General features: G+C 49.8%; 1 protein-coding gene across 1 annotated transcript; it reads right to left on the bottom strand.

The window, feature by feature from the left end:
- Window positions 1-42,124: 42,124 nt before the first annotated feature.
- LOC125173866 (selenoprotein W-like) lies at window positions 42,125-42,385 on the bottom strand. Its single transcript, XM_047873483.1, is given in 1 exon segment — window positions 42,125-42,385. A coding segment is annotated over 1 exon segment (258 nt). The 5' UTR covers window positions 42,383-42,385.
- Window positions 42,386-62,094: the final 19,709 nt, after the last annotated feature.

The raw sequence follows: 62,094 nt of genomic DNA, 5'->3' as shown, positions 1-62,094 counted from the left end.
TCATCTGCGAGGACCCTATTTCCAAGTAAGCTCACATGTGTAGGTGCCAGGGTTAGAATTGCAGTGCGTCTTTTGGGGGGACATTTCAACCCAGAACAGGGCTCAGCCTGCATAGATCCTTCATTAACCTTACAGAGTGGGTGCTGGCATACCCATTTTGCACACGGGGAAACCAAGGCTCTAAGAGATGGACTTGGCTAGGTCACATAGCTAGTTAAGGTGGAGCCAGACTTTACCCCCAGCCAGCTTGCCCCAGGATGTATGCTCGGCCAGTAAGGGCATACTGCCTGTGGGAGAATTATAACAAAGCCCGATGATGGGGACATTCAAGGTTGGTGGTCACATCGAGCGAGAGGCCTGTGGTTAGAAAATCTGAGATGGAAACCGTTGAATGTGTACCATACTTCACACTTAAGCACTCTCTCGTCAGCCTTATGTGAAACCTGAGCCCTTGGAGGGCCAGCAAAGAGCACTGTCTCTCAGGGGCAGGTCATGCTTGGGACCACACAGCCCTGAAGGGGCTGCTCAGGGATTCAGGCCAGGCCGGTGAACCCAGGGCTCTGCAGCGTGGAGGACGCTTCCGGGGTTGTGCCCCTTCCAGTGATCAGCACTGTGGGAGGAGCAGGCAAGCTTCTGGGTGAAGCCCAGGCGGGAGGGGGTGACCGGGAGGCAAGTCAACAAGACAGCCCGGAAGGTGCTCTGAGAAAGGACTGCCCCGTCTGTCTAATAGCCTCTCCAATAACGTAGTTTTAAAGCGGAGGCAAAGTCATTTGCATATCATTTGCATGCAGTCCAAATAATGCCCATTTGTAAAGAAACCCTCTCTTAGCCCATTTCCTTTTAAGAAACAGCTCCTCCTCCTTCCCCTTGGCCTCTGTTTTCTTCAGTGTTGTGGGGGTGTTGAGCAGGCAGCCAGGCCTTGGTGTCGCTGTCACCTCCCCACAGTTGACTAGGGCTGCCCTGCCTGGGCACTATTCTGGGGACCCCTCTAGCTCTCCAGTGAGCTCGGCTCCCGTCTCACAGATGAACACCTGGGACGCAGAGGGGAGGGCAGTTTCCGGTAGCACCAGGCTTCTCCCGCCACCCCCCCCACCCCACCTCCCTGCCAGGCTCCCCCTCTGTGGGTGGCATTCTCAACTTCGGATCTTTATTTCCTCATCAAAGCTGACCTGTCCTGGTCCCTCAGGCCCTGTGTGGTGACCACTCTGTCCAGCTCCCGGCCAGGAATGCTCTCCTCACCGGGGCGGGGGCCGAGGCAAGGCTGAGGGAAGGATGTGGGTGACTATTTGGGCCCACGCACCTGACTGTCTACTTGTCTACAAGTAAATCGCCCTTTAACTTGTTTGTGAATATTTGCACGCAGAGTCCCAGAGGCACTAACTCCCATGAAAAGAACCTTGACCTTCCTTTGCTACTGATGCACAGCTCACGGTTTTAATGAGCTTTTGCTGAGCATTAATGAGATGCCCTTCATTAGCTCGGGCACAGCAGTTATTCTGGGGTCTGTGAAGATGTGCAGGCATTCAGCAGGCCAAGGAGGGCCACGGGACACCAGGGGAGCCCGGCAGAGAGAGACCCTTGTCACCTGCAAAAGTTCCCTGAGCCCCAGCTTCTCTCCCTCCTTCCTTTGGAGGCCAGGAGATACTTATTAATGAGAGCCAGCTTTTTTTGGAGTGCCGACTGCGTCCCAGGTCCTATCCATGCATTCTTGGGAATTCTCACAGCTTTAGAAGGGAATGTTTTTGTTCTGTTTCACTGCTGAAGGAAATTGAAGCTCAGAGACAAAAAGTAACTGGGCTGAGATCACACAGCTTGTGAGAGACAGAGCTGGGCTTCCCACCCAGAGCTGTTGGCTCCTGACTATATGTTCTCTGTCCCCTTCAGCCTCTCAGCATGCACCACCTTTGACCCGAGGGCCAACTGACAAATGTCCCTCAGTTGCTGTCCCCTGCCTGCATGCTACTCTCAGAAAAAGGAACACCAGGTCTAGAGTTGAGAGTCCAGTGTCCGAGTCTTAGTTCCAGCCCTGCCTGGGTGACCTTGAACAAACCACTGAACATTGATATAATCCCTTGGGAAATGGGGCAGGGGACAAAATGATGTCCAGAGCTCCGAATCCTTCCACTGCTATGCTGGCAGAATTTGAGTCTCCTGAAGTCCAGCTGTCCTCTTCGTCCACCATCGGTGGCCATCCCAAGTCTCTCTTGTTCCCATCATTGTTCACATCTGACAGGCAGAAGAATACCCATTGGAGCTGTGTGTTCATTTGTCCAACAACTTCCTTGCCGAGCACCTACTGTGTGCCAGGCACCATTCCAGGCCTCAGTGATACAAGGTAACGCAAACACAGACCCAGACCCTGACCTCCTGGACCTTACTGTGGAGGTGGGGAAAATTAACAAAAGAACCCCTCGGGGTGCCTAGGTGGCTCAGTCATTTGAGCGTCCGACTTCGGCTTAGGTTGCGATCTTACAGTTTGTGAGTTCCGGCCCCATGTTGGGCTCACTGCTGTCAGCTTGTAAGCACAGAGCCCACTTCAGATCCTCTGTCCCCTTCTCTCTCTCTCTCTCTCTCTCTCTCTCTGCCCCTCCTTCACTTACGCTCTCTCAAACGATAAATAAAACATTAAAAAAAAAAAACAACCCTCAAACACATAACCACAAACAGACAGCAGTGAGGAAGAAGAGTGAGGAGAAAGGGCCCTTTCTGGGACTGGGACTGGGACTGAGGACCGGTTTTCTTGCCTCTGGGGAGTTGATCCCACCAGACACAGGCCTTCTTGAGCCAAAGGACAGCCTACTGCAGGCTGATGTTAGGAATAAAAGAAGGGATTCATTGGATCTTCGAGGGGGCAAGGCTGGAGGCTTTGGGGGCAGCAGACATGGAAAGAGGTAACACGCTGGCCCAGGAGAGAACATCTGGCTCAGAGTGACACGCACAACCCACCAGGTGAATCAAAGGGAGCTGAGCGACGCACGCGGAGTGGCCCTCTGCACAGGCCTCGCAGGCCAGCCTCGGTTCCTGCAGAAAGTTGCTCAGGAAGAACCAAGTCTCCTTTGCCTCTAGAGGAGTTCAGAGCGGTGGTCACACGCACTCCAGCAGGCTAAATACCATTGCCTTTGGCATTCAAGGCTCTGCGGAGTCCTGTGAAATGCCAGCCACTCCCAGCGGATGTGAAATAATACGAGCCCAGCCTCCCTCTTCCACACATCACTGTGCCTGAGGGGCTCAGGCTGGCATGGGGCTTGATGTCTTTGACCAGCCCCGCCCTCCAAGGCTGCCTGGATTTGCCTTAGAGACTAGGTCTGCATCCCGAGACCTGGTTGCAGCAGATGGCAGAGTGTGCTTCCCAGCCACAAAGAGGTGCTCGGGCCCCCCCCGACCACCACACCCCCAACAGGGGGCTCAAAGGGAGCCTCTTCCTTTCCCCCACCCTCTTCCTAAACTTTACTGTCTCCTTCTTGGCTTCCCCACCTGTAATCTGTCTCCCATACAAGCCCATTCTTCCCTCTCTGGTCACTGCACCTTGATTTTTCTTTGAGGATCTTCCCGCATCCTGGACGTGTGGTGCAGGTGAGGCTGAGGCCACCCTCCCCCATACACACACACTCCCCCAATTACCCCCTTACATCACCCCCACCCCTCCACCAGGTGAGTGGGTATATAACCCAGGCCCGGACAATAAGCACATTCCATCTCCTGACCAAAGTGATTGGTGGAGGGATGGGCACCTGACCCAAGCCGGTCCATTGAGTGTCTTCCTGGGGACTTGCTGGAATCGTGGGAAAGATGTACTGTCTTTTGACTGATATTCCCAGGTTGTGGGAGGAGCCCAGAGCCTGCCTTGAAATGAGGCCAGATCAGAGGAAAGCAGAGCTAAGGGTAAAAGTCAAATTTCTGATCACATTACTTAAGCCTCTGGATCCAGCCATGCCTGAAGCTAGACATGCCTAGATTTCTTTCTTAAGCCAATAAATCCCCTTTTCCTTAAGCCACTTTGAGTAAGGTTCTCTTTCACTTTAAATCAAGAGTCCTAACTAAATAACCCCCCACCAAAGGCTTCAAGAGTTTCTATTATGTACAGGCTTAAGCCCCAACTCTTGCATATAACATTCAAGGCCCATAATGACCTGGCCTTAAGCCTCCCTTCAAGCTCACCTCCTTCAAGGTCCTCCAGCCATCCTAGACTCTTCATCTGCCCCAGACATTCCCCATCTCCATTCTGGACTATACGTACATGTCCCCCTCACTTTTCCCCCATTAACACCTGTCAAACTCTGGCCTGCCCTCAAGGCTCAGCTCAGATGCCATCTTCTCCATGAAGGCTTCCACTTCTCTTGCATGGCTCTTTGTTGGAACACCATGTTCCATGTCACCATGAGTCATGTCCACATCTACCTTCCTGGCTGACAAAGTACTCTTAAAAAGGAAAAAGCTGTGCCCACTCCTATGACTGCCCAAGGAAGCTGGACTCTATCCCAGGGGAATGGGGATATAATGAAGGGTTCTTTAAAGCAGGAGACCATTATAGGCTTGTCCAATTGGTAAAAATCTTAATGTTTGATAACACACTCTGTTGGCAAGGTTTGGGGAAACAGGCTCTCTTATGCATTGTTGGTAAGAGTAGAAACAACTCCAAATGGAGGGTAATTTGGCAGTAACACTCAAAATCACAACTGCATGATCCTTTTGACTAAGCGAACCCACTTCTGAGAATTTAGCCTGCAGATAAACATACACTGGTCAAGTGTAGACGTTAATCACTGAAGCCTTGTCTGGTATAGCAAAGGACTGGGGGCTCCTAAATGTCCATCAACACAGGGACCAATGAAATAAATTAGTCCCTTCAGACAATAGAATACTCTATAGCTGTAAAGAAAGAACAAGGAAGCTAAGTGCCAACAGGCGAAACATCACCAAGCTACATCAAATCGGGCAACGTGGCAAAACAGTGTGTAAAATGTGCTAGCTTATGTGTTTAAAAAAATAGGTAGGTGAGAGGATATATACTCATTTTCACTTGTATATGCATAAAGAAATGCTGAAGGAAACAAGAAAAGCTAAAACACTGGTTACCTGTGGGCATGGCGGGGGTGGGGGGGGGAGGGTACCAGGCAGATGGCAGACAATCACTGGAGGAAGACTTTTTTAATAAATCTTTTCACATTCTTGGATTTTTTTTTTGACTGCAGGAATGTAGTACCTGGATGATTGTTTTTTTAAGCAGAGGAGAAATGTGGCTTTCATCTACTCCTTAGAGAGCTCACTCTGGCTGCAGGGCAGAGGGTAGACTGGAGGAGGGTGTAGTGAGGCAGGGTGAACAGTGAGGAAGGAGGGAGGGGAGCACCCTCCACCCAGAAAAAGCATCTACAAACATCAGCTGAAGTGCTCTGAACCAGGCACTGCCAGGAGCTGGTGGGGCCAATGGCAGCCTCCCTGCCTCCTTCTCTAAACAGAAACATGGGACAACCACCTGCTCTGGAGCCCAAGAATTTAATCAGAGGCTTTGGAGTTACCAGGAGTGTGGCATTGCCTGATGTCTCTTCCTCTCCCCCTTGTAGTTTGGAAGGCAGAGGGGATGTTTGGTAGGGGCACAGGGTGATAGAAAAAGGCCGGAGCCAGGCTATGTGTCTGGGCTGGTGTGCAGTCCTAGAAATCGGGTTTTGTGTCCTCATTCTGCCTCCATTAGCTGTGTGAATTTGAGCAAGTCACTTGCTCTATCTTAACCTGTTTGCTCATCCATTAAATAGAATAGTCCATGGTGCATGCTTGTTGTATTTTAAATGAGATAATATAATGCCAAGGACTTGGCCATAGTGATATCTGCTAAACCATCATCACTACCACCGTCATTGTTGTATAACAGATTTCTCCCAACTCAGGGTAGCATTTATGTGCTTCAAGTTGCAAAGCTGTTCAATAAATAGGGACTATTTGCTTCCCAATTAGTTTTCTCCAACTGTGAGTGGAATGTTTTTTCCTGTCCCATTGATGCTGGGTCTGGCCATATGACTTTGCATTGTCTACTGGGATGCTGGCAGGCGTGAAGCAAGCAAAGGCTTGAAGTACGTCTGTCTGAGGGGACTTGCCCTCTGAGCTTCTGCTTCTCCAAGAGAAAGATGCGTCCCAGGGAGCCCACCTGTTCTAGGAGGCTGAGAGATGTGTGGAACAGACTGGATCCAAGCTGTAGTCTAGAGTCAAGCAAAGCTAGTCCTAGCATAGATCACCTGACTCTCAGCTGACACTGTAAGTGATTGTTGTTTTATGCCACTGGGTTTGGGGAGATTTGTTTTGCAGCATTATTGCAGCAATAGCTGACTGAAGCATTGGCCATTACTTCCAGAATAAAGTTGAAGGTCCTTCATGTAGTCTTCGAATTCTTTTAGGGTCTCATTGACAACTTCCCCATTTTGATCTCACACTACTGACTCCACTTTGCGCCTTGGGCCTCAGTTGAACCAAATTTATTTCAGTCCTGATGCATGTAGTGCTCTCACTCGCCTCCAGCCTCCACTGTGGGCTGTTCTCCCTGCCTGGAACACTCCTCTCCCTACTGCACTTTGATAGCTCTTTCCTACCCTTTGGGACTCAGCTTCCTCCAGGAAGCCTTCACTACTGCCCCATGTCTGAGTTGGCTGTACTGGGATGTGACCCCACAGCCCTTTGTATTTCTTGTGCCCCGTATTTTTAGTGACCTTCTACTTGTCTCTCTCTCCCCACGAGGGCATATTCCATGAAGGCAAAAGACTGAATATCCCCAGTTCCTGGCATAGAGTATATTCATTATACATATTTGCTGACTGAATGAATTTCCTGTCCCTTTCAAGCCTCCATCTGCCTACTTGTAAAATGGGAACTATTTCATCAGAACTGGGGCAGAAGAATGCCCTTGCTTTGCTTCTCTACAGGGGGATGAATTAGCAGGTGCCTTCTACTCTCCAGAAACCCTGCATCCTTCCTTGCCTTCAGCCTCCTCCCCCACCTCTTGTCAAAGGGACTCGAGGTGAAGGACGGGTTTCTTGGCAGATCAGTGGAGCCTTTGTTCTGCACAAGCCTACCTGACAGAGATGCTGCTTGTACTTATCTGGCTTGTGTGGGGAGAGGAGAAGGGCTTCTGACCAGACTGTGCCGCAACAGTCACTCCACTCTGCCTGCCAGAGTGCCTTCAGGGCAGATCTGCCTTCCCTTGGTGAGAACAGGCAGAATTCTACAGGGAGGGGTGGAGGGAAGCTGAGATATAACTGAGTCCCTTACACATGCCTTGAAATCATGTCATTCCTACTACCCTCCCTGAAAGGAAGATTGTATCCCCATTTTTCAGAGAAGAAAGTGGGTCACCTATCTTCACCTAGTGGTGGGATTCTAACCCAGGCTGGCTGACTCCAAGGTCAGTTTCTACTGCATGCAACTGCCCCCACCCTGAGCAGTGACTTGGTGTGGCTCAGTGGTGCAGGTAGCACCAAAGGGAACAGAGAGCATAGAAGACATTATTATAATAAAAATAGAGACACCCTAAAATGCGTATAACACTATGCAACCCACAAGAGGCTGTCTCGCCAGTTTCACACAACTTTGCAAAGCAGGCCTATTAGCACTCCATTTTACAGAGGAGAAAATTGAGGCTCAGGAAGATGAAGTGATTTCTCTCAAGATCTCACAGCAAATGGCAGAGCTGAGGCAAGACTCCTCCCATCTTTGTCCCCTGAATCACTGAACTCCAGAGATCCCACTAAGGAACTCTGGGGCCCTTGACCCAGGGGGACTTTGGGACATCTGATACCTTGGGGCAGGTCCTTTCCCCATCGTGTGATAATCAGACCATCAGGCTGCATGGGTTCCACCTATAGCTGTGCAACCTTGTGAAAGCCACATGATCTCTCTGAGTCTCAATATACCAATTATCCATTGCCACCTCACAAACCGCTTCAAAAACTAGTGGCTTAAAACAATAGCCACTTATTTAGCTCAAGATTCATGATTAAATTACGCTGGGATAATCTGGGTGGTTCTTCTGATGCTAGAGACTCTCTCCTGCGTCTGCAGTCAGCTGTGGGTTAACTGAGTGGTTTTGCTTTGGGGGCTTGGCTAGCTGTCAAGCTGGGGGAACAAGGGTCACAGGGCCATATGTCACTCACCAGTCTTGTTCACAAGGCAGCGTCATGGTTCCTGAAGAATGAGCAGGAGTGCACAAGGCCTCCTATTATGGCCTGAATTGTGTTCAACCCTCCTGTTATGGGTTGAATCCCAGAAGACAGATTATCAAGCTTTGTTTTAGAAAAAAGAGAGAAAGCAAGGGTGGAGGGGAGAGAAAGGACATATACACTTGCCAACCCCAAAATGCAATTTATAAAACGAAAATCTGGTGTGACATTCCACTAAATTGACAATTTATAGATAATTCACTATGCTTATACCATTAAGCAAATACACTTTAAATTGATTTCAAATTAGTGGGCTAATGACTCCCCCAGGTCCAGTCTCTGCCAGCCCCCCAGTGCAGTGTTTTTAATAAGAGGTGGGTGTGCAATAACGGCCTCTTTATTCCATAATTGAAGCCATAATTGAACTTGAGGTCATATCCAAGGGCCCTATTGATCTACATAGAGAGGGAAAGTGCTGACAGTGACCATCTTCAGGCCAGAGAGGTGGGGTGGGCCAGGGGAGAATCCTGCAGCTATGGCAGATTTGGAGATCACTTTTTGTATGACCTGCAGGTAGCCTTGATGGCTGATGAGGAAGTTAAATAACCTTGAGGCAGGCAGAGCCCTTAATTCCAGTCCTACAGGGACTCCCTAAAGGCATGTCAAAGATATGTGTGACCCTCCAAGATTCCCAGGGCCCCAGGGTGAACACTGCACCCTCTCTTGTCCCACCATGACTTCCTGACCCCCAACTCCCTAGGCCAAAGGGATCCAAGCCAAGGTATACCACAATTGTGTTCTACTTTCCTTCCTTATCCTAAGTTTCAAGTCCTTTAACCCTCAGCTCAGCCAAGAGCTTCTCTAACCCCAACTCAGAAAGGCAGGATGGAAGGTCTTTGGTTCTTGTGGACATAGTTCTGATTGCTTCCATTTCATAAAACACAAACCATTATCCGTCTCTACTGCTACCTCCAAAGGGGCTGTAAGAACTTTATCTCCATCTCAAGAGAATATCAGGGTCTCATTTTATTCTTCGTCAGTCATTTTGGCTGCTCTGAGCCCAGAGATCTTTTGTCCAAAGGGTATGCCTGACAGAAGGAAGTGCGAAGGGAAGCAGAGAGGGAAAATGAGAAGTCCAGAGGAAAGAAGTGAGGAGAATGACAGACCTAGTGTTTAAAAAAAAAAAAAGAGCATAGAGCAACAGAGAGAAATTTTACAGAGGAGTAAATGTGTAATGGAAAATCTTGTGACCTCAAGGCCAGGGAGAACAGCCAGGGAGGTGAGGCAGACTGGGCATTTGGTCTCCTAATGAATGGATCAATTTTTAGGAAAATCTGTAAAATACTCCATGTGTGCCCTTGAGATTGTTGAGCTGTCTATAATATAGTCCAAATTTGAACCCTAAAATTATCTAAACATTGTATACTAGCAGTGAATATAATGCTCCCAAATCTCATAAAATCTGGACAAAAGACAAGAATGGAGAAGAACAAAGGAGAAGGACCTTGTTATTTTCCCTGCTACCCATCCCCATTCCGTTCTTGGAGCATAAAACTCCTTGCAGATTTTTAATTGACCTTTGAGTGTGTGGAGCTCCTAAAATTCTTTCATTGCACTGGCGGGGAGGTGGGGGGAGGTAACTATGATGCTCCTAGCTCTTCTTGGCCAGATTCTTCTCTCAGACATGTTGTACCTGGATGCAGAGGAAGGAGAAGATTATTCATTATAAGCTCTACATCATCTCATTCACATTCCATTACAGGGGTCAGTCATGGTGATAACCAAAGAGAAGAAAGGTCTCAGGGAAGAATGTCTCTGGTTTCTAGGAAAAGATTAATAGGGAATAGTTGACTAATCAATATTAATCAATAAAATGCCCCAGAAAAATCGAAAGCCACATTATTTAAACAGAGTTTTTCCTAGAACATCTTCTCTGTTGACCAAAAGAATGAAGAAAGGCAAAATCACAAAGGAGAAATTCATCTTTTTTTTAAAAATGACTGTAAATTGATGCAAATATATATATAACCAGCAATTTCACTCCTGGGTATGTACCCAACATAAATGAGTGCTTTGTCCATCAAAAGGCATGCACAAGAATGTTCACAGATTTATTCATAACAGCCTCAAATTGGAAACAACTCAAATGTCCCTCAATGGTAGAATGGATCAATAGACTGTGGTTTATTCACACAAAAGGGTATTATACAGAAATAAAAAAGAATGAACTACTGATATGCAATGACATGGATGAATCTCAAAACATGATGTTGAATGAAAGAAGTCAGATATAGAAGAGTGAATACATTTATATGAAGTTCAAGGACAAGAAAAACTAATCTTTGGTGACAGATGTCAGAAAAGGAGTTACCCTTGGTGGGAGGCATCACAAGAAAATGGTGCTGAAAATGTTACGCATTTTATCTGGATAGTGGTTATACACACATGCACACTTTTAAGCTGTATACTTAAGATTTGTGTACTTTATACAAGTTATTCCTCAAAATGATTAATAAATGTTTTCAAATGGTCACTCCACTCCCTCAGTCCAAAATTTAAATCATCACCTGTCATTCACTTCTCAAGGGCTATAAAATTACAAACCTTTGTTCTTTATTTTCCATCTTGAGGGAAACGGAAACATAGTTGTTCGTTGTGCAGATGAGGATAATGAGCTATGGGATCTTCCAGCAGAGACATCACTACAGACCACGTAGTGTAAGGCTGGACTGACAGGTGTCATGGCGAGTAGAGACTGTGAACTACAATCTGTGACACCTCTGTCCTTCCTCATGGCATTATTGATGTGGTGCACAACGCCTGAGGCTGGACATGCCCCTTGGAGCTGCCAAAATGTCTCATCATCCCATAGCCCTGCCACTCTCCCTAGAGCAGCATAGGATGGCTGTCGCAGCAGCTCCTGGATTAATTTCAAGACATACTAAATTAGAATTGAATTATAGTCCAGCCTTGTGATTTCCAACAGCTATCATTGCAGTGATCCAGCTATGCTTGGTGACCATACGCCAGGGGTAGCTCCCAGAGGTTGTTTCAGCACCTTGGACAGAGGAAGGACCCTCGCTAAGCCCTGGTGCCCAGCCGGCTCTCTTATTTCAGCACCAGGGACAGCGGCTCGTGCATTTAATGGGTATGGAAATAGACTGGGCTAGCAAAACGTATTTGCAGAGAGCAATCTTCCCACAGTTTGCTATTTACACACAACGCGACTGCTTCCAGCTTTGTATAACAAATTAAATTCTGACAGCATTAAAAATGTATGTGTGATGAGAAGATTGGTTTGGAAAACACCCAACATTTACCTCCCTTCCACCTCCACCTCCTTCCTCCAATCCACGTGTTTCCCAAGGGACCTGCACTTCAGGGAATGCCCAGGTAAATGGAGTTTCTCATATTTTAAAGTTGTCAGTGGAGTACATGGGTAGAAGAGCAGAACCCCTGGGACCAAACTTATTTTCCCTCTGAAACCTACATGCAAGAATACCTCCTCTCTGAGAGAGTGAAAAGTGAGGTTATTATTTAGAAATCTTTCCTTGACTATTGAAAGCCTGCTGTGTGCCAGGCTTTGTGCTAAGCACTGGACATATAGTGATGAGCCAAAGAAATTCCCTGCTCTTATGGGGTATACAGGCTAGCGGGAGGAAAAGACAAAAATTACATAAATATATCAGTAACTAGGATAATTTCAGTTCATTGTAAGTTCTATGAAGAAAATAAGCAGAGAAATGGGCTATGGTGACAGGGTGAGAATTACTCTGGCTAGGATAGTTAAGGAAGGCTGCTCTGAAGAGATGATGAATGAGTTGAGTTTTGAACAATGAAAAGGAGTCAGACTTATGAAGAGCTAGCAGAAATGCAATCCAAGAAAAGGGTGCCACAACTGCAATGGTGCTCAGGTGGAAACAAATGTGGCATGTTCAGAGTGTGAAAAGGAGCCCAATGTGGATGGAGTGTAGTGCACGAGGGGAAGACCTGGAGGAATAAGGTTGGAGAAATAGGAAGGAACTGGTCCACGTGGGTCTTGTGGGTCATATAAGACATTTGGATCCTAAGCATGGGAGTGATCCGATTTATGTTTAAAACAACCTGCTTTTTAGCCCCTATGGGGAGAGTGGACTGGGGAAGTGGGAGAGGAAGCTAGCAGACCAAGTTGGACTGTTGCAAAGGTCCACTGAGAGACAATGGTTATGATAACCCTTCTCACCTCCCACCGTTTGCAATTTTGTCTCCAAAATTAAGGATGCACTTGTCTGAGTCATCCATGTTCCCGTTCTCCAGTCCCTCTTATAATCAGTGCCACACACTGGTTATTGTGAGATATTATGAGAGATCATGTACATGGTCACATATTATGGCTCATTCCATTGAAAGAATGAATAAGTGGTGGCTTCAGAGCCACCTGTCTCATCTAGAAATAGAATCTATTACCTCTTTTACACCAGTTTTTCTCACTCTCTCAATTCATGGGTTACTGCTTGGGGAGAAAGGATGTGCAGAGCACTGAATCCACTCCTCATGGCTCATCATCTGAGAAATAAGCTTTACCAAGTCAGTGGGAATTGTAGGCTCATGCTGATGGGATGTCAATGGAGGAGACTATACATTATCTATCATGCAGTGAACAAAAGCATGAATGTATATGATATTTAAAGCATTAATGTAACAGTGATATCACTTCCCAGACCAGCCACAGGACCTAGGGAGACCACAAATGCATAATATGTGAGTCCATGCTCTATCCAACTAGGTTCACCAGCCATAAGTATCCAATATGGGAACTGGAATCCAATATGACCACCAGGAAGGGAGCAAACTGAGCAAGGAGAGGAAAAACAAAGATCACATGGCTTAGTATCAGGGTCTCTGACACTTGGTCTCATCTCATTCACTAATTCACTTGAAGATGTCAGGTGAATCCTTTCCTTTCCCTGGGCCTTGTTTTTCTCAAATGCAAAATGAAGGGGTTTATTTGAACCTCATGATTTTCTAGCTCAAGAAGTCTCTAAATCTGCAATGGCCCTAGGACCTCAATTTCCCACATTCTTTTGTATCTCCTCTTGTACTCCCCAAATCCCCCCTCCCAAAGTATGGAAAGTATGTATCATTGTGCCCATTTTTCAGGATGGGAAAACCGAGGCCTCAAGATCACAAGGACCATTCACATATCTACCAACTGAATGAGAGAGGACATAGATGCAATTACAACTCACTCAGATAAATCCTAACTCTTCCAGAAGGAACTCACAGCAGTGCCTTCTGCACAGCCTTCCTCACCTCACTCCAGACATCCCCTTCCCCTTCTCCCAGCCCCTTCAAGCCTATGCTGGGCTCTGGCTCTTCTTCAACCTCTGTGGTCATCATCAGGAGGTATGCTGGTACTACGAAGATGCCTGTACTCCATGCAGCCTCTGGTGGGTATGTATGGCTATTTCAGTTTCAAGGCTACTGGCAAACCCCATCATGGCCAGGCCCTTCCACTGGGCTCATAATTTGGAATATACCAGCTCATTAGCATGGGGAAAGGGAGGAAGACACCCTGGGATTTATTCACCAGTCCTGATTTAGTAGGTGTTCCCTTTGCAGCTCCTGGGCCTTGGAGGTATCTGTGCCCCGCCTGTGTGTGGTTGTGTTTGTCATGGAAATTACCGCTCACCCATACATATAAATCTGCAAGAGAGCCTCCTGTCATTTCTAATAGTTCCACAGGCTGCACTGAGAGAAGGCTGGGCAGACCTGAGGCTATTTCAGAGATGCGAAGACCTCCATCTTTGTGTTAACATCAGAAGAATCTTGACTACCCAAAGAGCTCATGTAATAGTTTCTAGTCATCAAGAGCTTACAGTGTACCCAGCACTGTGCTCAGGATTTCCTGAGTATCAGCTCATTTAATCCTCACATTACCCCATAATCTCCACATTTTAGATGAGAAGACTGAAGCTAAGAGAGATTTAAGTGACTTGCTCAATATCACAGGAATGGAAAGCAGCTACCTTTAATTGCCCAACTTCTAGATCATCTCCGTGATTCTTGGGTTCTTTAGGGCCATGGTGAGAGGAAAGGAAGGAATGGAGGTGATAATACTCCGTGAGAGGTGGAACCTCCCCAAAGCAGTCTCCCACTATCTCACCCCTGGGAGATGTTCTGCCTCCATCTAGAAGTTTCTCTCCCACAGAATGAGACTTGGGGCTCAAAATCTTGGCCCTTTTACTACTTTTGTGGTACAACCATCCCTCTCTCCCTCGCTTTATTGTTAAGAATTCTTTCAGTTGTGCCAGAAACATGAAAATCCTAGACAAGAGCTGGCTGGGGGCATGGCTCTACCCAGAGGCTTAAGCAATTTGTTAGAACTCTGTCTCTTTCCAACTCTCAGCTCTGCCTATGCCTGCTTGGAGTCATTCTGCAGGTGGGCCTGCCCCAACCAGTAGGCCAAGAGGGTCATCACAGGCCCGAGATTTCATACTCCCAGACAAGAAGAACACCATTATTGACGAACACACCAAGACTAAGTATATGTATATTGTATTTTTCCATTCGTGGCCCCCCCAGTATCTCCCATGTTCTTTTACAACGTAACACTGACACTCCTTTCATCTCATGGTCACGTTGGTCCCTCCCCTTGAATCTGGGCAGACTTTGTGGCTGCTTAGAGCACTAGAATATGGCAAAAGTAATTCTTTCTCTTTTTCCAGGTCCAGCCCTTAGAAACTGGCAACTTTGGGGTGCCTGGGTGGCTCAGTCGGTTAAACATCTGACTTCGGCTCAGGTCATGATCCCACAGTCCATGAGTTCAAGCCCTGCATTGGGCTCTGTGCTGACAGCTCAGAGCCTGGAGCCACTTTAGATTCTGTCTGTCTGTCTCTCTCTCTCTCTCTCTCTCTCTCTCTCACTCTGTTCGTCCCCGCTCATGCTGTCTCTCTCTCTCTCTCCCTCAAAAATAAATGAACATTTAAAAAAATAAAAAGAGAAAGGAAACTGGCAGCTTCTATTTTTTTGTCTTTTGAGACACTCACCTCTGAAGCTCTGGGCCCCCATTTAAGAAGTTCAAGGCCACCAAGTTGTGGGAAGCCCAGGGCATGTAGAAAGGCCAAGGGTGGGTGTTCAGTTAGAACAGCCCCAGTGGAGGTTAAAGTGGACAACCAACATCACTACCAGACATGTGAGTGACATCGCATCAGGATGATTCTTCCCCAATAGCGAGTCCTCCTTGGTAAAGCCCCCAGACACCCTCTAAACAAAGACAACGCATCCCTGCTATGTCCTTTCCCAATTCCTAACCCACAGAATCTGTGATCATAATAAAATGGTTGTTTTAAGCCACAAAGTCTAGGTGTAATAGGTTATGCGACAAAAGATAACTGGAACTTTGTGCGTGTGTGTGTGTGTGTGTGTGTGTGTGTGTGTGTGTGTGTGGTGTTAGAGAGATTGTTTCCCATAGGAATTAGAAGGCAGACAGATAAGCACATGAGACAAACAACCACTACATCTAACCCCTGAAGAATTGCCTACGGGGCCCACCACTTCTGAACGTACCAACTTTCACCGCTGGCAGGAATGATTGTAGGATAAAGACAATGTACACGTGGGTCTGTTCCTGTGTTGGGCCTCACAGTGCCCAGTTAGCTTGGGCAGAGTGTTAAAGCACATAGTAAGCTCTTCTGTGTATTCCCTCCTCTTCTTTGTGGTGAGCTGGCTGCTCCTCTAAGCAAAGTGTCCCCAGGCGGGGTCTCTCAGTTGTTCAATTCCAGGGTTTACCACTCACCTCTTTTTCCTTATAAATGGTGCCCTGCCCCGAGTTGTATTATGTCAGTGACACAGACCTTGAAGTCCCTGTCCCTTTTACCCGCCAAACCCAGGCCAGTCATTCTCCAAGCCCCTCCAGCCCATTCCTGGGCTCTTCCCACCCCCTTGCTCTCACTACAGCCTCCTGGATTCTGACTCTGGAACAATCTCTCAATTCTCCTCCTTTTCTTTCTTTTCTGTGTTTATTCCTTCCAGGTGCTGTGAAACTGCCCTGATTCTGAGGTTCTACTCTCCTCTTTTCTGAAGACGTGGATTCTCAACCAGTCCCAGTTTCGTCATCCACTACTTGCCAGAGTCATCAACCCACAGGAAGAAATGAAACCCCCTTCCCTCAGGTACACAGCATCCAGGCTGAGAGTGTGGTCTCCAAGCCAGCCTGCCTCTAACTCCTGGCTCTGCTGCCTGCCCGCTGTGTGTCCCCCAGCACATTAGTCAGTCTCACTGTGTCTCATTGTCTTGTCTGTAAAAGAGAGATGACAGAAGCTCCCATCTTGTGGGGCTGCTGGGAGGATTAAACAAGACAACCCAGGTAGAGGACACTGCACCTTGCTCCTATTAATTGAAATGACACAAGGCCTCTCCAACTCCTTGTTTAAATACAAATTCCAACAGGGCCAGGTTTGTTCACGCTCATTCATGCAGAAGAGACAGTGCCCATCACCCTCCTCTGGCTTCACAAAGACAGCTCACAAGTATTTAATACCTTCCAGAACACGGAAATATCTGCTTACGTATTATCACCAGGGTGATAAATTTTTAAGTAAGACAATCAATTGGAATTATGGGGGGTTTTCTTTAAGAGTGAAAACTGTTTACCAGGGAGGACTGCAACCACCTCTGAAGTCAGGGTGCCCGTATAAAGCTCTTTTGTTAGAAATAACATTTGCAAGGATGGATTTCTCATGCAGACTAGAATCTGCTTTCCTATAGCTGCAGGGAAAGTGGGGACTTTTTTTTTTTTTACATCTTATCTTGCTGAGATCTCTTTCGCCAGCAGCTATAAGGACTTACAGTTTCAAGATCCAATATTGGAATTCTATTAGTCAGCACAGAAGGGGGAAAAAAAGCAGTCTTGAGGGGGTCAAAACTCAAAATATAAAAGAGAAAAAAGCAGAATAGTGTTGTTAAGTGAAATGTGGGCATATTGGATAATAACCTTCAGTACATGGTAGGTAGTATTTTTGTCCTTGTTCTTATTGACGTGTAACCCTACTAAAACCACAATGCAAATGGTCAGTGCCATGATGGCACATAGTCCAGCAATCAAAAAGTTATTTAAAATCATTTCAATTCTTCAGCTGCATAACTCAGACCTTTTGAAGGGGACACATGGTCAGAGAAACTTCCCAATTTGCTTATCCCTGTCACCTACGTCCATACAGTATTTGGCTCCCCTGGTGACTCCTTCCTGCCAAATACCCCAGCCCTGACTCCACCTCCTGAGCTACAGATTTTCCAGCAGTTCCGTCCTATTCTCCCTGATCCCATATCCCAAAAGCCAAAGAGCTGGTCTGATAACACGAGGGCCTTCCCTGGAGTGGGGAGGGGGACTCACAGGGTGGAAGGAACCAGTTGACAATGCCAGAACCCCCTTTATCGTGTGGGGTAGGGACAGGCTGGGACCACCCCCAGGTCAATCCTTTCTGTCCTCCCACACTCCCGCAAGCGTGACAAGGACCCTCCATGACTAGTATCTCTCTTCGTCCCAGGAACATCAGTATTCCCTACTTAACATTTATAATACATCTCTCCAACTCCAGTTCACCAGGGACTGCAGCAAATCACAGAGTTGGGGCTGCTGCCGTGGGGAGAAAGTTTTGCTTCTCTCAGCCCCAACTAATCACAGCACATTGGGAAACAGCCTGGTGATGCTTCGAATACCAATCCGCCACCAGGATGCTGGCCCTGCTACCAAATCCCAGTGCAAATTGGAATGAGTCGCTGGGGTCTCACCTGCCTGCCCTGCCTGGCCCAGATTGCTGGGAGGCTCAAACAAGGTAGCACTTTGGAAGTCCCCCTTCCCCTTTCCTCAACAAGAGATCTCCTTGCCACCCACCTACCACAGCTTCCGACACACCCACCATTCAGCTTAATTCTTCAGTTTAAGAAATTGCCTCTGAAACATTCCCTGAAAGCAGGGACCCTTTGGCACTGGGGTGTGAGCTTCTCGACCACAGGTACTTTGTCTCACACGTAGTAGGTGCTCAATAAATATGGATTGAATGAATAAAAGAGTGTCTGCTGATATAAGAGCATAGGTTAAGGGGCTCCTGGGTGGCTCAGTCGGCTAAGCATCCAACTCTTGATCTCGGCTCAGGTCATGATCTCACGGTTTGTGGGTTCAAGCCCCACATGGGGCTCTGCACTGATAGCGTGGAGCCTACTTGGGATTCCCGCTCTCCCTCTCTCTATGCCCCTTCCCTGATCTCTCTCGCTTGCTCTCTCTCTCTCTCTCTCTCTCTCTGAAAATAAATAAACTTTAATTTAAAAAAAAAGAGCATCAGAGCACCTAGGTGGCTCAGTTGGTTGAGGGTCCAACTTCGGCTCAGGTTATGATCTCGCAGTTCGTGAGTTTGAGCCCAGCGTCGGGCTCTGTGCTGACAGCTCGGAGCCTGGAACCTGCTTCGGATTCTGTGTCCCTCTCTCTCTCCGCCCCACCCCTGCTTGTGCTCTGTCTCTGTCTTTCAAAAATGAATAACCAGGGGTGCCTGGGTGGTTCAGTCGGTTAAGCATCCGACTTTGGCTCAGGTCACGATCTTGCGGTCCATGAGTTCGAGCCCCGCGTCGGGCTCTGTGCTGACTGCTCAGAGCCTGGAGCCTGTTTCAGATTCTGTGTCTCCCTCTCTCTCTGACCCTCCCCCGTTCATGCTCTGTCTCTCTCTGTCTCAAAAATAAATAAACGTTAAAAAAAATAAAAAAAAATGAATAACCATTTTTAAAAAGTTTTTAAAAAATAAAAATAAATAAAAATAAAAACAGAGCATTGATTACGTTAAATCATGTTACCGATACCTGGCAGAGAGTAAAGAGAGTAAGTTCTTGAAGGGACTGGGTACAGAGGTTATTCATTCATCCACTTGGGAAATACTGGTGGAGCCTATACGCAGGCACTGCGCTAGGCACTGAAATACAGGCGATCAGGGCAGGAACCGTCCCCATCCTCATGGGGACGGAATGAGCTTCCCGGGTTTGACATGAGGGCCCTCCCCACCCGGCCCTGTCTCAGAGCCAAAGTTATTCAACCCCTTGGGCCTCTGCTCCAGAGAACCAGTTCTCTCCAGGCACCCATCCCTACCCACCCTCCTCCCCCCTGGAAATTCACAAAACGAGAGACCAGAGGTGAGGGAGTGAGTGTCACTGAAAATGGCCATTATCAGATTAGACAAACCCCATGGCCTCCAGCCAGCACCGCCCACAGCCCCGGCCACCAATTTACTGGGATGAAAAGGCTCATCCATATTTCATTTCAGGCATTCAGCATTCTCAGCTGCCGTCCATTCCTTCAGTGGGCCCATTTCACGCCTCCCTGCCTCAGAGGAGGCCCCAGACCAAAGGGGACATGCAGGGCCTGAGCTGACAGCCCATTTGCCCAAAGTCCACCCCATCCCCCACAGCACCTACATTCTATGATGCACTCGGGCCCCTTTCTGAGCCCAGCCCCCACCTTCCAGCACTTCCCATGGGCCAAAAGAAGAGCTATTCCCCCCCTTGCCAGGGAAGGCACTTCTGCTCCCTCATGCCCCCACCCCGGTGTCCCCACCTCCCCCAAGGGACCTGGTGCTTGCCACAAACCTGATGTGTCGGCAAACCAGCACGGGGTGGGGGAGCACGTCTTGAGTCCCTGAAGGGGGGGTTTAGGACAAGATCGGGGATTTTCAAGCATGAAAAGGACCTCAGAGATAAGGGATCTGCTATTCATTTTCTCCCTCCACCAGCAGGGTGATTTGGCATTTGCCTTTTTCCCCCTCCTTGTGGAACTACCTAGTGGAACCAACTAGAAACTGAAGCAGCCAGAGGACTCAGCAGGACCCAACGACCTTTGGAAACTGCAGGATGGCAGTAGCTTGGCCACGGATGGGCAGGGGACCCGAGGAGTCAGCTAAACAGTACGAGAGGCAGGCAGGAGCAGGGGGGACCACTCTGTCCTCATCCTTAAACACAACCAAACGAGGGCTAGAGAACTGAGGAAGAAGAGTAGGGCCAGGAGCCTCCGGGGCTGCAGGGCCATGAATCAGGAGATGGGCGAGCTTTGCTCTAGGTCAGCCCTGCTATAGTGACCTTGAATGAGTCCCTTCTCACCCCTACCATTAGCTCATTCAGATATAAAGTGAAGGAACTGCATCAGGTCAGTGATTTTAAAAACAGAGTTTATAGGACACATCCCTCCCAGAGTGGAGTGACCTCTGGACTCCTTGCTCTCACGAGCCATACCAAGCTCAACCTGAGAGGCAGTGCCCAGCAGTGCTTTGGGGGTGTCCCCAGCCTAACCCAGCGGTTCCCAATGGGACATGATAATCTTTTTTATTATTATTATTTTTTTACGTTTATTTATTTTTGAGACAGAGAGAGACAGAGCATGAACGGGGGAGGGTCAGAGACAGAGGGAGACACAGAGTCTGAAGCAGGCTCCAGGCTCTGAGCACAGAGCCCGACACGGGGCTCGAACCCACGGACTGCGAGATCATGACCTGAGCCGAACTCAGACGCCCAACTGACTGAGCCACCCAGGCGCCCCCCCCAATGGGACATGATAATCTAATCAAGCGGGGCTTCACGTGACCCGCTGGGTCCCCATCCTGGAGAGCCTGGCGATCGACGGTTTCCAAAAGCTCTCCTGGCAAGCAAGAACCCAACTCCCAAACGGCTGAGCTGGAGGGGAAGGAGAGGAAGGTGGTGGGGCAGGGACCCTCTGAGGCTTCCAGAGCAACAGGGAGAGGAGCTGAGGGCCCAGGCTGTCCGGGGCGGGGCGGGGGGGAGCACCTCCACGGCCCAGCCGCAGGGAGAGCACAGGCGGAGACACTCGCCGTCCAGCCCCCGAGAGGAGCCCATGCAGGGCCGGGCCTTACCTGCCTCCCGGAAGCCTTCTTCGTTGTACAGCTGCGAGCCGTGAGCTCCTCCGAGGGCCCCCCCACCTCCCAGAGCACCGGAGTGTCTGTTTACAGTTCATTAGCTACTTGACAGAGAGGCTCCAAGAGCGAGAGACATAAAGAGGAAGTGTCAGGGCCCAGGCCCGGCGCAGATCCGTCAGAAATGAAGATAAAGCTGCTCACAGATGAATGGGTCTGACAATAGGACAGCAGCTCGGGCCAGGTGCCTGGCCTTACAGGTGGCCGGTGAGCACAGCTCCGCTGACCTGAGACCTCACACCTGGGGTTCCCAGCCTGCCCGCCGCCCAGTCCGCTGGCTTCCTTGGCTACTCACAGCCCAGAACCAGCCGCGATGCCTGGCAAGCGGGGGTCGTTTGGGGAAATGATGCCGCAGCCCCTCCACGGCATACTATCTGGCCGTGAAAAATTGTATTTGCAAGGAACTCGTCCCTACGTGGGAGACTACTTTGGGGCTGTAAGAGGAAGTGAGGGAAGGGACACCTGGGCGGGTCGGTTAAACACCCGACTTCAGCTCAGAGCATGATCTCATGGTTTGTGAGCCCAAGCCCCGCGTCAAGCTCTGTGCTGACGACGCGGAGCCTGCTTCAGATTCCCCATCTCTCTCTCTCTCTCTCTCAAAAATAAAGAAACTTAAAAAAAAAAAAAAAGACTAAGTCAAGGAAAAGCAAGATGCAAAACAGTATGAACAGCATCGACCCTGTGAACTGAAATTGTGCATAGAGGGGAAAAAAGAAACTGGGAGGAAATACTCCAAAAGGTGAGGATGTGGTCCCCGGATGCTGAGGGATCCCCTTCTCTACTTCCTTCTATTCTGCCTTTCCCTCATTTTCCATACTGAGCACGATTGCTTTTTATTTTTGAAATGCAAAGACTTAACTCACCACCTGCACTTGTTCCGATCCTGACGTCCCCAGAGCGAGGACAGACCCCCGCTTTCCCGGCCCGAAGCCCAGCCTCCTTAGGGCCCAGACCCTTGTTTCCTGACTTGAGCTGCTTCCCTGAGCCCGTGACTCTCCCTGGAAGCCCAAGGCAGATGCCCAGGTAACCGTCCCCACTGCCACATTTTGTGGTCAAGGGAGGGGGCTTCCTGCGAGTTGGGAAGCCCCTCACACCCAGGGACGAGCTGCCCACACCCCTCGCTCACCACTGGAGTAATTTGCAGCGGCTAATTGAAGGTAGCAGAACATCTGTGCCTCTTGAGCCCCTGAGACCCAGAGACGGAAAGACAAAAGAAACAGAACTCAAGAGTTTTCATCAGGGGAAGTGGGGGTTGAGGGGTAGGGGGGGCAGTTCCGGAAGCTACTGTAGATGTTCTCAGGAAGCCCTTGGTTGAATAATAACAAGCAACGTTACTGAGCCATTTTCACAGGCCGAAGTGGGTTGAATGGTGCCCATCCCCCGCAAGATACATCCACCTGTAACATATGGATGTGGGTTTATTTGGAAAAGGTGTCTCTGTGGGTGCAATTAACTTAAGAATCTGGAGATGAGGGGCACCTGGGTCGCTCAGTCAGTTAAGCGTCTGACTTCGGCTCAGGTCATGATCTCGCAGTCTGTGAGTTTGAGTCCTGTGTCGGGCTCTGTGCTGACAGCTCAGAGCCTGGAGCCTGCTTTGGATTCTGTGTCTCCCTCTCTCTCTGCCTCTCTCATGCTCACGCTCTGTCTGTCTGTCTCTCTCTCTCTCTCTCTCTCTCTCTCTCTCTCAATAATAAATAAATGTTAAAATAGGGGCGCCTGGGTGGCTCAGTCGGTTAGGCGGCCGACTTCGGCTCAGGTCATGATCTCACGGTCCGTGGATTCGAGCCCCGCATCGAGCTCTGTGCTGACAGCTCAGAGCCTGGAGCCTGTTTCAGATTCTGTGTCTCCCTCTCGCTCTGTCCCTCCCCCGTTCATGCTCTGTCTCTCTCTGTCTCAAAAATAAATAAATGTTAAAAAAAATTTTTTTAAATAAATGTTTATATATATATATATATATATATATATATTCTAGAGATGAGATTATCCTGGATTAACTGGGTGGGACCTACATCCAATGACACCGTTCCCTATGACAACGGCAGACACACAGACACACAGAGATGAAGGTGATGTGGAGACCGAGGCAGAGTTCCAAGTAACGCGTCTACAAGCCAAGGGACGCCATGGATGGTGGGCAACCCTCAGAAGCCCAGCCTCCAGAAGCAACCAGCCTGCCGACACCTTGATTTCGGACTTCTGGCTTCCAGAACTACGAGACAGGAAATTTCTACTGTTTAATCCTCCCAGTTAGTGGTCATGTGTGTGGGCAACCTGGGGAAAGTAAGACATGGCGAAGCCCCTTACACCCACCGTTTGTCTAATGACATAAGCTCCTCCGTCCTCCGCATCTGACAGGTAGGGAAAATGAGGCTCAGAGGGGTTACGCAACTGTCCTAAGGTTACACAGCACCGAGCAGGAAGGCTGCCGTCCTCCTGAGTCCCTAACGGTCCAGATCCCCAGCTCTAGACTCAGGCTCTAGCTCTATCATGTATAGGCTGCGTGACCCCACACAAGTTACTGAATGTCTCTGAGCTTCAGTTTCCTCATTTGCAAGTTGGATAGACTATGAGGAACTACCCCCAGGGCCGTTTTAGGATTTGAAAACTAGTAGGGAGCTTTGCACTGGATAACCTCCCCGTGTTGGGGATACCCTCTGCACCCTGTCTGCTCTCAGGGATCCCCCCCCACCCCCCCACCCCCACGGCCAGCACGAGTGCAACCTCCCTCCATTAGCATACCCCAGACACAGCTTCGAGCAAGCCAGGGCAGCACCAGCTCTAATGGCAGCAGCAAATTATGCTCGTAAATTAGGGTTCGGCTAATTGTGACTTTATAGACCGGTAGTAGACATTCCTTTAAAAACCCTGTCTGTAAACACACAGCGGCCCTGCTGAGCAAGTGCCGAGCTGTATAAAAACTCTTTTAGGCAGAAATATATGGGCTGTGATAGCTGACTCTCCGGGACGGCATCTCATTTGTTATGTTTCTTTCTCCTCCCCATGCTGAACAGCGCTGCGCGGAGCTAATCCGCCAGCACGGCTCCCTCTCGCTTCACCCCATAAATCCTTGGCTCACAGTTGCCCCGAGCACAGCCATCTGCCAATGGCGCGACGATGCATCGACACAGCGGCAAAGGGGTGGGGGGACGGGGGCTGCCCCTCGCGTCGACCCCACCTCTCAAAAAGCCCGTGAGGTCCTCCCGAGCGGGTCACCTGGAGCGGGTGTGGGCGGAAAAGAACCCTGGCATGGGAGCAAGACCCCAGATTCTTCTCATTACAAACCCGCCCCCACTCTCATGCCCCATCCTCACCAGGAGAAATGGGCTGAGCTGGAGGGTTTTGGAGAAAGTGCGTGGAGTTGCTGAGAGCAGGTCCCTAGGGGAGGAGGGAGAGGAGGCGGAGGGGGGTGATCCGGAAGCTGGGGGTGAGTCTCCCGCTGTGTTCCCCCCTGCCTCCTGCTTCTTTCAGGAGCCAGTGGCCGAGAAGTCTCTCCAAGAGCAGCCAGAGGCCTCTTCACAGGGGGGGGGGGGGGGGGGGGAGGGCGGTGGAGAGGGAGGGATCCTACATGAGAAAATGCCCTGGCTTCGTGGTCAGGCTGCCCTGGGCTCTAATCCACTCTTGGAGAGCACCGGCTACGTGCCAGGTACCTTGCTTTTCTTGTCGTTGCTCCCTCGCATGATCCTACGTGGTAGCTCTGTATGGATACCGTCCCCATTCTATGGATGACAAAACTGAGGCACAAAGAGGTCATGAAACTTGCCAAGGTCAGCAGATGAGTGGAGGAGATGGGATTCAAATCCAAGCGCCACCCGCCTTGTTCTTATCCACCGTATGGTTCCCTTTGTTAGACCTCAAGGCGGCAGGTTAGTCGTGCTGAGCCCTCACGCGTCATCTTATTGTTGTGAATAAAGTTTTACTAGAACACGGTCACACCCACTTCTTTACACGCCGTCCACGGCTGCTTCCATGCTGCAAAGGCAGGTTTGGTGGAGACTGTGTGCCCTCAAAGCCTAAACTATTTGCCATCTGGCTTTTTTGCAGAAAAGCTTTGCCAACCCGAGACTGAGAATTCTGGTCTGTTCAATGACAGCAGCCACGACGCTCGCTCTGGGGGTGGCTGAAACTCAGGCCCCGAACATAGCCAGGCTCGGTAGAGTCTCTCCCTTTCTTCTCCCGCCTCTCTCCATCTTCACCCCTGCACACACACCCTTGACTGCCACGGCCTGCCCTCCACACTGGGGCACCGGAGCTCCACCCCCTCCCCCCCCCAAACAGATGAAGGTGCCCAGGGTGCTGGGCCCCATTTAAAAGCAACTCCAAGTCATTAGCGAGTCAAGACAAAGGTTTCTGCTGTCTTCCTTCTTGCCCACACCACACCAGCGTGCCAATTATGCTGAGCCCCAGCCTCGGCTTAGCGGAAAATGTTTCACTTTAAGAATGAAAGGTATTTTTTAAGAGAATTTTGTTATTCTACCGTGAAACAAAATCCCCCAAATAAGTTAAATCGCCAGCCCTGCAGCAACACACAATGGGGAAACGTCGCTAAATAAACAGTTGCTAATTTGCACAGGATCCAGCCCTGACCCACTTCTGGGTCTTGCCTTTCTAAACAGCCCCTTCATGGTTATCTATTCATCACCGACCCACTTTTCTTCCCTGTGTTGCAAAGGTTGGAGTCTCTTCGGCCCTAAGCAGACACTCAGTTTGTTATTTAAATTAGTTAGTTTACATATGTGAGCATTTGAAGCACATTTTATTTACAACCACGGGTCCATTAACAAATATATGGTGCACTGAGTTCAGCACGTACAGCTGTGCGGGCTGTGCACTGTGCAAATCTAAGAGACACTGCTGGCACTTCATGTTCTTAGATCTGTGCTTTGGTGAGGATAACTGCCTATCAGATGTCAGCAGGGATACGGGGGTGTTCTGGGGAATCTGATTGGAGGGAGTGGGAATCAGCTGATTGGCAGGGTGAGCAAGGGGAGGGTAGGAGAATATTCTAGACGTGGGCAGCAGGAACTCCTCTCTAAAGGAAGGTCCTCGCGGACTCACTTCCTCAGCACACCTAGTTTTCGGCGCCCGTGACCCAAAACACAGTGCCTGGGAGAATGGATGCGGGAGGCCAGTGTGGCTTGGCAGGCAGCTCAGCCATCCAGCCAGACACAGACTGGACCAGACACGTCCCCAGAGGTCCCGACTTCAGCAGCCTGCTGCCCCCCACGGGGGGCAGGGCAGGAGGGCCAAGGTTCAGCCCCTCCTCACTCTAGGCCTCTTCCCCAGGGAGCAGCAGGCCCGGCCAGGGTCGTACTTCAGAGGCCTCACCTCTGCCTTGTCTGACCTGTGCAACCCCGGGCACATTACCCAACCTCTCTGAGCCCGTTTTTCTCATCTATCTATCGAACGGCATAACAAGAGTATCCGCTTCATAGGGCCCTGCATTTTCATTCAACAATTATTAACGGAGTGCTCCCTGCGTGCGAGATGACAGGAACCGTGCCCTCCCCGAACTTAACGTTCAGGTGTCTTGTGAAAATCCAGTGAGCAAATCCACACTCAGGATGTGGCACATGGCCTGCTCACAAGGAGGCCTCGTGACAGTCTTCACGAGCATTTTCCTCGTCTGTCAGTTTGCTGCCCAGACAAAGGCAGGATGGCAACAAATCTGGGGGTGCCAATTCGAGCAGAAAGGAAACCATGGTCTCCTGGGCCAACAGCCTGAGGGTCCACAGGGACGGCTGAGAGACGTCAGGGCCTCGGTGCCTGGTGGGGGTGGAGACAATTCACTGGCTGCTTCATCATCAGGGTGGCAGGATCGTGTATTGGGGGGCTGAGTTGGGGGTGAGACACACACGTACACACACACACACACACACACACACAACCTCTTCAAACACAGAGAACTGGCCTGGAGTGGGGTGGCAGACACACTTTAGGACGCAAATGACCCTCGCCACCATGCTTCTAACCATAATCCGGATCATAGAGTCCCGCCGTGAGCTCCCGAGGGTACCATTTAGCCAATCCGGGTGCCACAGCGGAGGCCACGTTTGCCCAGGAGCTGAAGTCAGAGCCGCACGGAACCAGACAGATCCTTTAAAAAAGCCCACCTGCAATGCGGGTTAATGGGGTGGCTTTGGTTCCCATGGCGAGAAGAGGAAATTACAAGCTTGAAAAGATTCAGAGACTGCGGGGGCACGGGGGTGAGGTTAGAGGAGCTTCCTTCTGGAACACCTGGAGATGAGCTTCTATCCTGGCCCATGTGAGAGCACCAGTCTTGCCCTCCCACCCTTGCTACCTCCGATTTGGGGCTTTTTGATGTCAAGGGGCGAGGGGTCTCTGAACCTATCCAGCCCCGAGACGCTCTAGATGTTCCGTTAGGCATGTCTCGCCATTAAAAAGCAAATCAATTGGTGTATTAGTGTAGGGTAATGGGGTTTAAATTTTTTTTTCTCTGTTTTCAACACTTTCTTTAACAGTTTGCGTTACTTTGAAAATAATCATAGCTAACCCTTCGGTAGCCCTTACCATGTGCCAGGCACTGTAAAATGGCAAATATTAATCCTTGAAACTCTCACAACAGATCTCCGGGAGAACAGAACTGGGAAGGGAGCTGAGGCTCAGAGAGGTTGAGTAACTGGCTGAGAACCACACAGCTAGGAAGTAACTGACAGAGAGCCTCCCAAAATTGTGACAACCTGTCTGTGGGCTTTATAAGTGACGGATCACTGCTTTTGGCCACATGCCCACTTACCCTGTCTGAAGACACAGGGAGAAGGCCAAGGAGACAGGCCCCAGATGTCCCAAATCTGCTGACACCTTGATCTGGGATGTCCAGCCTCCAAGCTGTAAGAGGATACATTTCTGTTGTTTAGGGTGCACAACTTGTAGTTCTTTGTTACAGCAGCCCTGGGATGTAATGCCCGACCACAGCCCCGGAGGCAACCTTCCCTCCTCACAGCCCCGACCGCGGGTTCAAGTTCAGAGACAACACCAGTACAAGACCCTTTATATTTCCTCCTTCGCCCTCCCCACAACCTTCCCCGTGGGAAGAAATTCCTCTTCTTCAATCCCCAAAAGTGGGTTGCTTTAAAAAAAGAAAGAAAGAAAGAAAAGCCCTCCCCAAGTGAGGCATTTAATAGATACACAGACTGTATATAAACACTTTCTTATAGAGACGAGTCAACTTTGGAGACCTGGTCACATCTGGATTTTTCCCTCTCTGGGTCTCTAATTGCCCAGGCAGTTGGCCCTGGGCCCAGCTGCCCCCGGGAGTGAGTCAGGTGCCTCTGACTCTCGAAGCCTGGCCACCTCCAGTGTGGTGTCCCCACCGGTGTCTGGGAGATGTCTCAGGAATCAGGGCCTGCAGGGTGAGCTCCGGGTGGGGGGTATAGCGGGGAGACTGCTCGACTGGGATTCCTTTTTTTCTTTTCATTTTGATAAACATTTGTTTATTTATTCATTTATTTAATGTTTATTTATTTTTGAGAGAGGAAGACAGAGCATGAGCAGGGGACGGGCAGAGAGAGAGGGAGACACAGAATCCAAAGCAGGTTCCAGGCTCCGAGCTGTCAGCACAGAGCCTGACGTGGGGCTCGAACTCACAGACCGTGAGATCATGACATGAGCCGAAGTTGGACACTCAAGCGGCACCCAGGCATGCCGATAAACTTCTTCTTCTTTGTTTTTTTTTTAATGTTTATTTCTTTATTTTGAAAGAGAGAGCATGAGTGTCTGAGCAGGGGAGGGACAGAGGGAGAGGGAGAGAGAGAATCCCAAGCAGGCTCCATGCTGTCAGTGCAGAGCCCAATGCGGGGCTCAGTCTCACTGCTGTGAGATCACAACCTGAGCCGAGACCAAGAGTCGGACTCTCAACAGACTGAGCCACCCGGGCACCCCGATAAACTTTTTATTGAAGTTTAAAATGCGTATGGAAAAGTGCACATTCTAAGCGTTCAGCTCAATGAATTTTTTCAAACCCAGACCCGGGCAAATACAACCCAATCAAAATACAGGAGACTAGCAGCACCGCAGAGGTCCCCCTCATGCCCCTTTCCAGTTACAACCCCCAAGGGGAGACCCTGACCGTACCACCCTCAGACCCAGGCTAGAGTCCTGTGCCCTGGGGAGCGGGGGTGAAACTCACATTTTGGAGAACTTCCCTTGGAATTCTTTAGTCCCTCTGGTGGCTGGGACCTCCAGGGCAAGCAGTGCTTTCTGGACAAAGCACCCCAAACCCCAGACCAGCCTGGTGTTCTCTGGTATTCTTCCTGGCCCCCCGTCCTGCACGTGGGACGAAGCAGACGTCCCACGGGGCTCTGGGACTCACACCTATGGCTTGTCCCGTGGCCCAGTGGCGAGGCCCTGGTCCTGGGAGGGTAGCCTCGCACCCGTCCTCACGTGTCAGGCAGTCTGGGGGTGGCTGCACCCACCTCCTCCGAGGGCTTCTGAGACGGTTACTCCGCGAGGCCCGTGGACCCCTCTTGCTGGTGTCTTCCCACCTTCCCTTTTCTGCCAGTGTGGGATGTTGTGCTCCACCGGTCTTAAGTCATGCTGGACAGAGGGCCAACACTCCTTGCATGAAAGGGACCTCTCTCCTTGCTTGGATCCCACGCCTTACTTTTCTCCATGCTGGCGTGGCATCCTGTTGGGGGAGCACGGTCAACACTGACAGAGACTGCGTTCTGGGAACGCAATGATTACAACCCAAAAAACTCAAAAGAAGAGAAGGTCGGAAGATGTGCTATGCCACACATATGCTATGAACGTCCAAACATAGACCTAACCCTTCCCGCGAACGCACGCTGGGTAAGACTTGCGTCTGCGCTCATCGTCGCCAAAGGTCAGTAACAGCCTCTGAGAGAGTCATGAGAAGTCAGGATTCGGGGGTGACACCGTGGACGATACAGGAGCGTGAGCTGTGCTGCTGGCAGCACAGAGGGAACGCATCAGGGGACCACAGACATGAGAAGATCTATACTGTTCCAGGAACAACAAGTTCCAGAAAACCACAGCACTGTGAATCATAACAGCATTGCTACCTTGTCCTCCTGGAGGGAGAAATACAGTTAGCCTGGAACGGCACATTTGATGAAAAAGAACACGAAGTGAGGGTTTCTGGGTCTAAACGGAAGAGACAGTGCCTGGATGCTATAAAGAAACTGACAGGTGATAAACAAAGACATAAGTTACTCTGTTGGTTATTCTAAACTTCATCAGTAAATTTCCACGCCTCGTGTGGGCCTAGAGGCATTGTAATATATTTTTAGTAAAACTGTTTATCTAAACAAAAAAATACTTGCCCTGGGCCTTGCACACCGCAAGGGTAGCCTGGCCCCTAAGAATAGAGTCGCCAGGTCATGTGGGTTCGGGATTCAGGAGATTCTGCCCATTTCCCTGAGGAGTTTCACCAATTTACACTCCTACCAGCCGCGTGTGAGAGCGTTCCTGCCGTTCCACATCACCACCAGCACCCCGTACTTCCTTTTCACATTTTCATCACCGTGGTGGATGTAGTGGGATCCTATTAATGGTTCATTTGCGCTTCTCTGATAATTAATGAAATGGGGCATCTTGTCGCCTTTCCCTTGGCCATTTTGGGGGCCTCTTTCTTTGTACTGACTTGTAGGGGTCCTTCGTATATCCGGGATGTGAGTCGTCGGTAGGATAAATGCGTTGCAGATACCTTCCCCCGTCCTGTGGCTTCCAGCTAGGACTTGACACTTTTGAGGGTTCTGGGGCTGACCCTCACCTGTCACATTTTGGGGGCCTGCTTAGGAATGGGAGCTCTCACCACCGCCAACGGGCTCCCCCGGGAGCAGGCGTGGAAGAAGGAGAGAGAGAACAGGAGTGGGGGGGGAGAGTTTGGGAGACACCGACCGTTCGTTGTGTTGGAGATCACCTCCGTGAGGCTCAGCACACATCGTGTCCTGGGTGGATGTCTTGATCTCAGCCGCTGGCTCTTCTGGCTGGAGGGCTCCTTAGAACACTGGGCCCCGCCCCAGATGACAATCTGCATTTCTTTTTTTTTTAATGTTTATTTTTGAAAAAGAGAGAGAGAGAGAGAGAGAGAGAGCACAAGCGGGGGAGGGGCAGAGAGGGAAGGAGACACCATCCGAAGCAGGCTGAGCCACCCAGCGCCCCGAGAGGATTTGCATTTCTAACAAGGGATGCCGATGTCCCTGGTCCTGGCACCAAACTTTCAGCACTGCTGTTTCAAGCCTGGTGTCCTGCCCACCACTGCCTCCCAGCCAGGGAGGGAAACAGAACGCTAGCCACTGACCTGCTCACGTCCTGATCTGACCCAGTGGGAGACCTGTGCAGGTGTTTCTATGGCGGAGGGCCCAGCGCCGCCAGCTGTGTGTATCTCCCTGCTCCCACAGACCCCCCCCCGAGACCCCACTGCAACCCAGCAGGCCCTGCAGTCAGCCAGGTCCTGGCATCTCCTCCTGGGGCAAGTTGATCAACGTCCACACCCTCCTTGTCTGGAAAACAGCCATGAGGACAGGACCTCCAGGGAGCCAGGAGTGAGGTGTTAAGGACACAGCACTCAGCACAGCACTAAGGAAGCAGCACTCCATCAGTGGTGGGTTTTTATTGTGGGTTTTTTTTTTCAGTTTATTTATTTATTTTTGAGAGAGACCGCGAGGGAGGCGCGAGGCAAGAGGGAGAGAGAGAGAATCCCAAGCAGCCTCCACGCTGTCAGTACCGCCGTGGGGCTCGAATCCATGAACCGTGAGATCATGACCTGAGCCGAGATCAAGAGTCGGATGCTCAACCGACTGACCCACCAGGTGCCCCGATATTCATTATTATTATTATTATTATTATTATTAATTCTTGAGTTCTGGCTCTACAGAAAAAAGGGGAAATGGCCAAATAATGGAATGGTCAAATGGTGATTTTTCTCTAGAATATAGCAAGGCTAGGTGGAATAGAGAAGAGAATCCCATATTCAGGTCTGCCCCAACTGCCCTCTGCCCAGCTCCAGTGTGCACGTGCACACACAGGCAGACAGACAAACACGGACACATAGACACGCACCTGCACGCACACACCCACCCCCACATTCACCCACACACCTGCTGCCTCGAGGTACATCTGAGATCTTTTGTTAGTTGACCGATCAACGGTCTGACTCCCTTTCTCATTATAGGACACATACAATGTGTTCTTGCACCCATACACCTGCAGGGTGAGGCCTGCATGACACAGCTGTCCCCTTAGCTGTGGTGGGCAACCTCACACACACACTCCCGCTGATAATCCCTGATCAGACTCCGGCCTCCCCACTCCGTTCCTGCCCCTGCACACACACTCCCCACCGGTCCAAGCTTCATCTGAGATGCAGGAACCTGCGGAAAGAGGGTTGAGGGTGTCAGAAGGGACAAGAGCAGGGGTGCCCTGGTGGCTCAGTCAGATGAGCGTCTGACTCTTGATTTCAGCTCCAGTCATGATCTCATGGTTTGTGAGTTCAAGCCCCGCATTGGGCTCCACACTGACAGTGGAGGCTGCTTGGGATTCTCTGTCTCCCTGTCTCTCTGCCCCTCCCCCGCTCACTCTCTTTCTCTCTCAAAAATAAATAAATAAACATTTGTTTAAGAAGGGACAAGAACAAACAGAAACCCATGGGGGAGGGGAAGGAAAAAAAGAAGAAGAAGGAAAAAAAGAGGTTAGAGTGGGAGAGAGCCAAAGCATAAGAGACTCTTAAAAACTGAGAACAAACTGAAGGTTGATGGGGGGTAGGAGGGAGGGGAGGGTGGGTGATGGGCATTGAAGAGGGCATCTTTTGGGATGAGCACTGGGTGTTGTATGGAAACCAATTTGACAATAAATTTCATATATTAAAAAATAAAATAAAATAAAATCTTGATTAAAAAAATCTCCCCCCCCCCAAAAAAAAGAAGGGACAAGAACAGAGACAAGGGGATTCCCCTGGGCCCCCAGTGCACTCCACCCATTATCTTACTCAATGCCAAAGGCAAGGAAGGAAGGCAGGAAAGGGGGCTGTTTCTGGAGCCAATTGCCTGAGTTTGAGCCCTGCCTCTGACACTCACTTGCTGTGTGACCTTGGGCAGGCTACTTAACCTTCCCGCGCCTCCATTTCTTCATCTGTAAAGTGGAGATGATAAGTATACCTCCCCATAGGGCTGCTATGAAAAGTAAGTGAGTTAAGGCTCATAAAGCACGCAGAGCGTCTGGCACACCATAGCCCATGATAGACATTAGTGTGGTTATTATCCCCGTGATAACTCCTGCGGAAGAGACTGTGTCCTGTGCTCCTGCTGGGGAGCTGAGTTCCACCTGCAGTGAAAGTGGGGGGTGCAGATTGGAGCCAGGCTGTCTTACTACCCGCCAGGAACTTTTCCTGCTTTGCCAGAGCGGTCCCCTCTTCCCAACCCCCCACACCGGCAGCTCCCCTAGCCTGTGCCTGTCAGTCAACTCCGTCCTTCCAGATGCCCAGGCCCCAAACCTTAGTGTCATCCTGACTCAGCTCTTTCTCCTACAGCGTCAGCCGACCCAGCGGCAAGCCCCGCGAGCGCCACCTTCAAAGGCACCCGGAGTCTGCTGGCTCCGCAGCCCCCACCTGCCGCGCCGGCCCCAGCACCCTGCACTCCTTCGGGGTGGTCTCCCCTCTAGCCCCTGCACCTCCTCTCCAGGAACAACAGCCAGAGGGATCCAGCTGAATGTAAGTCAGATCATGTCCCTGCTCTGCTTCAAACCCTCCGATGGCTCCTGTCTTGCTCAGATCAAAGCCAAATCTTTATGGTAGCCCCAAGTTCCTGCGTGCTCTGGCACCCGGTCGCTCTCTCACCTGAACTTCTGCCCTCGCTCACCCTGCTCTGGCCCCACTAGATTCCTGATGTCCCTCCAACGCCACCCTGCTCCCCCACTTCCACTGGGAATGCTCTCCCCCACAGATCCACTTGGCCCACACCTACCCTTGCTTCAGGTCTGTGCTCACAGGCCACCTCCTCAGCGAGGCCTAGGCTGACCACTCTGCTTAAAACTGCAAACCACTCCCAACCAGCCCCAGCCTCACCCCCTGCTGCTTCATCACTGTCTCACAAACGATTATTCTTTCCCATTTACTAACTTATCAGTAAATGTATTTTCTTCTCCACCAGAATCTAGGCTCCACAGAGGCAGGAATACTGGCCTGCTACATCCCCAGTACTTAAAACTCTGTCTGGAACATAGCAGGTGCCCGGTGAATGTTGAACGAGCGAATGACCCAGCAGAGCTTGGAAGGAAAGAAGCCGTATTCAGCTCCTTTCCTCCTCCCTTCTCACCCCTGGATGGTTTCTCCATGTGCCCACAGCAGGAGCTCAGTAAGAGGGCACATGATCTGGATCTCCCTGCCTTTAATTTTGTGGTTGCTCAGATTTTTAGAACATCTTTTCTGAGCCATTTACATTTAGATTTTCGCGGAGCAACTGTCTACTGGTAGAGAGAGAACCATGGTCCCCAGGCGGAGTAGCATTTGGGGTGGGGGTGGGGGGAGTTGCTCTAAGCCACTGCTGGGGCCAGCAAAGGGTTGTTCACGTCCAAGACAAGCCACAGATGGAAAAGGGAGGCAGCCAGGGGAGAGGACAGAGAGAAGAAAAATGCCTTTGTTACTCGTTTCTCAGTGCACCTACAGTAGAGCAAGAATAATGGAAATCAGACTAGAAGCTAAAAAAATCACCCACCGTCCTGACATCCTTCACAAATCGCACTGTGACATATTTGTTTGTGATGACAGGCTCTGGGCAGAGGCTGGGGACAGTGGTTCCAGGGACACAGAGCAGGGGACCGAGTTACAAGACCACCCTTGGCGACCCCAGCCTCAGTGCCAATGTGCCAGATGAGCCGGAGCAGAAGCGGTGTCAGCTTCCACTGAGGTCCCATCTGGAAAATGGGGCAGAGCAACCAAAGCCTGAAAAACACAGAGGCAGCACATTCAGGACGAGAGGGATGCTGGGTGGGCAAGAGAGAGGCCAGGCAGGCAGGGTGGGGGCCTGGGGCTTTGGCACCAGATGGTGGGCAGTTGATCTCCGCTCCAGGCTCCGGGCTCCGGACTAAGTGAGCTTGGCCATCTTAACCTGGGTTTCAGCTCTTACAAAATGGGATACACCTCTCACAAGGTTATTGTGGACATGAAATAATATAATATTTATGTATTTGCATTTAGATATTTAGGTATAGTAGTACATATGCGTATTTCTATACAGCACATCTACAATTTAGCACATATAAGTATCATTTTACAGGTGCAATGAGTCCCTGCCAGTTTCACTACTCCTATTTCATTCTACCAAAGGGAATAGCAGAGGAAGGAAGTAAAAGAAATCAGAATAAAAATACCTTTGGTCTCATGCACTTGACCAAGGGTTTGAACCCAGTACATGGAAGAGGAATCTCATTTAGAACATATCGTTCAAGGGGAGACAGGGTGGCTCAGTGAGTGAAGCCACAGGCTCTTGATTTCAGCTCAGGTCAGGATCTCACGGTTTGTGAGATCGAGCCCCACGACGGGCTCCGTGCTGACCAGGGGGGAGAGCCCATTTGGGATTCTCTCCCTGCCCTTTCCCCTGCTTGTGCTCTCTCTCTCTCTCTCTCTCTCTCAACCTCTCTCTCTCTCAATAAATAAATAAATGTTAAAAAAAAAAGAACATATCAAAGCACAAGAAAATGGTTGTTTTCCAGCAAAAAAAAAAAAAAGCAAGCATTATAACATATCACACATTTCTTTCATCAAAATCAAGCTGAGGCAATTACCAAGCCTCTGAATGCTGCCCCCATTCATGCCCCCGCCGCAGGACTTCGCAAGCACAAATCCCTCCATAGAGTCTAAAATCCCGCCAAGTGGGGAACTGACAGTTCCGAAAATTGCAAGAACCCTGTGATGTCAGGAAACACGCGGCATGGCGGTAAACAAGCGCCTGATTTCCATCTGCCTCCGTTTCCTCCCCAGGTGCCACCCTGGAAGGAACTGCCTGATCCCAGGGAGCACAGCCATGTGACGGCGTGCAGGGGGTGTGGAGTGGGCTGCACGGGCTCTGCAGTCCAAACCCTGCTCACCTCCTGGGTGCGTGTGAGCCTGAGCCGATCCTTTGGCATTTCCAGGCCTCAGTTTCTCCATCTGTGAATCGGGTTCCTGAGTCTCTACTTCCTAGGAGATGGTGTGAGACAACCAAATAGCACAATGCCTGCCTGGCACATAAGATGCTCTTCTAGTGGAACCTGCAGGCACCCCTCGAAGCTCACCGGCACGCACCCTTCCTGCCAAAGCCAATGGCTTCCTACAGACAGGCCTTGGCAGGTCCTTCCCCAGAGCCTTCACTCACTGCCTGGACCCTTGCAGCAATCACACGGATGGCAGTCAAGAATAGGCAGAGACATACCTGGCTTTTTTGTCCCTCGGAGGGCAATTCCACTCAAAGAAGGTTCCCAGAGGCCCCCAGGAAGTGAGCCCAGCTGCCCACGCCCATCACCTGCTCATTAACGCCCCCTACATTGGGTTCCTTCCCTTACCTCTTCCCACTTCTCTTCCCCCAAGGAGTGTTCCCTGGGCCCGCCGCTAGGGAAACTTAACCTAAGACAGGGCTCGATACATGTTGGCTATTAAAATAGTAAGAAGGGAAGCATGGTCGGCTCAGTGGGCAGAATATGTGCCTCTTGATCTCAGGGTTGTAGGTTCAAGCCCCCTGGTAGGTATAGAGATTACTTAAAAATAAAGTTTAAAAAAAAATAGTAAGAAGAAGAAGGGCCAATAATATGGCAGCATCTTGAGGCTGAGATCCTAGCAGACATCTAGTTAGCGTCCCTTCTAAGACTCTAAGAGAGTCGGCTGGAGACCACTGGGGATCCCCCGCAGAGATGAGGTGGGGGGGTTTCATTATTGTTGGGTTTTCACTTCCCAAAGATTTACAGAAACAGAAATAAGTTGGTCAGGCCCTGGTTGGGGGTAGAAACAAAACCTGTTTTAGATCGAACCAAAGCACATTCCCGAAAGTATTGTATTACAGGAGATCTTTATAACAAACCTATAGTGAACTTTTCCCCCTCTTGTGGGGAATGTGGTTCCTAAGAACTACCACCTAGTTCTGTTCCAGACCTGTCCTCGCGCTCCCGGGAAACTACAGGAAGGCACTTAAAAGCTGATTCTTTAAATATGGCTTTCTGTTTTGGTCTTGCTGATGTAATCATGACTGTACTGAGCATGAACAATTTCTCCTAAAGGTCAATGAGGTTTCAACAAGTCCTGGGGATGCCCCCCCCCCACTTTTGGTTGCAAGCCCTCACTAAGAGGGTTATTGCTCATGCACTTACTCATCACAATTTGGGGCCAAGGAAGGGACAGACAGGGTGCTGGTGGCTTTGGGGGTGGGCGTCAGCCAAAGAGAGATGGCAGAGGTTGGTTTTGTTCAAATTTTCAAGGGAATGAGGAGGAAGAGAAGAAAGTGGCCGGACAGACAGCCGGGAGCGCAGACCTTTGTAAGACAAGTAGGGAAGTGGAAAGGGACCCAGACAGAATCACCAGCCAAGTCAGAGGAAGAACATCAAAGAGATGGGGGCAGAGTGGGGAGATTTTTCACTATCAAATTGGAAAAGAAATTCGTGATAATACACAGTGTTGTTGAAGACACGGGGAGTTGAGTGATCTCTACCGTGAGCTGTGGTTGTAACTTGATACAGCTTTTCTGGAGGACAATGTAGTAAGTCATGTGTATCCCAGAGCAATTTGTCTCTCGTTCATTTATCGATAGATTTCGCTTTTGAAATGTTCTTCCTAATTTTGTTTCTAACGGGGGAAATGGGGGGCCCCTGGGTGGCTCAATCAGTTGAGCTTCTGACTTCAGCTCAGGTCATGACCTCACGGTTCATGGGTTCGAGCCCCACGTCGGGCTCTGTGCCGATACCTCGGAGCCCAGACCCCTACTTTGGATTCTCCTTCTCTCCCTCTCTATCTGCCCCTCTCTCACTCACTCTCTCTGAAAATAAATAAATAAACTTTAAAAGAATCCCAGCAATATTGGTTCAACAAATTGTGGTTTTATCAAGACTGAAATAACGGGAGAGCTGCTTAAATTGAGGGTGTGAATGTTTATCGATATGCGAGAAGATTCGACAAATACGGCCAACGGGAAAACAAGTCATGGAGCTATATGTCAAGGACGATCTCCATATTTTTTCTGGTTAAGTAGATACTGATTAAAATATACAAGAGCTGCAACACAGTATCAGTGGGGGGGTCCTCTTGGTGATGGATGCTGAGGGTATCTGTGTGGTGGGGCATCGGCTCCATGTGGTCCATTAGGACCTTCAGGTGACGCCCGTTTAGGTGATGCCAGCACCACTCAAACCCCTTCTAATGTGCATCCCTTTTGCAGACGTTGAAATTGCCGTCTCCTCAAATAACCCGCTATATCTCACAGACTCCCTTGTATCTCGGTCACCTCAATGACCTTACAGCTTTTGAATACTTGTATGGACTGAATTGTGTCCTCCCAAATTCATATGTGGATGCCCTCACCCCCAGTGTGACAGGATCTGAAGGTGGGGCCTTTGGGAGGTGATTAGGTTAGATGAGGTCATGAGGGCGGGGCGTCATCATGGGCTTAGTGCCCTTGTAAGAAGAGACCCCAGACAGCTTTCGTCCCCTCACCCTCTCCCTGCCATGTGAGGACACAGCAGCACGGCAGCCATCAGGAAGAGTCCTCACCAGCAACTAGATCAGCACCTTGCTCTCAGACTTCTCAGCCACCAGAACCATGAGGGACAAACGTCTGTGGCTTAAGCCCCCCCAGTCTGTGGTGTTGTGTTAGAGCAGCCTGGGCCAGTGCAGATACGATTTCCACCCTTTATATGGCAAGCCAGACTTCTGAAGTCTGATTCCCTTTCATGTCTTAAAGGTAAACTTCGTTTCTAAATGCTCTGATCTCCACGGGGCTTGGCTGCTTCGGCTATTCTTGTCTGTTGCCTGTAGCTCCATTTCTGGGGAGTTCCGGTGCCCTGGAATCCAGCGACCCGGCAGGGCTCAGGGCCCCAGGGCTGCTGGTGTGGATGGGGGCAGCCGTGCCCTGATTCAGCAGCCGGGTCAGGGTGGCAGTGCTGTGGATCAGGCACCGGCCACTAGAAGAACAGCCTCCCCCTTGGTGGCCGAGCTCTGCTGTGTGGTTGTAGAAATCAATGCTGAAAATTTCAGCTGGAATCTGCTCTTCAGCCCCTGATGATTCTACAGACCAATTGAGTCCCCTGAGAAATGTCCCCTTCTCTGCCCTGAAACTAGCCTGGGTGTCCTCACCTCGTGATGCCCGGCAGAGGAGCTGGGTGTCCCCCCACCCCCGCCTCGCCCCACCTATTTTACAGCAGAAACTCCAAACCCAGCTTTCCTTGGGGTCTTTTGATTCTCCAAAAGTCTCAACAGCGACTATTCCAGTCTGTTTGTCACCCTCTGGTCATAATTAATCCTAGCGCAAGGCGATCCCTCTGCCTGAACAGGACAGCTTGTCTACAAAGATCTGATTTCAAAGATCTAGATCACCATATTTGCATTTTTCTGATGTTTACTACCCTGTGTTACCGATATCATAAAAGAAGTTCCAGAAATAAAGGTATAACGTGTGAAGGTAGGACACAAGGCAGCGTAGGATGCTACACTGGACACAAGAACCCCATCTAGCAATCGGTTCCCTAAAAAGAGATGGTTGGATTTCACCACTGAGTCCTCTAGCTATGTGTCATCTGATACCACAGCGGTCGCTGACTACTGAGCACTTGAAATATGGTTACTCTGAATTAAGATGTGCTAAAAGTGTAAAATACACATCAGATCTCAAAAAGCTGGTACAAAAAAAAAAAAACAGCAAAGAATGGAAAATGTCCCACTAATAATTTTTTTTAATGAATACATGTTACAGGTTGAAATGATACTAGTTTGGACATATTGAGTTAAATGAAACATATTTATTTCAAAAGTAAAGTTAATTTTACTTGTCCCTTCACTTTTTGGGTTTTTTAAAGTTTATTTATTTATTTTGAGAGAGAAAGAGAGACAGAGCAAGTGAGCGAGCATGATTGGGGAAGGTGCAGAGAGAGAGAAAGAATCCCAAGCAGGCTCTGCACTGTCAGCCCAGAGCCTGACTTGGGGCTCGATCTCACAAAATGTGAGATCATGACCTGAGCTGAAATCAAGAGTTGGACGCTCAACCGACTAAGCTACCCAGGCACCCCTCTCTTTTTAATTTTTGAAGGTGGCCGCTAGAAAACTTTTAATTCCATGTGTAACTGGCACTTTATTTCGATTAGATGGCCCTACCCTAAAGCATCTCACAGATGGGGAGGGACAAAAGCCTCACTTTTGGGTTCAGGAAATGAGGACACTAAAGGGAGATCCGGGGATGGGCTGGCTGGGAAGGTAGCTTTTTTCAAAAAAACTGGCAGTAACGGGGGAACAAAGACAATGGCTTGGGGGGAGGGGAGGGGAAGAGGAGACATATTTAAGGGTGGGGAATCTGAGGATGCTGGGTAAAGATTAGGATACACGAAAAGGAAGGAAAATCTTCCAGAGAGAGGAAGATACATTGAACCAGTCCCAGAGTGGGGATGCGGGACAGAAACAGACACTGAAAGTCCCACTGAAGAGGAATACCTACGAGCATTGTTCCCTTAACTGGAAAGGCAGGCTGGAACAGTGCAGGGGAACACAGTAAGCTATGCCATGTACACACAAAGACTGGGAGTGAATCACTAGGAACATTAGCGCTCTCCAGGAGTGGCATTGCATTTTCCCCAATGCGGGTTTCTCTGTGCTTTCCCAGGGTCCTCCAACAGATAGGTATTGATCTTGTAATTAGAAAAGCAAATAAAAAAATTTTTTTTCAAGACTCCAAGAGGCCTGAGGAGCTTCTGGATTGGAGAAGGACACACAGAAGGCAGTTGTTCTGAGTCCCCTGGAGATTCACCCCAGGCTGAAGAATCAGAATCTTGAGGAGGGGGCTCCCCAGCTATTTGGAGGGAGCCTAGCTCAGAGCCTTTCTGGCTTTGCTGCACAGCCTGTAAAGTTGCCTGGATGTACCAGATGTGATGACACAGATGTGAGTACTGGGTCCAGGCTGAGAGGCTATCAGTGTCTTAGACTGAGGGCCCTTCCGGGGTTGCTGGCTCCACACCTGTTCTCAGGCAGCAGCAAAGAAGCCTGAGAGGGCTGCTGGGGCAAAGCCCATGAATGAAAGCCTCCCCACGAGACTTGAGGTTGAAGGAGGGGGGCAGCACCACCCTGGCAGGCCCCTGCACAGCACCGGTGCCCTGGAACTGCCTGTTGCAGTCAACTAATTCTTCAAGCCCTCTGACCTTTAGTCCCCTGCTTCGTGGCAAGAGCTGCTTTGGGTCAACCTGGTCTACCTTGGGTTTAGGATAAAATGAGCTCCCGACTACTTCAGGGAGCGCTAACGATGTGCCCAGTCCCACTAAACCTTCACAACAGCTCTACTGTTCCATTTTACAGATGAGGGAACTGTGGCTCAGAGAAGTTAAGCCGTTTGCCCAAGGGAATTAAGGTCCGAGACTGATAACCAAGTGGCAAAATCAGAACTCTGATCAAGGTTGTTCACTGCAGAGCCCGTCCTGAGCTTTCTTTCTTTTTTTCAAAAACTCATCCAATGTTTACTGGATAATGAACCATTGCCAACATTGCTGAAATCTGCAACTCACCCACCCAGATCCCTGTCTTGGCCACCCCCTGAGAAGGAAGCCGGGAGCCAGAGAGAAGCCAGAGGGATAGGGGATGCAGGGAGAGGGAAGAGGAAAAGCAGGGAGAGGGAGGAGCTAGACAGGACGCAGGGCTACACTCCCAGGGACACACACACACACACACACACACACTCACATGCACACACAGGCAAGGACCAGGGGCGTCAGTCTCTGCCCCACCTGGTGACCGCAGGGACATCAAAGAAAGATCAGGCATCCACAAGACATTTCAGTCCTTCCTATCTTGATGTGTCTGTCGTGAGGGGCTGGACCAAGGTCATTGGACTCTGCCTTCAGGACACATTAGCCTTGAGCCAAGGCAGCTCTGATCGCAGCCACCAACTTCAGAAACTTACTCTCCATGTCCATGTAGCCATCACCTCCCTTCTTGGAGTGAAACAACTTCCCTGCTACCATCACTTCAAAGCCGGTGGCCTGCAGAGTCCCCTTGCTGCAGATGTCCAGGCTTCTGGGGAGCTCATCTTCTAACTTCTTGTGCTGCAGGTACTTGGATTTGTAGCTTCAAGCACCACAATAAATGACTCAGGTGGCAAGGACCATGGCTGGGGACCACAGCTTGGGCAGGGGCACGGACAGGTGACCTACCTGAGGCACAGACAGGAAAGCTCAGTCCTTGGCATGCATCTGAGTGTCATGGACACAGGGTTTGGACCTGAGGAGGAAAGTCCAGAATGTTGTGTCTCTCTCCCGTCAGAAAGGTGGAGAGTCCTGGGCTGGCCTCCTGAGGGGAGATGCTAGGCACGGGATGGGGGGCTTTGAGGGGAGGGACCCCTGAGAGGGGGCCCATAAGGTACCGTGTTCAATACAGCATCGTTTTCAACTTGTCAGAACTTGTCAAATGAATTACAAAATAAAACCCCAAATGACAGAATAATGAACAATTCATTTGAAATGTAAAATAAATAGGTAAATCTCTGGTGAGAAGGCAGAATAAATGGCATTTGGATGACATTTGGTGATTAAATTAAACAGTAATGAACTTGTGAGTAATGTGCCCAGAGATGGCTAGGGAGGGTGATTTTTTTTTCCTCAAGCCAAGGACTTAAAGCTCCAGCTGTTCCCAGTTCTCATGTCTGGGAGCCTAGCTGGGGGTCAAGGGAGTCGGAGGGGAGCAACTGACTCACCCACTCCACCAGAGACCCAGCCTGGAGTGGGGGGCCAGCCTTGAGCTTTGAGGGACCCAAGCCCAGGTCTTTTGGTACCAGGGGAAACTTCCAGATCATCTAGTCTGCTTCTGTCATTTATACTGTGGGAAGCTGAGTCCCAGAAAGGTCCAGAGACTTGTCCAAGGGTGACCAGTAGAGCGAAGACCAAGGTCTTCTGACCTGCCTACTTCACCACATCTCTTCTCCCCCCCATAATAGCTGGTCCCCAGTATGACCAGAGATGACCCCCAGTAACCACACCTCCTAACATCCACACCCTTATGTGGTGCCTCCTTTCGAATCCAAGCTGGACTGTGACTTGCCGTGGGCCAACAGAACATGATGGAAGTGACGCTGTGTGACGTTCAAGGCCAAGTCACAAGAAACCTTGCAGCTTCTACCTAAGACTCTTAGAACACTCATTCCATGGAAAACCAGCCACCATGTAAGAAGTCCAACTACCCTCCATGCTGTGAGGAAGCCCAAGCTAACTACATGAAGAGGCTGCATGTAGAGGGAGAGATTGGTATTCTGGCATCTCAAATAAGGCACCAAGTGTGTGCATGAAGAATCCAGCCCTGCCAACCTGTACACCACGGGGCTGTAACCACATGAAAGTCCCCAAGAGAGGTCCACCCAGCTGAGTCTAGTCAACCCACAGCAATGTGAGAGTTAATAATAAATTTTTGTTTCCAGTTATTGTGATGGGTTAATTTGGTATGCCAATTGGGCTAAGGGGTACCCAGAAAACTGGCAAACATTATTTCTGGGAGTGATGTGAGCCACCCAGCCACGAAGCTGGGTGTGCACAAACATTCCATCATCAAATGGAAGTGGTATATACAAGATCAGGACCAAGCAGGCCCTGAAGGCATAGGCAAATTGCATGAAGAAATGGCCCAGATGCCCAGGCCCCCCCTTGCTACACCACTTTCTCTCACCCAGCCTGCATCTATGGTCTCATGGGGAGCTCCCTACGATGGGTTGACAGAGGAAGAGGAGACGCAGGCCTGGTTTACAGATGGTCGTGTGCAACATGCAGGTAATACTCAGAGTGGACAGCCGCAGCACGACTGCCCCTCCCTGGGACATCCCCGAAGGACATGGTGAAGCAAAATCTCCCAAAGTGGGAAGACAAAATGGCAAAATTTTGGCCATGGCATCTTGTTGCCTGCTTTTCTTGGAAGACAAAATGGCCAGATGTGTGACCATATACACACATATACTGGTTCATGAGCTGTGGCCAATGGTTTAGCTGGATGGTTGGAATGAACATGGCTTAAAAACTGGTGCGAGGGGTGCCCGGCTGGCTCAGTTGGAGGAGTATGTGACTCTTGATCTTGGCACTGTGAGTTTGAGCCTCCCATGGAGTAAAGAGATTACTTAAAAATAAAATATTTTAAAAAGTGAAAACAGGGGGACCTGGGTGACTCTGTCAGTTAAGCATCAGACTCTTGATTTCATCCCAGGTCATGGTCTCACAGTTGTGAGATTGAGCCCCCTGTCCATGCTGGGCATAGAGCCTGCTTAAGATTCTCTCTCTCTCTTTCTCTCTCTCTCTCCCCTTCCCCCACGCATGCTCACATTCACTCTCTGTCTCTCAAAAACAAACAAATAAAATAAAATAAAATAAAATAAAATAAAATAAAAATTGGTGACAAATTTGAGGAAGAGGTATGTGGATAGTCCTCTCTGAATGAGCAAAAAAAAATGTGAAGATATTTGTGTTGTACATGAATGCTTACCAAAAGGTAATCTCAGCAGAGGATGATTTTAATGACCAAGTGGCTAGGAGAACACCTTCTATGAATACCAGTCAGCCTCTCTCCTTAGACAACTTTGTCATTGCCCAGTGGGCTCATGAACAAAATGGCCATGGTGGCATGGATGGAAGTTGTTTCTGGGCTTGGCAACATGACTTCCACTTACCAAGGCCAACTTGGCTATGGCCACTGCTGAGTGCCCAATTCACCATCATCAGAGACCAACACAGAGCCCCCAGTAGGGCACCATTTCCCAAGGGGATCAGCCAGCTACTGATGGCAGGTTGGTTACACTGGATCACTTCCATCATGGATGGGGCAGCTTTTTGTCCTTACTGGAATAGACACTTATTCTGGATATAGACTTACCTCCCCTCCATGTAACACTTCTACCAAAACTACCATCCGTGGATTTAGAGAGTACCTTACCTACTGTCTCAGTATTCCACACAACATTGCTTCTGATCAAGGAATTAACTTACAGCAAAAGAAGTGTGGCAATGAGCTCATGATCATGGAATTCATTGGTCTTATCATGTTCCCTACCATCCTGAAGCAGCTGAGTTGATAGAACAGTGGAATAGCCCTTTGAAGACTCAATTACAGTGTCGACTAGGTGGTAATACTTCGTAGGGCTGGGGCAAGGTTCTCCAGAAGGCTATATATGCTCCAATATATGGTGTTGTTTCTCCAATAGACAGGATTCACAGTCCAAAAATCAAGGGTAGAAATTAGAACGGCACCACTTGCTATTAACCTTAGTGACTCACTAGCAAAATTTTTGCTTCCTGTTCCAGAGACTTTATGCTCTAATTGGATTAGAGGTCTTAGTTCCAGAGGGACAAATGCATCTACCAGGAGACACAATGATTCCATTGAACTGGAAGCTAAGACTGCCACCCAGTGACTTTGGGAACTTCAGGCCTCTGAGTCAACAGGCAAAGAAGGGAATCACAGTGCTGGCTGGGGTGATTGATCCTGACTTCCAAGGGGAAATTGAGCTCTTACTCCCCAAAGGAATATGGAAGAGTATGCCTGGAATACAGGAGATCCCTTAGGGCATCTCTTAGTGTTACCATGCCTTGTGATTAAACTCAATGGAAAACTAGGGGCGCCTCGGTGGTGCAGTCGGTTGGGCATCTGACTTCAGCTCAGGTCATGATCTCACAGTCTGTGGGTTCGAGCCCCACATCGGGCTCTGTGCTGACAGCTTAGAGCCTGGAGCCTGCTTCAGATTCTGTGTCTCTCTCTCTCTGCCCCTCCCCTGCTCATGGTCTGTCTCTCTCTGTCTCAAAAACAAATAAAAACATTTAAAAAAAAAGTCAATGGAAAACTATAACAACTTAATTCTGGCAGGACTATGAATGACCCAGGCCCTTTAGGAATGAAGGTTTGGGTCACCCCACCACATAAAAGACCATGACTAGCTGAGGTATTGCTGAAGGCAGGGGGAATACAGAATGTGTAACAGAAGATAGTTATAAATACCAGCTATGACCAAATGACCAGTTACAGAAATGAGGACTGTAATTACCATCAGTATTTCCTCCTTATTGTTATGACTATGGTTGTGTGTATATATATACATGTATTAAGCAAATATCTCTCTTTTCTTTCCTCTCTTATTCCCTCGTCATATAACATAAGATGTACTGACTTAACGTCAGTTTTCACATATTGCTGATTTTACATCACACTATTTAAGTTGTGGCATATCAAGAAGAGTACACAACACTCAAAGACTTTACCTCTTCTTCTGCCGGAGGAGTTAGTGTGTTTTGCTCATATGCAGCCTAGTCAATCGTGTTAGGTAGAATTATGACCTTGTGATTGTCCTTATTTGGAGATTAAGTACAGTTTATGGAGATGGGTGTGGGTGTCAGGTTGACAAGGGGTGGACGTGGTGGTTAATATTGTGTGTCAATTTGACTGGGCTAAGGGATGACAAAATAGCCAGTGAGCTATTAATCCTAGGTTGTCTGTGAGGGTGTTTCCAGAAGACATTAGCGTTTGAATCAGTAGACTGAGTAAAAAAGATCACCTCTCAGACATGGTGGGCATCATCCAATCCATCTAGGGCAGGAATAGAACAGAAAGGCAGAGGAAGGGCAAATTTCCTTTCTTTGCTTGAGCAAGGGCATCCACTGTCCCCTGCCTCAGACGTTGGTGCTCCTGGTTCTTGGCCTTCAGTCTCTGACTGGCGCTTACACCATTGCCTCCCCCAACCCCACAATTCTTGGGCCTTTGGACTCAGACCTTATACCATCAGCTACCCTGGTCCTCAGGCCTTTGGACTCAACTGAATGACACCACCTGCTTTCCTATCTCTCCAGCTTGCAGGCAGCAGATGGTGGGACTTCTCAGTCTCCACAATCACATGAGCCAATTCCTATAAAAAAAAATCTTCATATGTATATATCTATATCTATATCTATCTATCTATATTTAGAGGGAGAGAGAGAAATAATGTCCTATTGGTTCCGTTTTCCTGGAGAGCACTGACTAAAACAGCTCCTAAGTTTGGGGACAGTTTGTTACACAGCAGTTTATAATCAGCATATAACTGACTTTCAAAAGAAGGAGAAGGAGTTATCAGAAAGCTGTAGGCCAGGGTTCTTGGGGCCCTCCCTCTACATTTAATGTGGGGTCAACTTGAACCTAGATGTCCCATGGGAAACACCACTCCCAGGTCTGAGGGAGCCTGTCCTAGAGAAACTGACCCTTTGGTTTCCTTATTCATGTATTCAGCAATCCCCCATGTGAGCAGTAAAGATAGGAGTGAGAGAAAAGCAGTCTTTGTCCTGGGGCTCACAGTTCACGAGGCAAAACAGACACAACCAGGTAACCCTGAGGGTTGTTGGAGAAACAAGCTCTGACGGGAAGAACCAGGCTCAGCAGTGGCATTTGCCACCCTCCCACATCCTCACTGCACCCTCATGACTTCCAAGGAAATGACGTAGAACCCTCCGTGTGCCTACCTATGGCCTCTCTGGGGCGAGAGGATTCAATAAGAAAAATGTTCACAAATTACTTACTACAAGTGGGTGGTGCCTCGTGCTCGATGAATGGCAGCCATTGTTTTTACTCTGATTATTACCATTACTATTCACAAAAGTGGAGATGCTTTGGGGCACCTGGTGGTTCAGTCAGTTAAGCACCCGACTCTTGATTTTGACCTCATGGTTTGTGAGTTCGAGCCCTGCATTACGCTCAGCACTGACAATGTGGAACCTGCTTGGGATTCTCCTTCTCTCCCCCTGTCTCTGCCCTTCTCCGGCTCATGGTCTCTCTCTCTCTCTCTCTTTCTCAAAAAAATAAACTTTTAAAAATAAAGTGGAGATGCTTTACAAAGTTCTTCCATTTTTCCCCCAAATTAATGGAGAATCTATTGAGTATCTTCTAGCTGCCTACTTTGTAATCTGTCTACAACTGGATGCTTTCCAAGCCCCTGAAACTTAATGTCCCCAGATCTTCCTCCTCTCATTTTTTTCCCCCAGTGCTGCTCAACGTGATTTCCTCGCTCTGTCAGTGGCTCCAGCAGCCGTGGCTTGGGGACACTAAAAGCTGGGAGAAGGGACAGGGTAGGCAGGAGCTCTGGGGGGATGTTGGGAGAGTAGGCTTCCAACTAGGAGGACTGGGGGATGCCCTAGATCTACAGCCCTTTCGGGGGTCACTGGCAACACTCACATCTCCCACACAGCAGGATTAGCTTCCTGACCCAGGAAACAATCTCTCACTTGGAAATCAAGCAAAGCCTCACTTCATTTTGCCAGAAGTGGCAGCCAGATGGATGCACTAAACGTTGGTCATGATGTGCTGTAGGAGTTGGGGCCGGGGGTGGGTGGGTATTCATACTCAGTTTTAACTGTGATCCCTTCCATTTGGAAGATGACTCTTGCCTTTCTGAAGCTTTTCCTGAAGGTTTTTACCCCCAGAAACCCTCCTGATCCTCCCCCCTACTCCTTGTGACTATACCCATGTGATGGATGCCATGGCATCCCACCCATGCCTCTCGGCGCTCGCCTTGCCTCCACATGCCAGCTGCTTACTGCCCAGCTCAAGGGAGAGGCCAGCCCACCTGCCATGGGGAAACCGGCACCAGAGACCCCTGTAAGGAACAGCACATCCAGATGGGGCCTAGGAGAGGCAGCCGTCAAGGCCCCCTGATGAGTGACAGGGCTGGGAGCTCAGGTACAGGCAGAGAGCAGCGCAGTCAGCCAGGTGACGGTTCAAATCCCTCCTCTGCCTCTTACTGAAAGTGCGACCTTGGGCAAGGCTCTCAACCTCTCCAAGCCTCAGTTTTTACCTCTGCAAAATGGGGATGAAAAGTGTTCAGCATGCAACAAGTGCTTTATTATTATTTCTGCTGTTGCTGCTGCTGTTGTTGGTTTAATTCTAAAGGAGAGGTGGGCTCTGTCCCCCATTGTGAATTTCATCACTTGGAACAACTATCTCTCCCAACCCAGGGACTCCAGGGACTCATGTCCAGCCTGCCGGATTTCTGACACCGAGACAGGAAGGGCAGGGCTGGAGGGGAAGCCAGCTGCAGACCGACAGCCAAGGGCAGAGGCTCCTGGAAAGATGTGGCCAGGGGGAAAGAAGGACATGAGTTTGAACAGCATTTGTAAAGAGTCAGAGTCACCAAGAGACGAAATGGTGTTTTCATCTGGGAAGTGGGGAGGCCCTGCTCCCATTCCCCTTCCCCAGATGCTACACATGTACAAACTGAGGACAGTGACCTCAGTTTCCCCAAAGCACCTGGAGGTTGCTGGGGAAGGGGGAAAACCCATAGTAGGGAGGAGTTTGGAACCTCCAACTGGAGGTCTGTCTTCATCCCCTGAGGTTGATAGTGTTAAATTGGGGGTGCTGGGCCTGCCCACCCACCTTAAGTGGGAGTGTTGTGGGGCTAAATCAGGGTGAAAGCTCTCTGGGGTGTGGGTGTTCCAGTGCTCTTGGGCAGTGCAGCATTGAGGCAACTTCTGTGACCATAGATAATAGCCCTATGAAGCCATTAGGTTATTACACACCGTTATCATTAAGATAATTTGTGTCACTGAACTTAACTCACACCCCTGCCCCCAGTGATAGGAAGGGATTCCAGAGCAAACACTTGGGGGGGGGGTGAGGGTCCTCCACCAGAGAGGGTGGGATTCTCCTTTTTTCTTTCCCCAAAGAGGCTTTGACCTCTCTACCCAGTGGCTCCTTCTTAAACCTAGAAATTATTGGAAAGGAAAAAGAAATGTTCCTGCTAGTGAATTTTCATGAGTGTGAGAAACAGGAAAATTCTCACCTACTCTCATTAGCCCCCAGTGTGTCTGTTCTGAAGTGTGCCAGCACAAGGACATCTGTGTTATGACCCCAGGGCCTTTGCACATGCTGTTCTTCCTGCCTGCATGCTCTTCCCCCAAGATATACACACAGCTTACCTCTCATTCCCTCAGGTCTCTATTCAAAGGTCCTCTCCTTAGAGCCCTCCCCCAACCACCCTTCTAAAGAACATCCCCAGGGGGCACCTGTGGCTCAGTCAGTTAAACGTTCGACTTCAGCTCAGGTCATGATCTCATGGTTCATGGGCTCGAGCTCCATGTCGGGCTCTGTGCTGACAGCTCAGAGGCTGGAGCCTGCTAAGGATTCTGTCTCCCTCTCTCTACCCGTCCCCTGCTCATGCTCTGTCTCAAAAATAAATAAGCATTAAAAAGAAAAATCAAAGAACATCCCCAGTGCTCTTTATCTCCTTATCTCACTTAAATTTTTCCTAGTTCTTGTCACTGTTCCTCATCACATTACATATTCATTGGTTATGGCCACCTCAGCCACTGAAGTCAGCATTCCCAGAGGGCACGAGTGCTGTCTTACTCATGACTGTATTTCCAGCACCTAAAACAGAGCTACACACACAATAAGTGCTCAGCAATATATACAGAAATCCCAGTCTCACTCTCCTCCTGTTGGAACCCAAAGGCACAGGGCTCCACCTCAGCCACTTGGGCCACAAGCCCAGGCATCATCCTGGATCCCACTGTGTGCCCACTCCCTGCACCCAACTGGCAACTCCTATTGGCTCTGTCTCCAAAACCTATCCCAAAATACGCTTCCTCATACATCCCTGTCCCTAAATTCCTTTTCCAAGTCAACTCCTTACTGCTTCCAGCATCCTTGCCCGCTCAATAGCCAGAGTAATCTTTTAAAAATATAAATCAGATGTGGGGCGCCTGGGTGGCTCAGTCAGGTGGGCAACCAACTTCAGGTCATGATGTCACAGATCGTGAGTTCTAGCCCCGTGTTGGGCTCTGTGCTGACAGATCAGAGCCTGGAGCCTGCTTCAGATTGTGTCTCCCTCTCTCTCTGCCCCTCCCCCACTCGTGTTCTATCTCTCTCCTTCAAGAATAAAAAAAATTTTTTTAAATATATAAATTAGACATGACCACCTCTCCCTTGCTTAAAAGCCTTCAGTGGGTCCCATACCAGAAAAAAAAAAAATCAAACTGTTTTCCTGCTGACTTCTCTGACTTCATCCCGCACATTTCCATGTACGCATCCCTGCACAAGCTTTCCTGTTGCTTCCCAAGCATATCAGCCTCATTGTTTCCACCACAGGACCTTTGCACTTGCTATTTCAGAAAACTCTACTGATCCTTGCCAAACCAACTCTGCCTTATCATTGGGCTCTCATGTCAAATGTGTTTTCTCTGAGAGGCTGCCCTTGACCACCAAACACACCCCGCCCCACTCCCAGTCACTCCCACTGCGTTACCCCACTTGCTCCCTGCATCTCACAGAACATCGTCTGAAACAGTCATGTTTGCCTGTGTGTTGATCAAGTGTCTCTGCCATTGACTGGAATGGGGAGACTTGGAGCAGAGAAAGCAGGTGTGGAGGGGGGCGGGTGCAGAAGGAGGATGGCAGGTCCTGCTTGGCTTTATTGAGTCTGAGGGGCATGGGGTTGTCCAGGTGGAGATGCCCAATGGGCAGGAGGATCTGTGGGTCTGGAATTCAGGAAAGTGTTCGGACTTAGAGACTGGGATCTGGATAAGCGCTCTGAGAAGGGCATGAAGCGTGAGAATGGATAGGGAGATGAGCACAAGAGGTAGCTGGAAGCCACAGAAGGTTCTGAGCAGTCGACAGAGAAACCTAGAGAGAGGAGCTGGTCAGACAGGCCAGTGAGGCAGCAGGGCCTGTGCCCTGGGAAACCCGGCCTGGTTGTCCATGCACCAGGGATGGAGAGGAAGTCACAAAGGCAGGACCCCCATCATGTGATCTTTTAGGACAGCATCCCCTTCCCTTCTGCAGGCAGGGGTCTGAAATGTCATCCAGACCACAACTGAGGCCCCCATTCCAGCCATTCTCTTCACTCTGCTCCACAGGAACAGCCCCACCAGGCCCTTGGACATCAATTCTCCTGATCCTCGGCTCTTACAGAGCCCCTGCCAATCGATCGCACTGAATCGAGTCAGTGGGGCAGGTCCAGAGGGCCTCAGGCGGAGAGATCATCACAGTGCTATTGCTGCCAATGTGTGCAGGGACAGATTTTTCATTAACCTCACGGCCCCCTCCTGGAGCACCCCCACTTGGCTTCAAGCCACAGTCTTCCGGCTCCTAATTCCTCTTTGTCCCTGGCTCCTTGCTGGTGAGCGCTGAATTGGGGAGCACACTGGGCCGGGTGTCAAGGGTCTTGGGACGTTGACCCTCTTGCAGAAAAGAGGCAAGGGGAGGGCAGCTGGAGCCCCTCTGTGCCAGTCAGGCCCAGTTCCAGGGAGTCAGGAGACACAGAAGGGGAGGGTGGTCATCCCAAGGGACCCAGTAAGAGCCTCAGTTCCCAGGGCATTGGCACCAACGTGTCAGGAAGGGAAGCATGACCTAGAAGTTAAGGGCTGGGGCTCTAGGGCCCTGATTCATCTCCAAATCCCTGAACTGCTACCTCCTAGCTATGTGGCACCTTAGGCCAGTCACAGGAATCTCAGCCTCTCAATCCATAAAATGGGGATAATAAATAGCACCTACTCCCATAGGGCTACAGCAAGGGTTAAATAAGATAATGCACGTAAAATGCTCAGTATGGTGCCTGGCACGTAATATGTGCTTGAGAAATATCAATATTCATTATGATTTCATCTGTGAATCCCTTTTAGAATGAGGCAGAGGTGGAGGAAAAAGGCCCATAGGTTTCCCCAGGATATTATCCCCAATTTTATTTCCTCCCAGATTGTTTGGCTTCAGGGGAGCCTGTGTTCAGTGTTACCCAGAACATTCTCCAGAGTCAGCTGACCAAAGGCTGGAAACACGTTGCTGCTCACTACAACCCCCCCCCCAGAAAAGGTGTGCCCAGGTGCCCAGTCCAGGCCCCACCCCTTGGCAACCCCCTCCTCCAGGGAGCCAGGACCTCATTCCAGGAAAGACTCCAATCAGGAGTTTCCTGGCCACATTGGGAGACTCTGGACACTTCAGGTTCTCCAACGGAGCTCTGAAAAGCATGGGCTCTGGCTCTCTCTCTCTCCAGATGGAGCAGTTTCTGTGTGACAAATCATAGATTTCATGACATCTCTCCTGGGTGGGCAGGGGGTGCCTCTTCCAGAGGAGGTCTGGGCCCAGGGAAATGGCTGCTGGTAGCTGCTGTCACCACCACCCACCCACCCTCCCCGGGGTGAGCAGAGCTTGTCTCTGCTTCTTCGTATAGATTTCAAAACCTGAGAACCGGGTTGAGTGCTTGCCCAAGGCTGTACATCCATTACACGAGGAGAGAGGGTCTACAGCCCAGCTTTCTGGCTCCAAGTCCAGTGCTTTCTCAAGCGTGGGGAGGGGAAGGGATGAGAGCCTCTGGGGGAAATGACTCGGTCACCTGCTCTCAGTGGCCTGAGGCCCTTGGATACCTGGGTCCCCACAGGGGCTCGGTCCCTTGGTCTGCCCTGCAGGAGGACCCTGTAGCGGAGGAAGCAGAGATACAAGCAAGAAGGGTGATAGCACAGTGGGAATCAGAAGGGAGTTCTGGCCTTGCCTCCGACCTATCTCCCCTTGGGACCTTGGACAGCTCCCTTCCCTTCTCTGAGCCTCCACCTTTTCCATTGCAAAGTGGGGAGATGACATTAACAGACCTCGTCTTGCTCTCATACTTCAAAGGGATGGGCCAGTACCCTCAACTGTCAAGTGAAGGACTGAGGCCCAGAGAGGGAAAGCATCTCACTCAAGGTCACACAGCTCCTTGTGGCAGAGACAGCTAAGATCTGATGCTGGACCAGATACGGTCCTTAGGTGCCTTTCATGGGCCAGTTCTGCAACATCTCTGCCCAGCCAGGGCCGAGCCAGACCCAACCCTCAGGCTTCTCCACAGTCGAGCCTGTGGCTTCAATCCCCAAACTACCCAGGCTGTGGCTTCCAGCTGTGCTCCCAGATTCCGGGGGGCTTTTCCTAATAGGGAGATGGCAACCAGCCCTGCAGAGGCACTCTGGTAACAGAATCAGAGGGGTAGGAGGGTCCCAGGCAGCCTCCTTCCTATCTCTGCCCAAGTGCCTCCCTCAGCCGTGGTGAAGGGTTACCGGCCGTGCAAGTGCTGGGAAGGCCCTGGCTGAGGCTTCTCGGACACCAAGGGCAGGCCCCAGACCTAGGCCAGGCCCAAGACAAGAGGACTTTTAAAGTCCTTCCCTCTATCAGAGCAAAGTACACCAACAGCTCATAATAAATATGACATCTTTGCCAACAATCTTTTTACAGGATTTTTGTAATTTTGTTCTTGGTATTGTTTGGCTACTAGGCACTGATTTAACGGGCAGTTGGCTATGCCTTCCTTCTCGTCCATTCTCTTCCTTACCCGGGATTTCTTACCAAGTGAGAAAATGTAGCTGACAAATTGCTTTTACGAGTAATGACACTTTTATGAATGCCTAATGTAGTAATTAAGGCAGTTGACCTAACGTTACATTTTGTAGACATTTAACGTTTATTAATTTCGATTTCACTGTTTTCTTTTCCCATTTTGCAGCCAAGAAATATTTTAAGGCCTCAGATATTTTTGCAGGATCCTTAAAAGTTCATAGGCCCAAAGAGCTAGTGTGACCTTGAAAAAAAAAAAAGAACTGAGCCTCCCTGGGCCCCAGCTTCACCCCCGCCCTGTTCCCTGGGGGCCTTGCCAGCCATAGGCGAATCCTGCAGGGCTGACCCACACCAGGAGCGACATTTTAGAACTATGCTTGGTCAGAACAAGACCAAGCCCCAACAGGGGCTGCCAGAGCCACTATGAAGATGCTCAGAACCACACAAAGACAGAGACAAAGACCTCCCTCTCACCCATGAAGAGCAAAGCAATAAAAAATGTTATTTTGCCAGTCGGTTGAATTTCATTTGTGTGGTTTGGAGTGTATTTTCTAGTTAATGAACCTGCCACATTTATGACCACTCTTTTTCAATTCGGTGGAGAGAAAGGGGGAAAAGGAAGTGGAAAAGCCTGCCATATTTCCCCACACAGCTGACGGCTGATAGCTGCAGGTCTGCACAGGGCAGGGCCGCACAGCCGTGGACCTAACCGCCTGGTCAAGGGCAACGTCACTGAGGAAGCATTTGTATGTGCAGCATATATGATCTGGGTTAGACCTCAGGGACAAGTCCCCAGCATAGGGCCCTTGCTGAAGGGAAGTCCCCAACCCCACCTCCAGGCATCTTTCCTGGGTCAAGGTGATCCAGTCTGCCCTGTTCCTCTGCCGGCAGGCTGGAGGATGCCAAATGGCCAGTGCCCTCTACCCCTGGTTAAGTAGGTGTGGGACAAAAGGCAAGAAACTGGGACATGGCCAGCGGGAGAGGAGAGGAAGGTACACCCCTGACTTGTCCGCCCGTGAGGCACTCTGCGATCGGGTCCTGAATAAGTCATGACAGGTGGGACCAGTAAGTAGCTCCAACTATAAACACACACATACACACACGGGCTCCCTCCCCTTCCTCCAGCCCAGCACCACTCCCTGAGCCCAGCTTCCATGGAGGAATCTGAGGCCCAAACCTTGTCGGGGCCGGGCGGGGGGGGGGGGGGGGCGTGAATCTCAGCTGCCTACCCCACCACTACCCCAATAGGGAACATCCCTGCCCACACTGGTCATGCGTTGTAAGGACAGCAAACCGGAGATGACTTTGCAGGGCTGCCGAGGCGTGGGCTTTGGCAGACAAGCCCCTATCCAAGCTACAGATACCCCTCTCCTCCGATTTCGCCCTCAATCACTCCCTCTCCCCTCTTACCGTCACAGCAGCCCCAGCTAAACTGCAGTAGGGAACCACATCTTCAACCATTCGCACACTGTTATTCACATCCGCTATACGCAGGCAAACAAGGCAGACCACAGTCCCTGTGCCTTTGGGATTCACAACACTACTAGAGAAACAAGTAAGTGCAGCAGTCACAGAGGATGGGCCAAGTTCTGAGGGAAGGAATACAGGCTCAGGAAGCACAGTGGGTACCTCTCCAGGACTGTGGAGGCAGCATTCCTGGAAGACTTCCTGGAAGAGGAGATAGCTCATCTGGGAAAGGAGGAGGGGATCCCTAGGGGAAGCCTGGAGCACAGAATGGTGCATCTTTTAGCCCCATCAGTGGGGGCAGAGGCTGCCCCAGATGGACGGCGACCGGGGAGCCAGACCCCCGAGTCTTGCCTTGAGCTGAAGAGCCCACATGGTCACAGGGTATGAGGATGGGAACTGAGGAGAGAGGGAGCCTGAGTCCACTGATTTCAGGCTGTCAGGGCCTCACATCTTCCATTTTTCGTAACTGCAAGAGGCATTGCCAGCACCTGACCCTCCCAAGGGATTTGCATTTTAAGAGGGATCAGAGCCAGAAGGGAAATACCCGCCCCCTGCCATCAGCTCAGCGCTCCCTCCTCTGCCAGAGAACCTTTCGCCCGAGACCCCTCTCCTTTCCTCCTCTGGTCTCCAGTCCCTGCACCCCCACACCCATCTTATGGGGTGATCGTCATGGTAACCTCCACACTGGGGGTCCTGCCCCTGCTACTAGCCTGGAGCACACCGGGTCTTCCTTACACAGCACCCTGCCTTGGCTGAGCCAGCACTGAGCTGAGTGTCCCCTCTAGGCCGCGGGAGGAAGTTTCCAGAAGCACTAGGCTCTCCAGGGCTCAGCTCTCTGATTCCCCACCTGGAAAGACCTTCACGTTGGAACAGGAGTGTCTAGAAACTCCTCAACCCTGAGGAGGGTAGAAGGAGGCAGAGTGGAGGAAACTGAGGCCCAGAGAGCGGGGGTGGGGGGGGTGGGGGGGTGGGGGGGACCAGCCGAGGTTGCAGAACTAGTAGGCATCCCAGTCCCGGCCTGAATCCAAATCTGTCTGGTTCAAAAGTTGATGCCTCCAACTGCTAGGCCATGAGGCCACAAAACCCCAAACACCTGCCAGGGCTGAGCGGGTCAGCAGCTGAGTGTCATGTGAGCACTGGGTGCTGTGGGGAGTCAGCCCCATCTACACAGAAGGCCAAAATTCTACTCCAGTTGACAGCTGCCATGCGGGAGTGTAAGGCCCCGTGACGGGAGATCGTCTGCTTTTTTTTGGAAAACAGGACCCAGATTTTCATATGAAATACTCGAGTTTGTAAAAGTTATCTAGGGGAGCCTGGGTGGCTCAGTCGGTTAAGCGTCCGACTTCGGCTCAGGTCATGATCTTGCAGTTTGTGAGTTCGAGCCCCGCGTTGGGCTCTGTGCTGACAGCTCAGAGCCTGGAGCCTGCTTTGGATTCTGTGTCTCCCTCTCTCTCTGACCCTCCCCTGCTCATGCTTCATCTCTCTCTGTCTCAAAAATAAATAAAAACATTAAAAACATTTTTTAAAAATTTAAAAAAAGTTATCTAATCAAAATACATTTCATTAGATGTTATATAGGTTAGACAACACACATCTACCACCAGGTTTTTCAGCATTCATTCAATAAATATTTAATGAGCACCTACTTTATGACAGGTAGGGTAACTGGATCTTCCCAGTGCCCACAGAATGTCCTGGTTTTAAAGACTGGCAGTCCCACATCCTGGGAACCCGTCAATCCCTCTACCAGATACTGAGCTTTGGGTCTATGGGGGAGAATAAGAAAAAGTCCCTGGCCTGTGGGAGCTTCCGCCGTGGGGGAGGGGACAATACATTCCAGGGCCTTGTCACCAGGGCAAGACAGAGGAAACAATAGATTCTATTCTAATGGATAGATTCAGTAGTGACTGGGGGATAGGGCTGATCAAGGACGACTCCTCTGAGGAGGTGACATTTATTTGAGCAGAATCCCAAAGGATAAGAAGAAAGTAGCCAAGAAAATATCTGCAGTAACAAAAATGCACTGGCAAAAATATGTCTGCACAAGCTATTCACTGCAGCTCTGTTTGTAAAAGCCAGACCCAAACAGCCCGGATAACATCAGTAGGGGTGTGGCTGGATGAGCCCGGCCCCTGTAGGAAGGAAGGGGGAGGAGCTCCAAATGCCCCTACACTGTGACTATCTGCAAGGCCATACTGTTGAGTGGAAAGCAGAGGTGGCAAGGTGTGTATAATATGTTGCTATTTATCTAAGAAATTGTGTGTCTGTGTGTGGATGTGTGCGTGCTTACATTTCAAAGGCAATAAGCAGGGGTGCCTGGAGGGTTCAGTCGGTTAAGCGTTGGACTCTTGATTTCGACTCAGGTCATGATCTCCCCGTTCATGGGATCAAGCCCCATGTTGGACTCTGTGCGGACAGCGTGCAGCCTGCTTGGGATTCTCTCTCTCTCTCCTTCTGTCTCTGCCCCTCCCCCAGCTTGTACACTCATGCTCTCTCTCTCTCTCCAAATACACATTTTAAAAAGTAAATAAATAACAGTAAATAAGCACAGAAAAGATACAGTTCAAGTCTTTGCTCCTATCAGGTCTGCTAATACCCCTCTCTCTGGCCCCAACAAACCCAAAGTCAACAGGTGGAAAGTCCCCTCCATGCCCCATGAGGCCACAGCCTGTGTGGACACATACCTTTATTACAGAAAATTAAAGAACTGGCCCACTGATTCAATCTCCACAAAGAAAAGGCTAGGAATTCTCAGCTTTGGAAATATGGATGGCCAGGCTGGGTAACAGCTGAGAAGGCTGTCCTGTGCATTATAGAATGGTTAGGATCCCTGACCTCTACCCAGCAGATGCCAGCAGCATATCTCCAGTCGTGACAACCAATAATGTCTCCAGTCATTGATAAATGTCCCTTCAGAGCAAAGTCACCCCAGTTGAAGACTGCTGGGCTAGAATACCACTGTTACACCACCCAGTACGTTCATGCATCTATGCAGTGACCCTCAGGGGCAATGTAACTCACAAAAAGAGACAAAACATGCCTCCCACTGTGTGCCTCCCGATGAAAGCACTCAAGATGACCATAGATGCACTCTTGCAAAAATACCTCGCCTGACTCCGATCAAGCTTCTAGATGGAACTGCCACTTTGCAGGGACAGTGGACAAGGGAACATGTTCAATGGCACCATGAAAGATGCAATCTGCAAACCCCAGACAGCAGGAAACTCTAATGTATACACAGCACAGTTTCCTGACTGTGGGATCAAACTCCAAATCAGTCTCTGCCCTAGGTGTGGAGCCTGCTTAGGATTCTTCTCTCTCTCTCTTTCTCTCTCTCTCTCTCTCTGTCTCTCTCTCTCTCTCTCTCTCTCTCTCTCTCCCCTTGCTCATGCACAGGTGTGCATGTGCTATAAATAAATAAATAAATAAATAAATACTTTGAAAAGCCACCTCAGTGGTGACTGAATGGTTCAGTTGGTTAAGCACCCAACTCTTTTTTTTTTTTTTTAATGTAATTTATTGTCAGATTGGTTTCCATACAACACCCAGTGCTCCAACTCTTAATATCAGCTCAGGTCTTGATCTCAGTGTCACGAGTTCAGCCTTCAGCCCTGTGCTGGTCATGCAACTACTTTAAAAAAAAAAAAAGGAAGCCACATGGGGTGTCCCACTGGGTCAGTAGGTGTTAGAGCATGTGATTCTTAATCTCTTAAATTCAAGCCCCACACTAGATGTAGAGATTACTTTTGGAAAAAAGAATCTGGAGGGGTGCCTAGGTGGCTCAGTGGGTTAAGCATCTGAATCTTGATTTCTGCCCAGGCCATGATCTCATGGTTCATGGCCAAGCACCAAGTCGGGCTCTGTGCTGGCAGTGCAGAGCCTTCTTGGGATTTTCTCCCTCTCCCTCTTTCTCTGCCCCTCCCTGCTTGCTCTCTTTCTCTCTCAAAAATAAATAAACTTAAAAAGAAAAAAAAAGAACCTGGAGACAGGTAGGAACTCACAATGTTCCAAGTAAAAACTCAATAAAAATAAATTTAAAACATTGCCAAAAGAAAAAGGGGGGGGGGGCAACGGGGGAAATATGCACAGATATTTGATGTTGGATGATATTAAGGAAATAGAGTTTATTTCTTGTGTATAATAGCATTGGGGTTAGGTTCTGGTAAAGAGTCTTTTTATCTTTTAGAGATAATGCTAAAATATCTACAGATTAAATGACAATATGCCTGAGTTCTGCTACACAAAAACCTTCACACACACACACACACACACACACACACAAAGTAGGGCTATAAATAAAACAAGACTGATTGGTCATGAATTAATAATCACTAGATCTGGGTGATGGATAGAGGGGAGGATCATTGTTTTCTCTCCTGTTGTATCCATTTGTAGAGGGAAAAAAAATAACAACAAACAGATGAAAACAGGATTCAGGGTGAGAACTTTCTACGCAGAGGTTATCAGCCATCATGAATGTCGTGGGACTGTGATGACTGTGGCCAGTTCAAGGGTAGGCAGGGAGGCCAGTGCAGCTGGAACACAGTGGATTATGAGTAGGAGCATCAGATGAGCACAGTGAGGCCTGACCCTCAAAGCCCTGGGTCCTTGTGGACTTCACCTTGACCCCCAAGCAGAAGCTGTTAGAGACCTGTGGGCAGCAGTGGGGTAGAATCTTTTGATTGACAACACGTAGCCACCCCACACGATGGGATATTACTTAGCCATAAACAGGAATGGAAAACTCAATCAGGCTACAACTCTGAACCCATTCTGGAGGAAAGAATGGGGCGCCTGGGTGGCGTAGTCGGTTAAGCGTCCGACTTCAGCCAGGTCACGATCTCGCGGTCCGGGAGTTCGAGCCCCGCGTCAGGCTCTGGGCTGATGGCTCGGAGCCTGGAGCCTGTTTCCGATTCTGTGTCTCCCTCTCTCTCTGCCCCTCCCCCGTTCATGCTCTGTCTCTCTCTGTCCCAAAAATAAAAATAAAAAAATAAACGCTGGAGGAAAGAAATCAGGCACAAAAGGCTACCTGTTGTAGGATTCCAATGATGTGAAATACCCAGAATAGGCAAATCGATAGAGACGGAAAGCAGATCCATGGCTGTCCAGGGCTAGGGGAAGGGAGAATAGGGATTGACTCTAATCGGTTACAGGATTTCTTTCTGGGGGATGGAATGTTCTGGAATTAGTCGTAATGGTTTGCACCACATAGTGACTATACTAAAACCACTGAAGTATACACTTTTAAATGGTGGTTTTTATGTTATAGGAATTATATGTGTTTTTGAAACCCCAAAAGGATACAAGATCCTTTTGGCTGCTCTGGAGAGTAAGCAAGACCAGCCATGGCAATGGGAAGGTCCCATTACTCGTACCTCCAGTGGGCTGACTGGCGAGGAGGAAACGGGGATGGGGCAACTCCTAGGTTTGGGCCTGAGCATGGGTGGAGATGCCACTATCCAGCAAGATGAGGAAGACTGGGGTCCAGGGAGTGGCAGGCTATTCCTTAGGTTCTAGGTGCTTAGGGTTGGTCATTAGTACTTCTGCCCACATGGTCCCAGCCCTTCTCTTCCAGGCCTCCAGGTGTGGGGCGGGGCCACACGACCAGCTCAGGCCAATGGGGTGTACCCTGAAGTAGAGAACCTTCCAGAACTCGGTGCCAAGGTGCTCAGTACATTCAAGAGGGTGGCTGCTTCACCAACCTGGGCTCTGGAGTGAGACGACACGAGAGCAAAGCCCCAGCGAGCCCACGATGGATGTTTAGCGAGTGAGAAACACACCCTTTGTTGTTGTAAACCACTGACAGGTTGGGGCCATTATTACCACAGCACAATCTAACCCAGTCTGACCCGTGTGATCCTTGGAGACATTCAGCCGGTTTTCTCCCCAGCCTCGCCCCGCCCCACCCCCCAGTGCAGGGCACACTGAGCACCGAGCTTCCACAGGGATAGGTTTTCTTCAAGCCGACCACGTGATTGTCTAGCCTGGAGCCTTCCATGCCCAAGCAGCTCAGGACCAGGTACGTACGAGGGACCCCAAGGTATTTGTGGTACGCAACCAAATGGTGGAACCA

This window comes from Prionailurus viverrinus, chromosome C1 (assembly GCF_022837055.1).
Source record: "Prionailurus viverrinus isolate Anna chromosome C1, UM_Priviv_1.0, whole genome shotgun sequence".
NCBI classification, from domain to species: Eukaryota; Metazoa; Chordata; class Mammalia; order Carnivora; family Felidae; genus Prionailurus; species Prionailurus viverrinus.
Note: the sequence above shows the minus strand (reverse complement) of the source record. Positions and strands in the feature narration are given on the sequence as shown.